Here is a 72,089-nt window from a genome sequence, read left to right on the forward strand (position 1 = left end):
ATATGGATATAAATAAATTTAAAGATTTCTTTAGTCGTGCTCAGGCAAAACCACATGGATTTGTAACGATAAACTTACATGATCCTCGAACACGGTATCGAGTTGGATTAGATACAATTTTTAGCTAAAGAGCAGAAGAGGGGGCGACGACAACAACATGCAGCAACAACGGCGACAATTGTGTTTATATATCGCACTATTTCGGCATCGGCGACAAAGTCACTGAAGTTGTAGGGGATGCCCCTTCTGGGGAAGACGGACAACAGCGCGCGGCGACAATTGCGTTTACAATGAAGCGCGGGTTTTATAAAGGGATTATTTCGGCGTTTAGAGGCTTCTAAAAGTTGTAGGGTTCGCCCCCTCTGCTGCTCGACTAAAAATTTGACGTGCTTTAATTAAATATTACAAATGAGGTACTTTACTCATATAGTAAAATGTATTCACTCAAATAGTGAAAAATGAGATGATTTACTCAGATAGTAAAAGGTTGATACGATGGGACATATATCGTACAAAATATCTTTACAGTCTCCAAACACTGGGTATAACAAACCCGAAAATAACCCCACGGCTACGAGAATACATGTATGTAGTTACATAAAACACTCCGTCACCAGAATACTTGGCTACCAGTCACACTGGTCAATCAAGCAGCCAGCATTACAGGTAGTCACCGACCAACATAACATTATTTAGGTCAGTCAATCAATCAGCGCCCACCAATCGGTCAACAACGCCCGATCATCTGCTATTCAACCAGCAACACACTGTTTACTCAGCTCTACGGCTGCTATGGTCAGCGTTTATGGTTAGCTCTACAGCTGTTACCCTGTCGACTCTGATCAGCTGAAAATAAATCTAACACGGTGTACTAAGAATGACACGGCATGCAGGATAACACGTGATGACATTATATACGGTAAGCTGTGCAGATTACATTATTGGCACAACGTTACAAAGCAATAATTAGGTTCATAAGTGAACATACCTGTGTCCGATAAGAATCCTATGGTACTAAACATTTCGTAATAAAATCCAACTTTAATGCTAATATAAATCTACAATAAAGTCACATATAAGACTAAAACATATTTCCCTTATACTAGGCAAACCGGAGTTAGATAGAAATTATACATAAAGTAAACGTGGAAGTACAATAGGTATAACCTATAACATGGATAAGAAATTAATAAATAAATCGCATACCTCTATAGCTGAAGATGTGTAATTCCTTAAGAAGATTGCTCACTGAAAGACGTTCCGTATTGTAAAGATTTCGTCCTACAGTGAGGCATGTATACACAGACGATGCAGCCATACATAGTCTGTACGCTGGAAGTATTCTGTTTTTCCCATCGAAAGCGCTTCGCACGTGCGGCATAGGATGAACCGAACTCACTCTTTCGAAATATGGTACAATATACATAAATACCACTCGGGTATCGTTGTACACAAAAAAAAACCCGAGTACATGTATTTAATAAATAAATGGATTTATACAATTCTGTGACAGTCATTATGTGCACAATTGTGCCTTCATCACATGGACAGCAGAGCTGAACAAAGAGCATATACCTGATTGTGTAATGTACTGCGGACATGTTTGCCTTTGAAACAATCCTATGTATAATAAATGGCTGAGGACAGTATTCATATGATTATTCATATGTAACGGTATGAAGATGATGATATAATAGATGCTCATGATGCAATACAAACTGTCGATACTGTAAACATACTGTAAATATGTAACTCATGCAAATGACCTTGATGAGGTAAATTTTGGACGTCTTGAACAGGTCTCTCCAATTTGAAAATGTATAGTAGACTCATGTTAAGATATTAGCTTGAACAAGGAGGACACAAATGCAAGGTTTGAAAGAATTAAATTCAATACAATAATGGAGAAAGAAAAAATACGAAACAAGTAGTCTATTATGTAAATCTTGCAAGTGAAACGGTTGCAATCTCAGAAGGAAAATGCATTTAGTAATTATCTCATATTCAAGGTTAATGTTTGACAATATGAAGAAAGGCTTTGTGTCTATACCGTGTTGTTCATCAGCTTGGAGAGGTTTTTTGTAACCTCTGATTAGACCATGGTTTTTAAATCTGTGTTGAGCCTTATGTATGGAGCAGCCCACATGCTTTAATCAAACTGTAATATCATGTGGACTATAATGACACATTCCTGTTAAGTTTCAGGTTACTATAATGTAACAAGCCTAGCACAACCAGTGAATTTGCACCACCCCAAACTAATTCAACAACTCGTACTGATATTTGCTCAACCAACTGTCTGGCATTCACACTGCCTATGCAACCATTTGCTATCCGCTGTGTGCACCGTGCAACGTCTTGGAAGGGGATACGAGGACTTACTGACTACATCACTTCGGAAATCTATATATGATCTCTGCCCCATAGGATGAGATCTGGTAGATCAACCTACTTGAAACCAACTGTTGGTCTTCTCTGCATTGGGGTTATATGGGTTGCTGAAGTAAAGGTATGTGTCTCTGTTAGTCGCTACACAGACAGGAATGTCCTTCTCAAAAAAAAGATGCTTGTATATGTCGGACAGGTGCTCTAGCTAATATTGTGTCTTTTTCACGAACGTGTACCATTTCATTCCATTTTGTCTGTCAAGTTTCCCTAAAGGTCTCAAATACATCCAACAGGAGGAGCAAAATCTGCCATAAGTAGTGGGCTTCATAGTCTTTTAGGTTTTGGCAGTCTACCTTGATCCACATTTTGTTGGTGTGCCTCTCTTTGTCAAAAATATCAGATCAACTAAGTTGTAGAAAGCTCCATTTGGTGGAATATGAAATGCTCTCAGCTGCTCTAGTATTCTTACATGTAGATGGAGGTCAATTATTATACATGTTGCACCATGATGTGACTTGAAATCTATCCTTGGTTAGGTTTGCAGCCATCTTGTTGAAATGTACCGTATTGAAGACATAACATTTATTTTCCTTATGGTATGGTGGTTACATTGGTTACTTTTCACGTAACTCTATCTATAGAAGTTGATATAAAGTAGTTATGTGTATCGTTTATTGAGAAATAAACGCAGGAAATAACAACATAAAATGCGACGAATGCTTGCTCCAATGTATGCTTATTAAAGACTGACCGTTAAAGTACTGGGGAGAAGCCCCCAGAAAGCACAATCGCCGGAAAGCTATTTTCTACGATTGCATGGCAACGAAGCAAAATATTTATTTCGAAGTTCCAATCAATAATACATAGCGCTAACAACATTAACAGAGGGAACGTGATGGGTCCTAACAATTACCGACGCAAATGATATAATTCCAGTAGAGGAACAGCTGCAAGGAGAAATCGCCAAGAAAACCGTTTCACTTGTGACATGCAAACGTCTGTTTGTGGTCGTATATAGTGCTTGTAGAATCACCATCGCAACCACTGTTTCTCCCTGGTGGTACTTGGTGTTGGTTACTGCAGCAATCATGATATTTACAAATGTCGGGTCTACTGTTAGTGTTCTGGGTGTCGCTAGAAAGTTAATCCGTTACTACTCTCCAGAGCTTCTGCACTCCAAGTATTCTTAGCACAATTGCAATCTTTTACTCGGTGGATATCTAAGATAAAACAATTAGCATTACATCCTTAAAATAGTGCTGTTTGAAACAGAAAACCACCACCAACTCGCTTGTGCCGCTTGGTAATCACGCTTTAACAGCCCAAAACATGTAACTGATTTATTCAATTGTAGGTTTATCGGTCTGTTGGCATATACAACTACCGGTATACAAACTCAGTGCACCTGCCTTGATCTCGTGTAAATTAAGAATGGAGCACCCCTTGGAAACATCGCTTGAAGGACCACGCGTGTTACAGTCGCTCATTCATACGTGTCTAAATATTCCTAAGTGAGTAACTTAACGGGAATCTATAAGGGGTCTCGGGATTGAAAAACTGAAGTTGGTTTAAATTGGCAATAATTTCATCACTGCAACGCACAGAGCACCATCCCGAAATTAAAGAAAAGAAAACAACATTATATTAAGTTTCACGCTGTGTTAAAGTAGACACACGTTCAAGTGTATTTATTTAAAATCAGGAATTGTATTCACTATCCCCATAACTGTACAAGATAGATATCGATATTTTGTGCATTGAAGATTTGTATTTTCTATATACATATGCACAGATGTGTATTAATAAAAATATATTATGCAAATTTTGGTCACCGTAATTCTTTTCGAGATCTTCCCATCACTGTCGAGCACGAGTTCAAACATGAGGTCGGTAGATTATTTAAGCTACGTAAGATGATATCAGAGCTTTCGTATTTCATAATGTGAAATTTTGCGTACTTCATCTTAATCAAAACTTGTCTTTATATAGTATTTAATCAATTAATATACATGATTGCTACAATACGGTCGTAAGAAAGTTTACACTCAGCTGAGCTTTTGTGTCTTTATCAATTAACCGATCGAATATTTACAAAACCTAGTGCATTATTTCAGCGTATAAGCTTTCACATTAACTAAGTTTTAAGATCTTTTCAATGTATAAAATTACATTCACTCTGCATTACTGAAACTTTAAACTGAAAATACAATTCATTTTATAACAGCTATTATATGATTTGAAAGACTCATAACATAATTACCCAAGGTTAGATATCTGTTCATAAAATGAAAATATGTGCAACACCTCACGTTTACAACAGTCCTAGATGACCTCCATGTTCATGGTTGTGTTTGCTCGAAAGGTCTGTTTCCTAACGTCCTTCCTTTGTATTACTTTAAGCCCATTTTCTTGTCTCTATTCATAAGTTGATTGTTTTCTAAGTAAAATGCGCTGCATTTCCTTGTAAAGCTTCTCCTAATTTTTATCTTTTAAAGTCACGTGACACTTTTCATTCTTAATACGTGATAATATTCACTGTGATCCATGACTGAAGCATCAAATCGCTGGAAAAACAGACCCACTTAAATAGTTTACAACATTGTAATCTAAGCAACGTCGGGTCAACATTGGCCTTGAAATAAAACATGCCTGAAGCTATTAAAACACCCGTGAAGTTTCAGTGATGTTGCCACTGTAGACTATGCAGTCTGGCATTGACTTAGTGCAGTTTGATGTCTTTGATGATGACGCTCATTATCTCCTTGGACGAGCACCTAGGAAAGTTGAAAGTGATGGCATCGACTTTCGTGTAAAAGGAAGCGACGTTGATAAGTAGGAGGACCTCAGCCAGAAATGTCAGTTCATGTCTGTGGATGGAAAAAGGCTAACATCCGATTTGCATTTCCAACAATCAAGGAAAATCACTCTGGATCTACTATTGTTATCTGAAGCTGATTTAATATGTTCGGTTAAGCAAAGCAAACATAAAGGTAATATTAACATCAGAGATTGGTGCCTATACATCTTCGACCGGGTCAGGATGACCTACTGGAAGCCCACACTAAAAAATGCCACGGTATAGCCAACAAGCCACCATGTGAGTACTTACCGGTATCAGGAGAAAACATCTTGTCATTCTTGTCCACCACGGCCAAATGTACATACAATACATTATTTATGCAGACGTGGAGGCACTTAATGCGTCAGCTGACGAACCTGACAACAATCCAGAAGAAAGCAGCATGCAAACAATTGCTATCCAAGTTCATTGTGGCAACTGCTATATAATTATCTACTGAAATGGAGTCTGCAATTTGTCAGTGTTTAATCAGGATAGTAATACCATCGGAAACTTTATCAGGTACCTTGAGGTGCAGCTAGAAGAGATCGGTGAGTTGTTGTCCATGACGCATGGAACTTCAAGCTACGCATATACAGACGAAAAACAAAAGTGAAAGCTGTCATTCACAATTGTATTCACTACATTGTGCAGGATGAACACGAACAAACTCTGAGGAAAATATCGGTGCCATCCTAAACAACATAGAAAAGCATATAGTGTTTTCACTGGGATTGTGGCTTTTTGTAGACAAAATCTGTTCTAACAGCAGCCTCAACAAGATGGCTGCCAACCTAACCAAGGATAGATTTCAAGTCACATCATGGTGCAACATGTATAATATTGACCTCCATCTATCTCTATGAATACTAGAGCAGCTGAGAGTATTTCATATTCCACCAAATGAAGCTTTCTACAGCTTAGTTGATCTGACATTTTTGACAAAGAAAGGCACACCAACAAAATGTGGATAAAGACAGACAACCAAAACATAAGAGACTATGAAGTCCACTAATTATGACATATATTGCTCCTCCTGTTGGGTGTATTTGAGACCTTTAGGGAAACTTGGCAGACACAATGGAATGAAATGGTACACTTTCGTGAAAAAGACAATATTAGCTACAGCACCTGTCCGACATCTACAAGCATATTTTCATTGAGAAGGGCATTCCTGTCTGTGCAGCGACTAACATAAAAACCTACCTTTACTTCAGCAACCCATATGACCTCAATACAGAGACGACCAACAGTTGGTTTCAAGTAGGTTGATCTACCAGATCTCATCCTATAGGGCAGAGGTCATAGATAGTTTTCCGAAGTGATGTAGTCAGTAAGTCCTCGTATCCCCCTCCAAGACGTTGCACGGTGCACACAGTGGGTAGCAAATGGTTGCATAGGCATTGTGAATGCCAGAAAGCTGGTTGAGTAAATATCAGCATGATTTGGTGAATGAATTATGTGGGGTGCAAATTCACTAGTTGTGCTCGGCTTGTTACATTATAGTAACCTGAAACTTAACAGGAATGTGTCATTACAGTCCACATGACATTACAGTTTGATTAAAGCATGTGGGCTGCTCCATACATAAGGCTCAACACAGATCTAAAAACCAAGGTCAAAACTGAGGTTACAAAAGACCTCTCCAAGCTGATGAACAACACGGTATGGACACAAAGCCTGCCTTCATTTAGTCAAACAATGTTTAACCTTGAATATGAGATAATTACTAAATGCATTTTCCTTCTGAGATTACAACCGTTTCACTTGCAAGCTTTACATAATATAAAATTTGTTTCGTATTATATCTTTCTCCATTATTGTATTGAATTCAATTCGTTCAAACCTTACATGTGTGTCCTCCTTGTTCAAGCTAATATCTTTACATGAGTCTAGTATGCATTTTCAGATTGGAGAGACCTGTTCAAGACATCCAGAATTTAGCTCATCAAAGTCATTAGCATCAATACATACTTACAGTATACTTACAGCATCGACAGTTTATGTTGGATCGTGAGCATCTATTACATCATAATCTTCATACCTTTACATATGAATAATCATATTAAATACTGTCCTCAGCCATTTATTATACATATGATTGTTTCAGAGGCAAACATATCCGCAGTACATTACACAATCAGGTATATGCTCTCTGTTCAGCTCTGCTGTCCATGTGATGAAGGCACAATTGTGCACATAATGACTGTCACTGAATTGTATAAATCACTTTATTTATTAAATACATGTACTCGGGTTTGCTTTTTTGTGTACAACGATACGTGAAGGTTATTTATTTATATTGTACCATATTTCGAAAGAGTGAGTTCACTTCATCCTATGCCGCACGTGCGAAGTGCTTTCGATGGGAAAAAACTGAATACTTCCAGCGCACAGACTATGTATGGCTGCACGGTCTGTGTATAAACGCCTCACCGTAGGACGAAATCTTTACAATACGGAACGTCTTTCATTGAGCAGTCTTCTTAAGGACATACACGTCTTCAGCTGTAGAGGTATGCGATTTATTTATTAATTTCTTATGTATGTTATAGGTTATACATATTGTACTTCCACGTTTACTTTTTGTATAATTTCTATGTAACTCCGGTTTGCCTAGTGTAATGCAAATATTTTCAAGTTTTATATATGACTTAATAGGAGATTTATATTAGCAATAAAGTTGCATTTTATTAAGAAATGTTTAGTACCATAGGATTTTTATCGGACACAAGTAGGTTCACTCATGAACTTAATTATTGGTTTGTAATGTTATGCCGATCATTGTAATCTGCGCAGCTTAACGTATATAACGTCATCACGTGTTATCCTGTGTGCCGTGTCATTCTTAGTACACCATGCTAGATTTATTTTCAGCTGATCAGAGTCGACGGAGTAACAGCTGTAGAGCTAACCATAAAAGCTGACAATAGCAGCCGTAGAGCTGAGTAAACAGTGTGTTGCTGGTTGAGTAGCAGATGATGGGGCGTTGTTGACCGATTGGTGGGCTCTGATTGATTGATTGATCAAGAAATGGTATGGTGGTCGGTGACTACCTGTAATGCTGGCTGCTTGATTGACCAGTGTGACTGGTAGCCAAGTATTCTGGTGACGGAGTGTTTAGTGTAACTCCATACATGTATTCTCTTAGCCGTGGGCTTATTTTCGGGTTTCTTATACCCTGTGTTTAGAGACTGTAAAGATATTTTGTACGATATATGTCCCATCGTATCATCATTTTACTATCTGAGTAAAGTACCTCATTTTTCACTATTTGAGTGAATATATTTTACTATATGACTAATGAAACCTCAACTGTAATCTTTTATTAAAACACATCATTCTTTTCGTCGTGTGAAATGATTATGAATCATTAACCTTTGTCCCTGTACTGTATAAGAATATGTATTTGTATTCACATTTATGTTCCATTATTAGGTTCGTACGGATTGTGTTAAAGTGTCCAATATTTGGATCTTATACACGCACGTGACCATAATATTTTTTTTCATTTAGGTCACTCATCTATAAACATTGTATTTGTATCAACTTCAAACGTGTTATTTTATAAGTCCGAAATCCACCCTTGTTATCTTGTTACAATAACATTGTTGCCTTCCAAAATAGGTCTGTCTCGTCAGGAGAAAGCCATTGTTACCTTCTACAAAAAGTATATTCCTTCAGAACAATGGCATCGCTGTCCCAAAAAGTCTATCCCTTCAGGAAATTCAATATTGCTGCTCCAAAAAGGCATGTCCCTTCAGGAAAATGACATTGGTGGCACAAAAATTGGCACAATTAACCTGGCACATTTGTAGCAAAAGACTGCAGCATTGGTTCACGCCATTCTCTGTTATTTAAATAGCTATGAATGCATCAGATCCAATTAGAAAAGGGATTGTGCTTTATTGTGGAGAAAACTTATAATATTTTCCTTTTGCAAGAATCAGAAGAGTACAATTGGGAATTGAACACAGATATCGCAAGTGCATTACACGAAGAGATGACCAGTAAAATGTATGATAGTCGATTAATATGGACAAGAACATTTAAAGAACATATATGAAATTGTTATCAATGCCTAAAATGCCAGAATATGAAAGCATTGCCCGATTGTGAAATTTCCACTGTGCCATAATACATTACTTGCACCATTTTTTAAAATTATTCTCAACAATTAAAAGAACATGACTTTATTTTTATATTATCCACTACAAGATATACTTGAACTGTTTTGATACATATATAATACAATGTCAACTCTAACAAAAGATTGCAAAATATATGCAACATAAAGCTTATATCTTTTCGTCATGGTTTTGGAAAACCTATCAAAGCATATAAATGATCATCATCAGCCATGGATATTGAAGAACTTGTAAATCTAATCATTATTGTGTCTTTTAGACAATTTACAATTTTCTCCCTCATAGCACATGAGCCTTTGCATAGTCCCGTAACAATCCAATCAGAAGTTCTTTCAATCTCTGTCCTTCATTGCTTATGAAATTATCAAGTGCCTCTATGCTGCTGCTTCCAACCAGCTCTTGAACTTTCTGCACCAGTTTCTTTCTATCAACATCAGATAAGTTTCCAAGCGCTTCCACCATTGACTTGTAGTCATCTGATTTGAAGTACCCGGCAAACGATCCTAGATAGATATAAAATACAAAGAACTTGATTAATATGTTAAAGAGTATGTATGATATATAAAAGAACTTGATTAATATATATTTAACTTGTATGTATAATGTGTGTAAGAACTTAATTTCAATAGCTAAATATTATGTTTAATGTACACTCCATGACAAGCAACACAAACATATATAAACTGTTTGATCAGGGTCAATGCAGTTGGGTGGGAAATATCACTCACAGTTCATTTTGTTCAAAGGTGTGTTGTATATGATTTTATGGTCTTATACCATGTTGCGGTCATATCGATACGCTGTCTGCAGCGTGGCAGTTAAAAGCAATGTTTAGCACTGGGGCATCATGTCGCAGACACGTAGCATGATGTACTACTCAATCGCCTTATTCTGACACCAGGCCAACCAGTCCTAACACTAGCCTCTTAATGCTGAGCGCCTAGCGAGGCAGCTGTTAGTTCCATGTTTATAAATTTTTGGTACGACTCGGCCGGGGGTTCGAACCAACGACATCTTGCATTCGAGGCGGATGCTCTGACCAATAGATTACCAGATTCGTCGGTGGGAAAAGAGAGAATGCATTATATGGTTTATCTTAATAGATATGTCGTGCATGAATTTTATGTATTACTCATTTTTGTGAGTAACTACTCACACCAAATGTTCCATAATAGTGCTTTTTAATATAGTCGTCAGAAACTTTAGTCTAACTATGCATACTGTATTTGGTAATCAAGCATAAAGATCGCATGTACCTCAACATTCTCTCCATCTTTCTCTCTTGTCAGGAGCTGAAATTTGTTTCACTTCATTTCACAGATCATACAATCATTAATGCTTAATAATATATTTCCATGCTGATTACAGGTACAGATTTGTTTCGTTACTGCTTGAATATGAATGGATGATTTAGAATAGTGGATTTATTTCTCTAGAATGAAATAACATCGATAAACATGAAAATTCTTTCAAATCCCGTAGCTAGTAATTCTTTTCAAAATAAATGTGTGACTTGAAGCAAAAACAGTTTATTTGTAAATTACAAAGTGACAACCTTAAATGTAGACCTGTTTAAAAAGTGTAGAATTCCCGCTTAATCTTCATGTTCACATCGTAATTTCCCGATGATGCATCTGTACATCTCACCAAGATTCTTTCATCTTTCTCTCTGTATTCCCTTTTCTCCTTGGTTTTACTTAAATGTAATCTGTAGTTTCTATTTTGTGTCAACTGCAATGACCTGCCACTGAATCTTTTCGTTTAAAACTGCAATTCATGCCCTGTCATATATTAAGAAACAAATCACACCCTAGTGCATTCTCTGACTCTCATTCGTTCGGATACTAACGCACATTCGCTACTAAAAAGACCTATAATTCAGTTTTCCCCTTATTTATATCATAGATTATACCGCTATGTAACTATTATCTCTTAAAATAAAATACTTTATATAACTTGATTCCGCCCAACAAAATTAAATACATGCATATATCAGTGTTTTAAAGAACTGCCCTACAATAAATGTATGCTGTAATAATTTGTATTTGCAACCAATGGCCTTTATCACTGCACCTCCACAACTGTCACATGGCAAATTTGCACACCCTGACACAAAATCTTGGCTATGAAAATGCTAAACTCTCTTTCTCTCATCCGGATACTACATTCACTACTCAGAGAGATCTTATGTACAAAATTTCCTTATTATACCGATGCCAGTTGAAGACGTGAAGAATACCGATTGCCATTATCTTACCCAAAAGAGTACATTATATAACTTTAATACCACCTCAAAAAAATTAGATATATGACCATACCAGCCCCTTATAAGACAGTTCTTTAATGAATGTTCTTATATTTAGGGTATTCTCTAATCAGTTGTACTTGTAATCAATGGCCTTTATCTACGTACATTCGCAATAGTCACATGGTAGGTATGCACACCCTTTATTTATCTGTAACCACTTTACATGTCTTATACTGTAATGATGAAACAAATTTAGACAAGAAAGTCAATTAAACAAAGAAGTCATTATGTAGGAAAAAATGAAAATATGCAGCAAGCGAGTCGGTCTGATCAAACAGGTGCTCTTGTCGAGTGTACATCAATCAGCATTTTTTTAAATACTTTAATCTAGTAAACCTGACACTGAATTAGATGTAATTTTAAGCAAATGTACAATCGGAAACAATTACAGAAAAGCATGGTATTGTAAAGGCTAATTTATATATTCATTATAATATGGATGCTATTTTGTGTTTCGTTTGTCATATATTGGTTATGATTTCTTGTTTATAGTTGACATTTCAGCTTTTAATGTTCACAAGATGCAATGTTTTAAATCTAGTGCATACAAGTTATACTGCATTTATTCCATGTGCTTTCATAGTTATTGTCACTTTAATTTATTATTCATTTTTCATTTATCCTTCATTCTATTTCCATGTCAAAGGGTCACACACCTATCTGAGGATCTGTATTGGCCATCCACCTGAAATTAAAACTATTGCTCCTGTGAATTTATCATTCAGTGTCGGTAGACATCAGTCTTTTGAAATGGTCCATCAATAACCCAAACCATATGGAAACCCATGGGATAAACCACTGGCTATATGCAGTTAAAGTAATCAAACACTTACTGAGGATGGCCTACCAAAAGCCTAACATATACCCGCTACAGAGAGTAGCTACACATGGCATATTTGGGACTCTGTGAAGTTACATGGAAATCCCTAGGAGAACACCAAACTGAAGATGGGCATATATTATATTATAATGGAGAGTGTGACAAGTCCATAAATGGAGAAGGCTTCCTTGTAAACAAAGCCATCAAGGGATCTTTGCTTGAATGCTGCCCCATATCTAGCAGAATCATTTCCATTCTATTGAAAGCATCTCCCTTCAACATCACAATTATCCAAGTCTATGCTCCAACTACCGATCATCATGATGAAGTAATAAAGGAGCTTTACAACAAACTACAGGGTATTCTAAACATGGTCAGTAAGAAAGATATGCTCATTGTCAAAGCAGACTGGAATGCCAAAGTTGGCAAAGATGCTATAAAACACTGGGAAGTACATTGTGGACCTTCTTGCAATGAGCTTACCAATGAAAGAGGGAGACGGCTGCTCGAGTTCGCAAGCTACAACAACTTGGTACTAGCCAACACCCTGGGACAACATAAAGCTTCACGATGCTGGACATGGCACTCACCAAATGGAACCCATCACAACCAGATCGACTACATACTGGTTCAAAACCGTTACCAATCTGGCATCACTAGAGCAAAAACAAGGACATTCCCAGGTGCTGATGTTGGGAGTGATCAAGACCTCGTGATTATGAACTTCCGAGTGAGGCTGAAGAAAATTAACACGCCAAAGAACATCAGGCTCAAATTCAACCTTGAACAACTGAAGGACCCTAACATCTGCAAGTCATTCCAAGCCACAATTGGAGGAAAATTTGCTCCACTTCTTGTGATGGATGGTGATGTCAATGAGATGACAGACACTTTCAACACAGTCATGACAGCAACTGCCAAGGACATCATTGGCCTCCATTGACCGAAGAAAAAAACCCTGGGTTACAGAAGAGATTCTGAAGATGTGTGATGCCCGAAGAGAACTAAAAAACACCAGACACACAACAGGGGCATTGAAGTACCGAGAAATAAACAAGAATATCAGAAACAACTTGAACAAAGCAAAAGAAAATTGATTTGGACAAAAGTGCACAGAAATGGGGAACAGTCTGATGAAGAATAACAGCAAAGAGGCATTCCAAATTGTGAAAGACCTCACCAGACAGAAACAACCAAGAGTCAGTACCATTCAAGACAGAAATGGAAAATGCCTCACAGAAGCGAGTGACATTGCAGAAAGATGGACTGAGTATTGCAAAGAACTCTACAACCATCAGTCCACAGAAGACCCAGAGGTGCTTTGAAGTTCCAAACTCCACAAATGATGATGACTCCCCCATTCTCAAAGACGAGGTGGAGTCAGCAATAAGAGCACTGAAGAATGGGAAGTCAGCTGGAGTAGACAACATCCCAGCTGAACTTATCAAGAATGAGGGAGAACCAGTGAAAGAGCTACTAACAAAAATCAGCAACAAGATCTGGCAGACAGGTGAATAGCCAACAGAATGGACCTAGTCACTGATTATAACACTTCCCAAGAAAGGCAATATCCAGCTGTGCCAAAATTACAGAACTATCAGTTTGATCAGCCATGCTAGTAAGGTAATGCTGAACATCATCTTTAACAGACTGAAACCACAAGCAGAAGAAATAATCGCTGAAGAACAGGCCGGGTTCCGGAGTGGAAGAAGCACAACAGAACAAATATTCAATCTCAGGGTTCTGTGTGAAAAGTACTCGCAACACCAACAAGACATCTATCATGTGTTCATATATTTCAAAAAGGCCTTTGACAGAGTGTGGCATGAGGCATTATGGGCCACAATGAAGAAGTATAACATGGGACAAAAGTTAGCCAATACCATCAAGCAGCTGTACGCCAAGGCTACCAGTGCAGTATTGCCCAAGGTGCTGTTGGGGACTGGTTCCAGACAACAGTGGGAGTGCGTCAAGGGGATCTCCTGTCACCCACGCTTTTCAACATATACTTAGAGTGCATCATGAGCGAAACCCTGGAAAATCACTGTGGGACAGTCAGCATTGGAGGGCGTAACATCACCAACCTCCGCTTTGCAGACGACATTGATGGGCTGGCAGGCAGTGACGACGAGCTAGAGACCTTAGTGAAGAACCTGGATGAAACATCTTCCAGATTTGACATGGAGATAAGCGCTGAGAAAAAGAAACTGATGACAAATAGTGGCAAACAAATCTCAGCCAAGATTAAAGTCAGAGGACATGAATTGGAAACAGTGAGCCAGTTCAACTATCTTGGTTCCATAATCACTGAAAAGGGATCAAGAGAAGAAATTTTGTCAAGAGCAGCACAAACAATGGCAGCTTTGTCAAAGCTAAGACCCATCTGGAGAGACAAGAATATCTGTCTGAAAACTAAAATCAGACTATTGCGAGCTCTAGTCATCTCAGTCTTTTTGTACTCGTGTGATGCATGGACCCTGACAGCAGAATTACAACGAAGAATCCAGTCACTTGAAATGAGATGCTACAGAACCATCCTTGGCATCTCTTACATGGACCACATCACAAATGAAGAAGTGCGTAATACCATCAGGCGAGAAGTAGGCCAATATGAGGACCTCCTCATCACCGTCAAAAAGAGAAAGCTGAAATGGTATGGCCATGTCACTAGAGCCAACATTCTATCCACAACAGTCCTACAGGGCAGCGTCCAGGGTGGCAGAAGGAGAGGTTGACAGAGAAAAAAGTGGACTGACAACATCACAGAATGGACCAGGAAAAGTTTTGCGGAGACACAGGCATTGGCACATGATCGAGACAAGTGGATTGAACTGGTTAGATGTTCAGCAGCACAGTGCCTCAACGACGACAATAGGTCATGAGACTGATGATGATGATGATGATGCACAACTTTTTTCGGCCATGAGACAGATGGCATTTTTTAAGACCACACGAGAGCCGCTAACACTAATGTTTTAATATAAATACTGTTCACAGGCCAGATTTAGGTGACATTTTGATTTGTCATGAGGGCCGGATAGAACACGTTGGCTAACCGGATCCGACCCATGGGCCAAGGGACGTACAACCCCGGTCTAAGGGCAGCCAGCAATAAATAACATGCCAACTCAAGTGATCAAACACTGGCTGAAGATGGTCCACCAACAGCCCAAGTCAATTCCAGCTCAGTTCCTGAGATCAACTAACATCTAAGCGAGGCCCAGCAATAACTAACATCCGAACTCCAGTTATCAACCACAGACTAAAGATGGTCCATCAACAACCCCGGTATATCCAACCACCATATATACAATCCTGCTAAAAATGGCCTAACTTCACCAAACAAGTTTACGTGACCATCATATCTAATCTCGTTAAAGCTGACATGACCATGATATCTAATTAAAGCCGACATGACCGTGATATCTCAATAAATCTAAGATGACCATGATATATAATCTATCTAATGCTGACATGATTATAATATCCAATTAAAGATGACACAACCATGCTATATAATCGAAGTAAAGCTTACATGACCATGATATCTAATTAAAACTGTCAGGACCATGTTATCTAAATCTACTCAAAGATGTCACGACCATGATATCCAATTAAAGATGACAAGACAATGATATCTAATTAAAGCTGATATAATCATGACATCTAATTATCGCTGACATGACCACGATATATATTTAAAGATGACATGACCATGATATCTAACTAAAGTTGACATGGAAATTATATCTAATTTCTTTAATGTTGAGATGACCATGATACATACTAAATTAAAAATAAAACATACAGTTTACTATATTTTCTCTATAAGCTTGTATCTGTCTCGAAGATTCTAGATTACATACCAGCAATACCACCAACGAGGGCACCTGGTGGCCCCCCTACAACGCCCCCAACTGCAGCACTGCCAGCTGCCCATGCCATCTGCTTGAATATTCCTGAAATCATTTTGTTTACAAAAAATGTATTCTTCGAAAGCAATTATCTGATAGTAACATTAAAAGTACAGACGACGCAAATTCAAGTCTTTATACTTAATACATGAGAACACATCTACCCTTTTATACCATGAACAGAGATTGTCAAAAATGCCATAAATATATCATTTAGGCCTTGAATTAGGTTTCACAACTGAACAAGAAACAGCAATTAATTTGTGTAGTAAATGTGTTAACAAGTTCCATACTGTGTGACATATCTGCACAATAATTACATTTTGAAATACACTATAATAACAAAATGTCTCCTAGGTCACCAACTATCAGGTGAGGTGGATGGCATGAATACATAGCTGCCAAGCCCTGAGTACAAAAATATTGAATGTATCTTACAAAATTATTGATTTTCAGGAACTAATACTAATTTTCCAAATTTTGATGGATGTGTAACTACTTACGATATCTGCAACCATCAGCAAATTACAACAGTAACTTAATTATTTAATGTCAAAAATGCATGTGTGTACTCATGCTCCTTCTGAATGGGCACCCTGTTCAGTATCGATTTGATTGTACCATATGTCATTGATGATCTGATATAATTTCGAGTTTTTTTGCTGAACTGTTTTCATTCTAACAAACGAGCAATTCTCTGCGATTTTATTGTCTGGAAATGGTGATAGAAACAAATCGCCAGCAAACATATTAAACAAACTATTAAATAACGTACATACACACCGAAAATTATCTTATTTTATTTCTCTCTAACATCTTGGTAACTTTCAAAAAGAAATAAAAATGCATAATATTTGTTATCAACATACACTAAACTCGTTCTAGAACAAAATTTATAACAAATGCTTTGAGGACACGTCACCTTCCTATCGACCTATATTTATTTTAAGCTTAAGACTAGAATATCGAAATATTGAAATAATCCAGAGGATGTTAAGAAGGAAATCCTATGCGTTGATATTTACCAGCAAACATTAATTACTTGCGTTTGTGATATTACTGTACTAAGATTTTTTTGACAAATGGACAAACATTCTGAAAATCTTTAATAATTTCTCTACAACAGCTGAATCAACTAATTATAACCAAGTTACTTTAAATAATTCTATGAATATTTCCTTGTTCTAAATAATAATTATACATATGTGTGTGTGTGTGTGTGTGTGTGTGTGTGTGTGTGTGTGTAATAGGTAAGTGGGTAAATAAAATTTACAACAATTAAAAAATGACTGAACAAAGGATGCAAGAAGAAAATGAGAAATTAATGACTGAACGAAGGATGGAATTAATAATAAAATAATGTAAGAGATGAGTGACAAAAAGAACAATTACAATTTATTCAGATTTAAACATGAATGAGAACAAACATAAGAATAATAACTAACATAAGAATAATAACAAACAGAAGAATAATAACTGACCTTACCTTTTCACAAATAGACATACGAAATTTAATTAAACAAGGACAGAAAATGCAAGGTGTAAATTTCAACAATGAACGGAGGCTACTTCTGAATGGGGGCTTTTGCTTACATTTTTTATGAAACAGAGCAGTAAACGAATTTTCCTTTTAGCCAAACGTTACCAATCTGCAATAATTAGAGGACATAAAAATACAAGTCTTAATTTGTTTCATCTACTATCTGGGCTTTATTTTATCATTGTATATTCTTTGCACATGGATATGAATGGATGAAGCAGCACAGGGAGTATAGGAAATAGCATCAGCCTCACATTTTGCGTAATACAATGCTGTTCTGTTTTTCTGAATAATAATGAGTTGCACACAGGATCTCGTGGGTAGATGACATAAATACTATTTATGTCAAATAGATGAAATAGTAACTTGCATTATACAAATCTGAACCTGAAAGCCTTACAAGAATGAGAAAAATCGTCTCATTTGTAGTTGTTCTTTATTTCGCATAACAGTTAGGTTACTAGCTTAACAATGATTTTGACTTGTCTGCGATAGATGGGCTATGACATTGTTGTTCCCGCAAATATGGTGCTCATTGGAATGCTCGTACATGTCTATATGAGCACACTCTTCTCTTTCAGATCAAACCTAACAAACGAAAACGTTTCTCAATCCCTCGCAAACCTCAATAGATGAAGCAGCTACTTAAATCCAGCTAGAATATTCAAATTTATTATCACCATTAAGGTTTGACATCTCTTCATAACTCTTAGCTGTATGTGATAAATCAATCTAAACAATAAATCTTACATATACATGTGATGACATTCCCTGGCCCATACAACTAACAATAATTGCTAGATAATTGAAATTTCTTGTACGCAACCAAACTTTAGCATCGACTAATTGAAATTAAAATTCTTAGGGAACTTTTGTCATTACCTCCTTGCCAGGATAGCAGTATACAGTATTGGCTGTCCAGGCGCACTTTTTAATAGTCGCTTAGAACCCTTCTTTATGAAAATAACAATAAGAGTTAGAAACATTTTTATGAAACCTCGATCAGGATTTTCTAAATCAAAATCTGAAAATATTTTTTTTTCAATTTTCAGAGGTTTATTTTACAAAACAGCAGCTTTATTTTATACTTTTTTTAAAACTATACTAGTATCTTTGGTTAACTAAAAACAAATTACAATAATAAAATGTCACAATCGTTTATTTTAACACCCACATCAATAGGACTTTTACCTGTTCTTGCACAAGTGCCTTCACGAGGATAAACTTTTCCAATTTTAGTTTTACAAACAACAGCTCGTTATTTGCGCAGCCGAAACATCAATAAATTGAACCCTCATCGGTGTGATAAAAGAATCTCACACGTTTGTGTCCATAACGGTCAAGCGCGGCTGATCTCACTGGGGAATACAGCATCAACACCAACATCTAAACAATTTGACGGCCACGGTTTATTCAACGGAACGTTAAACATCCACAATATAAGTACCTCCAGGGTGTTGTTAGACAAATATTCCTACTTGTTACTATCTCAACCAACCTTGCTTCTGGTACGGCAACTGCTGTTTCACCACTTTCATCATCCTTTGTTTAGTTACCATATAGCTAAACCATACCATACTTATTAACGATCAAAACTAAATTATCAAGCTGGTCCTGAAACAGATTATATTTTAGATGATAATTAGATTTTAATTTTTTGACATTAATGTTTCTTAAATCAGAATGATTAAAAGACAGTAATGTGTTCACCATGTTGGTTTTAATACTATATATCGATTATTTATCTAAAATGCTTTGTTAATAAAAAAAATAATTATGTTTGTAATAAGGAGTCTTTCACGAGGTCCAAGTATGATTAGACCAAACGTGTTAGTAACACGCTCAGTTTCTAATATAGTATCACTTATCGCATTATAATATGACATTGTTCACTAACGTTTTAACCAATTTCTTTTTCAGCTCATTGTATTTCTGAGTTCCACTCGTCTTACGTCATTGTTGTACGATAATCTTGATTCGTTTCTCCCAGCAGTAATTCGAATTTAAGTTTTGAAACAGAATTTAACTGTGCGGGGCTATTCATTTGTTATTAACGCTCATCATTGGTAAATTGTCACTCATGCAAAATGTGATTCATCGATGAATCTGGTGGTATTTGTTTTATTTTGATTGTATTGTATTGATTGCCTTGGATTAAAAGCTTACTTTGTTCCTCCTGATACATAATTGGATGTTCCACAGTTAGGCTCATTATGGTGTGATCTACATTAATTTCACCATCAATTTTGTTAAAATGTAATATGTTTGTCAATATGAAAATTATCATTGTAACTCTTTAATGAACAACTGTGCATGTGTTAGCTTTGGACGATTTGATTTAATAGTTTTAATCTTGCTGCAGCGTACGTATAATTGTATTCGCAAGATTTTCGTGTTCCAGCCGGGTTTTCCTTTTCAACGCGATTTTATGATCCACAAACAATTTCAAACAACTCCATATGGATAGCGTCACTGTGATGCGGTGGAGACTGCCGCGCCAGCATCGCGTTTGATTGTGGCGCTGTCACTGTTGCTGTTAAATTAGTTGCCACTGCTTCTTGCCACATTTTGTAGATTATGTTGGTACTAATTTTGTACGTTCTAGCGATTTCACTCACGTTCACGTTAACATTCGAAGCCATAATTTCCTTGATTTCGTCACTGGACAGATGTTTTCCGCGATGTGGCATGGTAATATACTAAATGCATAAAGTTTTTATAATTAGCGAAGATAAATAAATGACGAAATATGTCATATTCGATGACCAAGATAATGATTATTAATTGACTAATATAGTATACGAACTGCTTATACATCACCAGATAGCGCTTCTAGTATATAAAATATGGAATTCGTGGTAATAACGATATTGAAGAATGCTAACCCGTCTAAAAATGAGTAAAGATAATATAGAGTATATATGAGTTTGGCTGGCCAGGATTTGTTAATAACGAAATTAAGAGTTTAGTAATAATAATCCTGTTAGATGCAACTGAAGAAACAGAGACATTGTTTTATTAATATAATGTTTGTCCACTGTCATCAAGGATGTGTCTATACTGACAAATATACATTTGATCATGACCACTCAGAACGTCTAAGTTATTGCGTTTTCAATACTATAGGGTTTGCATAGGCTTACTATGGGAACTGAATTGATACCATGAGTCCTAAATATATATATTTACTCTCAAATCATGTGTCTACACATTTTATGACATACTTTGCCTCACGAACTTTACTCAATTAATAATCTTGAAAAACGTCCAATTCACAGGCATTAAGTAAACAATGATTGATACATGCCACCCTCCCAAAAAGTATAAGCATAATAAGTGCTATTACTCGAGGCAAAAGCGTAAATAGGGCGTACGAATTGTAATTATATATTATATTCCTAATTACAGCATGTTTGGAAAAAGGTTTATTTTGACAACTAACTAAACTATAATGACAACCAACCTGGTTCTGACGCTGTTCCAAATTCTTCTCGCAAAGGGCAAAATCCATACACATTAGAACCAGAATAAAATATATACTAAAGTATTTTTTATATTTAGCACTCACTTCAACTTGTTTGCATGTGTACCTTTCGCTGATAGATCGTGAAGTGGAATTCTGCAATGAGCATGTTCAAGTTCTGAGAGTCATGTATTACATTACTCTCGTATTCGTCTTTTAAAGTTTGTAAAATGGTGTTGATTGCTCTTAAAGTTTGTAATAATTAATCTGCGCGAACATTTCCCGTCATATGCCATTCACAAAAAAATCAATCGATCAGGCAAGTTCACGTTTAAAGAAACCCTTTTGTTTTCTTTGAAATGGGACATGTGCAGTTGCCAGAAATAACAAACAAGGAAAGCACTCTTGCAATATTATTATGCAGCACTCACCTTTTAAAGAATATTTTCAACTTTACTTAGTAGAATTAAAGAGATGATAATGCAATTACATAACCAACTTTGTATGGCTTTATTTTAATATTATTTTTTAATGTAGCAAGAAAGCGTAATCCATATGCAGGCCTGCAGAAATGTAATTTCGTGCAGAAACAGCGTAATCATTACAATAAAAGCGTAATAGATGGTAGGTATGATGATGGAGTCAGATAGAAACTGAAGAATACTTATAGGTGGATTAAAAACGGATATTGCTGACAATATCTAAAAACAATAGATTCATAAATAAATAGACAGAACATGATACATTGTATACACCTTTGCTTGTTTTCTTCAACTCTTCATTTGTTTCCAGTAACTCCATGAGGTGTTCGTAGTAATGTTTATCAGCCATTATATAACTCCCTTTTGGTTAAATCTGAAGAAAGAAAAAAAAACAATTTAAGTTTAACAATAGACTCTTAATAAACCTGTAATTTCACAGAGGATAGGGAAAAATGGATTAATGATGACATCATGTTGTAAGTTTTTCTTTGATGTCAGGTAGCCTGTCAGTCGTTCAGTCGTTCTAAGATGTATGTAATATTCAGTTTTTCTTTACGACAGGCAGTCTATCACTTTATATCTGATGACAAGTAGCCTGTCAGTTTATCTATGATGACATATAGCCTGTCAGGTTTTCTATGTCAGGTAGTCTATTATTGTATCTATGATGTCAACTAGCCTGTAATTATTTATATGTCAGATAGCCTGTCAGTTTTCCGTAGCCTTATACAAGTGCTGGTACTAATACCTTTGCCGATTTCGCAATCGTAAGACGGAAACCTTTATGACCAAAAGGTATTCATTGGGTTTACAGTAGTACACTATGGTATGAACAAACTGTTGTAATTCATTTTAATTGGAGGTGTTTTGTTTACATATAATTGCCTTATATGTCATTATCTAAACAATGCTTTATTCGTCCTTCTCTCTTGCCATGAATATAATTCTAAATATAAGAAATATATTAGTCTGTAACAAACGAATGATGAAATCTGACATGCCATTGAACATTTTACTGAATAATTTAAGTTTCGCAACTGAAAATGACTTTTCCTGTCTCACCACGATTAACTGACGATGTGCCAGTTCCTATCAAGTTACTGTCTTACAATATATGATTAACCGAGAAGTGCATTGTGTCTATCAAGCTATTGAAATTATGATATAAAAATTATGATTAAAGGTTTCTTTAAGAAAGCCAGAACGAACATCCAGTGGGATACACCCCCACATCGTACATAATCTGAAGTAAATCCGTTTACAACAAAAACATTCCTTAGAATTCCTTAGATATGTGATGTCTGAGAAAAAAATGCCAGCTTGACAAAATGGAACCACCAGGAGACCAGAACGTGTACTTAGAAACAAACGTGTTGCAAATGCATCTTTCTGGGGGTTAAGCTTCAAGCATCGAAATCTCTCCAAATCAAAACTCTTTCTCATTAATTATAAGTGATTTAATTGGGTAGAAACATAATGTTTCCTTCTTAACTTCGAACTGTTGGCATTTGCAAGTAAGCCATTGCGAAAATTAAATGTGTTTTCCGCGCATGAATGTTATTAACATTACGAAAACTATCTCTAGATTAATAACCAATAACAATAACGCTAACGTATTGAAGGAAGAAGAAGAAAAAAAACAAGGAGTGTTAATATGTAATACTTTTCAAGAATTCCAGACGTATGGTTTAGAAAAGTATAACGTTTATAACGTTTGGTTGTAATTCAAACTCGTGAGATGTGTTACCAGAAACAGGTGCATTTTTTCAAGACATCTGAATGTTTTCGGAGGAAAATTATTGAACCTTCATAGGGAAATACTATAAACTCTCTCGCAGACACACACACACACACACACAAACATGCATTTCAAACGTCTGTGTTAACTCCTATAGTTTTATCTATGAAGGTCTGCAAATTCACGCTGTTTAGTTTGCCATAAAACTATTTAAATTTGTAACATGTTGGTACTATTCGTCTCTAAGACACAAATGCTTTCAGATTTGTTTCTCATCATGAAATAATAATGCTAATTACAACAAGAGCAAAAACAACAACAACAACAACAACAACAATAATAATAATAATAATAATAATAATAATAATAATAATAATAATAATAATAATCTGATATATTGAGTAATTAATGGTAGAAAGAAACAAAATGCATACTCAAAGCTTCCTGAACAAAAAAAAATCTTTAGCTTAATTCTAAAATTTGGATAGTCAGACTGAGTTTCAATCTTAAAAAATGACTAGCGTATGTTTATTATTTTTCACTCGGTATATTAAACAACTAATGCATGCTTCTAAAACAAAATTGAAAATAAGTCATGCAGAATAATGCGATTTCACTGGATAAATTTATTTTTTAGGATGATATTTCGCTCTTCATTTTTTAAACACAGCAGCCGAGAAAGACGTCTTTTCTTGTCATGTTAGGATATAATTTAACCAACAGTCTGTTTGCAAAAAGAAATGCTCTTGAGATATATTACGGACTGAATTAATGAAACAAAGACTTTAAGTTATCACACATGTTTCAGTACTTTGTGAAATTTCCATGTCACGTTTGGCAAATACACACTGAAAGAATAATAATAATACTAATGACTATATCTCGTTCTCTCCTTGCATCAGTTACACACCATACACGCACGTTATTAAATATCAGCAAACCAAAGCAAATTTAACACATTACATTTGTGTCGTAAAATTCTGTGTCTAATTGTTTTATTAAACATTTTAGCGGTTACAGGTATGGTGACGGTGGTGGGTCCAGAAAAATCGGTATGTGTATTTAGCACGTTGAAAGGCTTTTTCTTAAATCTGTATTATATTTGATGAATTAATGTTTAACCTTATATTACTCTAGCAAAATTGTAACATATTTAAGATATGGAACACACAAAATCTGAGACTAGCAGAGTACTGTGACATCTGTTGTTACGAATCTTGAACTGAGTGACAGAAAAGAGTGAACCGACAAAGTGGATCTGAATTTCAAAAGCAAATTGAAGTTTCTGACAAAATTTTAAAAAATTCATATCCTAGAATGGGTCCCTAATTTTCTGGTACGCCTCCGTAGCTAACACTAAGTAACAGTAAAAAGCGAAAAACAGCACATTGAATACAAATTAACAAAGAAGATATTTCCCTAGGATGCATAGTGAAATGTCAAACAGTACTTCTTCATTATGATAAAGGAGATAACTAACAGCGTTATAGACGAGGCTACATTCTTTTTACTGTACTTATTCGAGGTTTTCGGAAGGTAGGGTGGCTTAATAATGTTTACTTTAATCCCGTCTTTAAAATCATACCTTGGATAGATGGGATGGTAGTTTTGTTTCAAAATAGGCGAGTAGGTGAGAGTAGGTACATTATATATGGCAATAGATATTGTGACTTTAAACTAGAACTATAGTGTCCAACGGGAGATAATAAATGTAGTTTTGTTAATAAGAGACTTACATTGTATTTTATACTGCTTCTTTTGCATCTAAAGGTGTGGGTGTCAGTTTGGTTTGGGCAGAGATTTTATAGAAGGGGTAAAGAATATTGTATAAGTGAGATCCTAGGGCAATAAGGGGAGACAGGGAATGTATTTGTAATGATAAGTGACAAATTTTATTTCTTTTTGTGCTTTTTCATCATATCCTCTGTGCATTAGGTGATAGTTTTGATTGAAATAGGAAGGTAAGGACCTTAAAGATGAAAATATAGATTTTTCTTTATTTATAAGAAAGATTATAAAGGTTAATGTAGCCATTTGGGTTGTTGGTTTTATTTAGAAAGGATTGAAATCGCCCGTAGCCTGTTGGACACGATTTGTTCTATAGGGTTATAGTGGAGATATTAACAGTACTTTTGAAATTAGAAGGATAAAGTAATGGTAGTCCTTCGACACAGAAAATGGTAGGCACTGAGATGGCTTTGCATAGCCGCTGACAGACGGAACATTAGAAGTATAATTTCGAAAAATTTCAATAGTAGTAACAGAAAACGCTGACTTGTGGCGACGTTCCCGGGTGCCACCATCTTTTATTTTCAAGAGCAACGAACGCTTTGCGGGTGACGACACGCAAGCGGGTTCGGTCGTGCGCTGTTAATTCCAAATTCGGCGGTCCGAGGCCTCTGCCACTTTAGACTGTCTTTTAGAGTGTAATTAAAGAGATTGCATTGTCGGTCTTGACTTATACGGCCATGTGCTATTTCCCCCAAAATGAATTGTTTCAGCGAAGTTGGACCGTGTGCACCATTGCCTTGATATATATATATATATATATATATATATATATATATATATATATATATATATATATATATATATATAAAATAAAGGGAAGTATTTATTGGCCTTACCTAAGGAACTTTATGTTTTCCACTTTACTTTCAAGTGTCATCATCTAATACTACGGATTTTAGTGAGATCAATTTTATTTCGAATAGAAAGATAAATGATTATAACATCATTTCGGTTGGATGTGCAGACAAATTCGCTTTTAATTCTAAATAGAACAAACATGTGACAAACATAGGGAATCGACTAAGATCTAAAGTGACTGGTTTATTTCTTGGGGGAGTGGTGATGATGTTGTAAATTTAACGTCTGTCACGTGTGTATCAATTCTTTAGTGTGTGCCTTGAACAATATCCCTCCCGTTCCCTCAGCCTGTCTTTCCTATAGTTAAAATGATGAAAAAAATATAAATGGTTTTGTGAACATTATAGTTACCTATTTCCCTTAACAGAGAAGTGTACTTTATCTCGATGGCACAATGATACTGCCCTTCATGATCAATAAAAATCTAATCTAACTTTTAAACACTACCTGTATGTTGATATTTAATATTTTGTACATGAATATGGAAGGAACAAGCCCTAATCCTTCCTCTTCATTTAAACTGAGCGGGCTTTTAACTTTTAATAAATGTTGATTTTGAAACCTTGCCTTCATTTGTGTCTTTTCATGTTTTAACCCTCTCTCTGTGATTCACACAGTGACTCGCATGAACAGACCTCACACACATTGACATACAGACAAATATCTACCTCATTTTAAACGTATGTCATCACACCACATACAAGCAAACATGGCGTATTTGTTACATTGCCATTCGGCTCTCAAATATTCTGACCCTATTTAACACAGGGCCAGCAACTCCCGTCCGTAGATCTAAAGTGACATCTACTCTTTTGGATCTGCATTTTAACTTGGTCTGTCTGTCTCTGTTACACATTCTCACACATTGACAGACAAATTCCTCATTTTGCAAAGTATGCTATCAAACACATACCGTCACCTCAAGCAACTACACTGTTAAAATATGACCTGACATGGCGTCTATGTTAAATATTCACTTGGTACATTGAAGCTATTTAACACAATCCTTCCCTCTCGCTCCGTTCCCGCCCCCAACATTCTTTATTATCTTAATTATCAAAGCCATCAATAAAAATGCGAGAGGGACATATAGTATTATGAAGTGAATCTAAACTAATCCTAATAAATGTCTATGAAATCATAAATGAATTTAAGGTTCCTTAACAATTTCAAAACCGGAAACGTAATGGTATTCCAAAAACGGTGATGATATCAAGATGGCTTTGGCCAGAATTCCTTCGAAATAAGTTCAGAGTTCTAGAAAAATAGTCTTGTTCAAAATGAGCATCTTCTATTTCCACTGAAAAGTCACAACAAATAGGTTTGCTGTCGAATAATATATAAGTACAATATAAAACACGCCTGCAGACTTACAACAGAAGCACAGAAGGAAGAATGACTTCAAAATCTGAATGAAATTGATTTTCAATTTTTTTTATATATTCTCCGCCTACTGAGTCTTTATTGCGCTAAAGACTCCACATGACGGACACTCTAACTCGCTTTCCTTCGACTTTGCCCATTCAAGTGATCCAGCCAAGCCATTGGGAAGTTACCTAATTTTTGCAGAAACAACCAACCCAATCAGTCATTGAGAAACTCAACCAACGACGCCATTAAATCTTATTATTAAGACTATTATTAATAATTGTCAACACATACGAAAGCATAGATTTATTGATTCCAAACAGTTTCCGTTTTATCCTTAGGTTAATTAGACGAAATATCACAAAATATATCCTGTACAGCCAATGACCTTGAATAAATATATATATATATATATATATATATATATATATATATATATATATATATATATATATATATATATATATATATATATATATATATATATATATATGTATATGTATATGTATATATATATATATATATATATATATATATATATATATATATATATATATATATATATATATATATATATATATATATATATATATATATATGAGTGTGTGTGTGTGTGTGTATGTATGCGTGTGTCTGTGTCCGTGTGTTCGAGGCAATACAACATTGAAATGGGTGTGCATCGATTTGAAGTTAGTTAAAGCCACACATCTCGACTGATACATTAGGATTAAACAATATTTGGTGTTAAATGACACAATGTTATAGATTTCATTAAGTTATGTCTGAGTGTATTCCACATCAATATGAATGTAATTTGATGACAAAGTGCTACACTGTAAGGAATATGTAAGGCCCAAGGCTACTTACCCCTCCAGAAAGCTTGAAAACCTTGGAATACAAATAATAGTTATTGTTAGCACATACTACGAGGAATTGAAGATTGTAACAAAACGAAACTAGGTTCACATTGCATCAACATCAATTTGACATCCGGTACTTGACTGTAGTGGGCCGACAAATCGCACATGATCTTCTCTTCCTCCTTCGTGGTAAATTATATATGCTATTATACTAAAATGACCTGCTGGTATTCGTTCAACATGGTCGTCCCAATTAAATAAGTGTATAAATTTAAGTGCATATCATGGTTTAATTCTCTTTTTACACTCAGTTTTGACGCAAATATTCATAGACAAGTCCAACAAAATCCCCATCAATGTTAGCATCCGCTGTCAATCGGTATAACATCTAGTCTACATATTACACAACTTCATCATATTGGTCATTATACATTACTTATATGTAGTAATAAATCGAATCTTCATCAGAAACACCGAATACGGTTAAGCAGTCCATTTTCATCTTAATCTATCAATAATATTTTTCTTTAGTTATTGATGATAATGCTGCTGTAGGACTCACGCTACTAATTCCACTCCAATGGTAAACATATGGAAACACTATCATATTCAAAATTCAATAACTTAAAATTTATGGGTGCTGATAATGACACCTATAATTCTTCATGCACATCTAACCTTGGTGCAAGCTTATGCGTGGAGAACACCTTATGACCCGCGGCACTTTGTTTACATACATGTGCATGAAACACGTGTTATTGATTCTGCACCAAATGAATCAGGTGCACTTTCAGTATTGAGTACTCCTGATTCAAGCCTGTAAAAATGCTAAAATTACATCAGTAGAAATTTGTCAATATTTTTTTTACATTACATATAGGATAAGCTCTCAAAAGATATTTTCCCTAAAATTTTAGTTTTCATTATGAACCAATTATGGACCACCAAACCTGTAAATACTCTATTATTTCTTCACCCATTTCTAGACTGGTTCACAGTTCTTCCGCATAACACTGGTCAACAGTGAAATCATTACTGACTTGAAAAGGCCCTAATCTGTAGTATTTTGGTGTGCCGAACACGAATATAACCGTGAAAAATTTGTATTGGCTCTCGTTTTGAAGATATTCATATACCTCATTTTCTATGTTTCACTGTGTAAATTTCTCCAGTAGGACTGCAGCAACATCCGGAATAATGATGTAACATTGCATAATACCATCATGCTCACATCATCCACAGTTGATTGCATCATTTTCTGATGCAATGCAATACTAATGCCATGCGGCTGCTGAAGTAAGTTGACGTCAGCAGTGTACTATACATGTGTAGGCCTATTATACTAATGCCAGGCGGCTGCTGAAGCTGACGTAAGCAGTGTACTATATAAAGCCCAATCAGATAGGTTCAGCATTTAAAATATTTTAGACGTTGTGCGAGACAGTTCAAGCTACTGTTACATAAAACTTATTATTTTATCCATTTACGTACAATAAAGAACAGTAATGCCTCGAAAGTGTGTTAATACCGCGGACAATTTCTGCTATATTTGTGGGGAAGTGACATTTGCCAACCAGAAGAAAAGTATCAATTCTCAAGTGAAGAAGGCATATCATCTTTACTTCGGATGCAAGGTTGGTGACCAAGACAAGCCTTGGGCTCCGCATATATGCTGTGCTACATGTACAACACAGCTTTCACAGTGGTTGAATTGCAAAAGGTCATCAATGCCGTTTGCAGTCCCAATGGTGTGGAGAGAGCCAAGCAACCACCTAAATGACTGTTACTTCTGCTTGGTTCCTCCTCTTTCCGGCGGAATAACGAAGCGAAAGAAGTCGAGAATAGTCTACCCAAACATTCCGTCTGCATTGAGACCAGTTCCACATAGTGAGGGACTTCCTATTCCAGAACCTCCAGCAGAATATTCTCTTGATTCATCTGACGAAGACAAAGTTAGTCGACCTGTTCTTCTCCTGGTCCATCAGCATGCAGTGATCCAGATTTTCACTGTGGTGCATCATCAACCCCACACAGAATAACACAGGAAGAACTAAATGACCTGATTCGTGATTTGGACTTATCAAAGAACAAGGCAGAATTGCTAGGATCAAGACTCCAACAATGGAATCTTCTAGAAGAAGATGTCACAATTACTGCATATCGAAAGCGCCACCAGCAATTGGAGCCTTTCTTCAGAAAGGAAAGTAATCTGATATTCTGTTCCGATATTGAAGGCCTCATGAATGCTTTAAAAATCACTCATGACCCACAAGAATGGAGACTATTTGTGGACTCTTCGAAACTGAGTCTCAAGGCTGTGCTTTTGCACAATGGAAACATTCTTCCATCTATTCCAGTAGCGTATGCTGTCCACATGAAAGAGACATACGATAACTTAAGGCAGCTACTGAATTCCATTGAGTATAACAAGTACAGCTGGCACCTCTGTGGTGATTTGAAGGTAGTTGCCCTTTTAATGGGACTGCAGCAAGGATATACAAAATACATGTGTTTCTTATGCGAGTGGGATAGCCGAGCAAGGGAAATGCACTACATGAGGAAGGAATGGACTCACAGGCAGAATGTAGCCATTGGAGAGAAGAATATCCAACACCCAGCTCTGGTTGAGGCTCAGAAAATCTTGCTACCACCCCTTCACATCAAACTAGGTTTGATGAAGAACTTCGTGAAAGCCATTGACCGGACTTTGCCAGCATTCCGATACCTGCATGAAAAATTCCCTCGACTCAGCGAAGCAAAGATTAAAGAGGGAGTTTTTGTGGGTCCTCAGATTCGAGAGCTTTTCAAAGATGACCGGTTCAACAACTTGCTGGAAGGTGACGCGAAACAAGCATGGAATGCTTTTCGCCTAGTTTCTACAAACTTCCTCGGAAATGTTAGGTCAGAAAACTATAAGGAACTAGTAGAAGACATGTTGATGAAGTATAAGAAACTTGGCTGCAATATGTCTCTAAAGATTCACTTCCTTCATTCCCATTTGGATTTCTTTCCTAGCAACTGTGGTATTGTTAGTGATGAACACGGCGAACGTTTTCATCAAGATATCGCAACAATGGAACAAAGATACCAGGGAAAATGGTCCACTACAATGCTGGCTGACTACTGCTGGACACTCCTCAGAGATGCTCCCGAACAGCTGTACAAGAGACAGGCGAAGAAATCTAAGATGTAGTCAATGACTTGATTTTTTATAGGTAGGCTATTACAGTTGACCTTTTACTATTGGAATGCATTTCGTTATGTAAACATTAATTTCTTGCAGATTACAAAAAAACTAGAGCCAATTTTGCAATTTGACTGTCATATTCGTGTTCAGCACATAAAAATTGATAAGAATTGACTAATTTTATTTCAGTAACATGACTTTTGTAAAAATTTGTTGTCCAGTGTAATTAGTACCGTGTGTCCTGTAGATATGAAAGATTCGAAAATACGTTACCTATTATTTAATTCTGGACCAGGCTAAATTTTTATAAATGCTGTTTGTTGATCCCCCTCCCACTATAATAACAGCATATGATGAATACCATCAGGAAGAGCGCGCCTTTAAGATGTGAGTTTTAGGTTTATCAAAACCGTTCACATTATCAAAAACATTCGACCATTTGTTATTACGTTTTTTTCAGTTCTTTTCCTCTCTTTCATTCGTCAGCAATTTACGGCATGATGTATTAAACTTACTACACGTGGTGGTCAGGGCAACTCTGTTATCTTTACATCCATGTATTGTTTTACTTCATCTTCTGATGCATCAGTATAATGTTGGATAAATGCAACAGACACGCTGGTGTCTCGATGCCACCGTTTTCGGTAATCTCAGGCTGATTCATTGCAACAGCACATATCAACCAGACTACGAAATCGTAAATGTCCACATTAAACGTTTTTATATACCATTTAGATCTTAAAATATCAAAAGCTCACCAGGGTCGACGTAGACAACAACACGGTTGGCAAATTCGGTTAAGTCTGCTTTGGTGGATATTTAGATCCACATCAGCACCTCTTCTAGTTTAGTAACGTCCGTAAATAGTAATATTCATTTTCTATAATATTAAATGTACTTTAATGTTAAATCAATAAGAAGTTGCGTGTTTCAACGCTCCACTTTATGAAACGCTTTAACAGCAATATGACCACATATTGGTACATCCAATTTTATTTGTACCTTTATAATCGAATACAATAATGTTAGATGACGGGCGATAATACCCTGGATTAAATAATAAAAAAGAACTTCAAGCGGTTGTTCCAGTAGATGATGATTACGTATCACCATACATGTAACACACTGAGTATTAGGTCCTGTTGTCAAATCAAGATTAGCAATACCGGTTTCACATTGGCGTGGTGGCATCGATACGAGTTCCTTTCGCATAAATACAACAAAACAAATTGTTGACTGATTTACCTTCGCGAATAAATAAAGATTGGTTTTTTGACGAGTGACGTTCTGCGTAATTGGAGACTTCTGCATAATGGTATTTGACGACTTGTTCCTAGTAGTCGAAGGAGTTTTCCTTCTGATAATAAACCCTGTGTGGTTAGGGCACTTGGGCCTGGAAGGACCTCTTCCGACCGCCTCTTTCAAAGCTTTTCATAATTCTGTCCTGATAAGGCATGATGCCGCTGCGTTTGAACCGCTAGAGCCACTACTAGTAACAACGCTGGAATAATAATAATAATAATAATAATAATAATAATAGTAGTAGTAATAATACTAACAATAATAATAATAATAATAATGATAATAATAATAATAGAAGTAGTAGTAGTAATAATAACAATAATAATAATAATAATAATAATAATAATAATAATAATAATAATAATAGTAGTAGTAGTAATAATACTAACAATAATAATAATAATAATAATAATTAATAATAATAATAATAAATTAATGAAATTAATAATAATAATAATAATAATAATAATAATAATAATAATAATAATAATTGTTGGATTTGTAGCTTTAACAATATCAGTGTCCAGTGTGGCAGTTTGTAGTGGTGTCTAACAATGGGGCATCATGCTGCTGACATGTGGCATCATGTCACATTAAGTCACATTATCTTGACACCTGGCCTGCCAGTCCTAATACTAACCACTTTATCCTGACACCCGAAGCGGTCGCTCTAACCACTTATGGCACCAGAGCGGTCAAATAATAATAATAATAATAATAATAATAATAATAATAATAATAATAATAATAATGACAATAATAATGTGGACTTAGTATATCGCCTAATCCTACTATATGGATGATCTGCATTTTTAACGTTTTAAAGTTTATGTAGTAAATACTGTGCCGAACCAGACAGAAGGAAATTACAATAATCTAGTATTCAAGGAACAAACTAAGAAACACACAAGTGTTTTAGCGGCATCAACAGAAAGAAATTTCCAAATGGAACTGATGCGCCTCAGCTCCAGATATGCAGCCTTGCATATATTGGTATAATGAGAGAGTAATGTCGAGAGTGACAAATAGGTTTCGTAATGACTGTGAATTTAACGTTGGTATTGCTGATCCTTATTGTTTGAAGTAAAGGATGTGAATGAGAAAGTCTTTGTATTGTGTACAGGATGGCGTCAGTTTTATTATCAATCCTCTGCCGGTTGTTACGTGTCATACATGACCTCACCTCTCTACTCATTGGATGGTAGCCTTAACATTAGTTGGGCTGCTAAATTTGTATATTTGAGTGTCATCAACGTACAATTGTCGAGACGCCGGATGTCGGTCTATGACACTTGAGAGTGTTTGAGTGAGTGTATATAATATTAAGGACTTTTGGTAATGCACAATTCAGTACAGGTGGGTGGGAGTGGAATTCTATTTGTGAAGAAATTGCTAAACGTATGGTAATAGTGATGTCTCATTTCTTTCAGTTAAGTATAATGCACTATTTAACAGTGAGTGTGTGAAATAATAACTTGTGATAAAAACAATTCCAAACAATTTTGTCCACATACATTGATGCAGTATACAGCAATATTGAGACTGTATGTAGCGAGACATAAAGTCCACTGACACTTAAGAATACCCATTTAGTGGTAAGAACAGTCGACTTTCAATACAACTTTGAGAAATTGAACATGAGCTCTTTATATGCATATCCTGTTTGCAACTAAAATGAGTCCTGCTCAGTCCTAACCAACCTTTACAGTAATTCCTAAAGCAAGGTATGAAAGCATGTGTTGGCCATATACATAATTTTATGATGAAGACAATAGCACAGTTCTCTATGTTTTTGTTAACAATAATAATGACAAACTGTTTTAGTAGCAAACATTATGATGTTCAGAAAAATGAAGTGTCTGTATTACTCATATTGTCTGCCTTAATATAGATGTTGAAAGATCTATTAACCACAAGTAATAATTCAGTTTTGTAAACTTTAATACCTGGTAATTATTGAATCTTACGTTAAAAACAACAACTTTCTTGGTATGTTAATAATGGGTTCAAGGCAAAATTACTTTGATCGAATATTTGTCCTTTATGTAGACAACCAGCCACGATAAACTGCACCCTAGTATAATGGTTTCTAAATCAGTCATTGCAAAATACTACAATTGACAACAGTACAAAATTATTTTTCAAGTGTCCAACTGTCATACACAAAAGAAAATAAATAACTAGTAATCACAATTACAGAAACATATCACTAAAATGCAACTAACATGTACGTAATTAATGGTACAGATAAGTGTCAATTCACTCCGAAGCCTAATTTGCTCATCGTACACTCTAGTGTAGAAAAGCACGTGGATATATAATGTATAAATGTCATATTCATTGTCACTGAACATGTTGCGCTATACTTCTCTTAACATTCACGATTAGCGACAATCGTAACAGCCACCAGTATGCAACTGCTCGTATGTCTTACTTGATTAGTTTGTAATATTGCTAAACGTTGTCGTTTTTAATTTGATTTACACTGCTATTTGTGGGAAGCGTTTTCTCAGGCGATAACAGAAACATATACCACGATCAGAATAGTTCTCAAGCTTGCATTTAAATTTAATTTTATGTAAGTAGTATATGGGGACAATATGGTCTCAATTTGATTTTACAATGTAAAAGGTATATATATGGCTTCTAGGAAATTTATACAAATGTACAGCGTAAATGTATTTTTAACATACTGGGAGTGTGTATCCTCAAGGGGAAATGAACTGGGTGACGAGAGTGTACTGGACACTAGAGAACAAATGGCAACAATGTAGAAACTAGCTGACCTATATCGGGTGCTCACGTAGTAAGTGTTCGAGTTGACCTGAATATGTGCTACTGAAGGTAGGTAGGTGTGATATTTGTATGGGGACAAAATAAGCATACTTAAACATACATACACAAACAAATAAACAGCACATACGTATACCACATAAAGAAAAAATAAATTGGCCACGAGAAAAAATATTTTCGATGTAATGGAGTAACGATGAAATGGGCCTTAGGTTCCTTGTTTCTTCTATTTCCTCCAAATCTTTCACCAAGTTCTTACTTATTGGAGAAAATCCATCTTCTCTTCTACATCCGGGATTTGATGTCCCATGGCTCTAAACTTTCCTTAAACTTTCATTCAGTTGCTTTCGAGTCTTTCAAAGGCTGCTTTTTTCTTTCTATTTTCTGTTTATTTCTATCCTTGTTAAAGATTGTTTTGATCTTTGTGACTTGTTCCTCAGTCACTTACCTCACCAGTCTCAGCACTAATAAATATATAAATTTCAAATCTTAAACTGTTTAGGGTTATGTAATAGCAATCGACGGGGGTCTCCATTGTCTTTAAAAAATACCCCATCCCTTCCATCCAATGTACAGTCTCCAACAACTTTTCCCACACAACAATGTGGAAAAGTAAACACCCATTTATCTTCATTTCTTTCTCGAACCATACGTATTGCACAGGTTGTTTTATTCTGTTTAGGGCTGACATTTCCTTTCTCACATTGTCTATGGTGATTTGGTAACTTCCGGAATTCTCTAACACAGTCTTAACCAATGACAAACGTCTCTTAAATCATCTAGTCAGCTCATTTTCTGGGTTGATGAAATGTCAACGATACTAGCCCGACTGACGAACGCTCCGCGTTATATGCCTCACGTACGGTCGTGAAGCGATGCATAACTACACACCAACTACACATATCACATAACAAACAACCGCAAGAGATCACAACGGTGACCTTAAAGAAATATTTTTAAACATTTTACAAACCAACACAGTCTTCCATGCAAAACAAACTATACTGCATACCAACTAATGTTCGAGAAATAAAACAACCAACAAAAACATCATAGTAAAATAGCGTATAATTACCAATCAGACCAAACAAAAATACTATCACACACAAGCAGAGTTCGTAAGTGTTTATAGTCACGCCTCTAAACCCTTCAAACTCATTCAACAGAATAAGGAGATGGGTTATTCAGTTTGGGACAAATATTAATATACAGACATGTACACACACACACACACACACACATAACCACACACTCACAATCATATCCTTTCATCCTGCTGTGGCACATTGAGTAGATCTTTCTTTTTTGGAGATCTGGTTGACCCTGATAACGGCCACTTTTATATCTTTATCACACCTAATTTACGAACCTCCCAGGCCGCACGACACACACATCGTCAAATCCAATCGTTCACTCAACTCACAGTGATAGTAGAGAGTACCGAGGGAGCTTGGGTCGCTTTAGAGTTCAAATCCTCTCTTCGAGGAAGTCTGAAGTAGATTTTCCTTCTAAGCAGACAATGTGTTGATGATGATGCTGTGTTCGTACAGGTTCCCATTGTATGCGCTGCCTCTGCAACTCCTGATCCCAGTCCTCAGTTTGGGGATACTAAATGGTGGTTGCTGTGGATCGCTGGCGTATTCTGACCATGGGAGACAAAACATAGTCCGGGCGCATCATGAGGTGCGAAGTCTTTTCTTCCCTCTTCACCTCTTCTGCCCTTTCTTCCTCCTCCTTCAAGGTAATGAGGACGAACTAATCAATCAGTTGTCTAACACGGTTTAGACACACAATGAATCTCTAGCATTTTGATGCTTCTTTTGCTTATCATTTTTCGTTCTTCATCAGTCAAGAATGAGTACCCAGACTAACGAACGCACCGCTTTATATGCCTGAAGCACAGAAAGGGAAGAAAAACACCCCTCACAGAAATTAACAATACACACACACCACATCCAAAACATGGAAGCCTGCTCTTTAACATGTTACATCGAAACACATAATATTACATACAGTCATACACCAAACCTACCAAACAAACACTATTACACAAGGAAGGGTGTGAAGTGTTTTGAGATATATTTAACCTCTCATATTTATTTACATACACACATTAGATTATGGAGATATTTTTGTGAGAGGAAAAAGAAACACACATGCATACACTACCAAAGAAAAAAACAGTTCTTGGCAATGGAGTAGTATCTTTTCTAGAGACCTATGTAGCCCTGAAAATATGTTTTATTTTTATAATATCTTAACGCCTGCGAGGATTGCCACGTTTCGCTGAAGACTTTTGAAGGGAAACAGCCTATTTCTGCGTAATGAGATGGAGAACCGCTTGGTTTCTTCTCTACCATCTACAAATCCTCTCTCTTGCTCCTGCTGTTGTTGTTGCTGTTGCTGCTGTCTCTGTTGTTTCTGCAGCCTATACTTATCTACCCACTCTTCTTGCTCTTTATTCATTTTATCTCTAACGATCTAACTATCAGGTCTTATCATTCTAATATTCTCTTTTTCTCCACGCCTGTGCATCAGATTCTGCCTGACTCGATGTAAATGCTCGTGGACTTCGCTCAGCTTTGCTAATTTCTAAAGCATGTTTATCTATTAGCGAGTCAACGATGGATGGTCAGACTGGCGACCGCGACGCTTTATATTTGTCTCAAGCGTGGACGCGATGGAGAACATCCATATGGCTTTGCATAAAAGCCTTGGATAACCTATCCTAGGGGTAGAGAGGGAGAGGTGACAGATCATATATATTCATAGTGTCTATGTTTTTAAAAACAACTGACACCCATTTTCAACAATAAGACATCATTATTCGCAACAAACAAACAATCATTACTACATCATCAAGTCAACACATTTATTCACACATGGACTTATCTACAAGTATGGCATCGTTGTAATGTCAACCTCGATTTAGGTCATTTGGCCATTGATGTACACTGCGTTCTCTTTGCTAAAGACAAAGATAAACATAATGTTTACACAAAACTACTTTACAATCGTTTCCAGAATAATCACGATGGCAACAAGTCACTAAATATTATAAGGGATATCCAAGATTGATTTTATGAAGAACATGCACACAACATTGTCTACACACCATCGAATCTGTGCCTTGTAAGTTCACATTATTAAATCGAGTCGTCTTTGCATTTCTACTCATAAAGTCGATGATGTCGTCTTTCAAAGGTTGCAATCCATAATAATCAAAAATAATCCACACTGTGATCCTTGGGAAAGTAGACGGTAACGGAATGGCTTCATGTGAGATGGTTGTACTCGAAGTTGATGACATAAACCTGATGAAGTTCCCATGTATCCATGTTTTTCTCTTACAGGTAATAATGAGTCATCAGTTCAATCATAACTTTCTTCTTGCAAAGCTCTGAAAAGTAAATGGCTCTTCGCTTCGTCTACATTCTTTACGAAAAGAGAGATCCGATGCGTTGAATCTCCATATAAGTCTATGGAGAGGAAAGATAATTATTCAAGTCTTTACACCACTGATGCAACACTTCGTCTTCCAATATTTCTTCTTGGTCATCACCAGAAGTTTATTGTCTCGAATTTGACTGGGGTAGTCGTTTCACGTCTAGCACTGAGGCGTTGTACCACAGACATGTAGCACGATGTTCCTACCACACATCATCCTGACACCAGGCCGACCAGTCCTAACACCAACCTCTTAATGCTTAGCGCTAAGCGAGGCAGCTATTAGTAATGTTTTTATAAGTCGTTGGTATGACTCAGCCGTGGCTCGAACCCATGACCTCCCTAATCAGAGGCGGACGCTATTACCGCTAGGCCACCGGAGTGGTGTAGCGAAACAGGAGACTAAATGCTCTATATATTCTATTATATCTCGATCTCAGGATGTTCTTTGTGTATTTGTCTTTTTGCCTGGTTGAAATACATTCTCATCTCCCATCTCCAAGGAGGCCCGAGAGTCGAAAGAGGAATAAAAGTATTCCAAAGTGTATAACAGTCTACAATCACTTCTCTCAAACTGTTGATTTATATCGTAATGCAGAAATCTGCATACAAGGTGAATTTAACTGTGAGGCCAAGATCATTTGCACGCAGATGATCGAGTTTTATAGACGGAAAATGTCCCTCTTCGCTGCCGTGCTCATGAATGAAATCAATAGCCCACAAAGTGTAACCTCCTGCATGATCCTTGTACGAAATGTAGTGGCTTGTGTTGATATCTAACTGTCTGGTGTCTTCGTACAGTACAATCGCAAGCAATTCTTCTCCTTAAAGGTAAGCTCAATGGTTCTGATACACATCGTCTGGCCATCTCGACTGACGTTGATCCTGGATATATCAAAGTGTTCACAATAGGAAGGATTCTCCGCGGAGGTGCCGTTAAAGGCTGAATTCTTTAAGAAGCCGTTTAGGTAACTGTCCTTGGAACATATAATTTACGACCATAGATCGCTGTCCAGCGGAAATGGTAAAGATTTTCACTTCCATTAGCCGTATCGGATACTTGGCAGTCGTTCTGCACAAAGTGTGACTGATTGCGTATTCCACTTTAGTGAACACTTCCTCAAGTCTGACATCATGGATGATGGTTTTGAATTGGCGGCATTATCGGACATCAAATAGGCATTGGTACTGTTTCGATCCAGCCTTAAGCGAACACCCACTCCGTTCAACAAATCCGTGTCTTACAACCTAATGTCCAAATGCAAGCGGTCCATCAGTTCTAAACTGTTATTGGTTGTAATATTGCTGTGCTAAATCTTTCATTGTTCACATCTAGATTGTCGGACTTGTTTGCTGTGTCAGGTTTTCATACTACGAAAGCATGCAGATGGGTCTTTTTGGCTTCTTTCCCGAAAGTCAAAAAAGTGTATATGTATCCTCGGTAAAAAGGAAGTGTCTATGTTTCTGCTGATCAGTTTGTTACTCAAATACAAATATAATTCTCTGAATAAAGAATGTTTGAAATTTTTGTCTGGTCTACTTTATCATCGTTTTCTGGTTTTTTAATGTCTTCCGTTTCGACCATTTTGATATTCAAGTACAAGTAAATGCTCTTCAGATCAATGCAATCTTCTGGCTGACCTTTGGGAGTTGAGCCTGAGTCCTGTACTGAAGAGACGGGATGAAATTATGCCAATTGGAAATCTTGCATCGTCATCGTGGTGGGTTGAATGGCAAACATTTCCAGTTCTGACTTGGACCATTCGCGAAAATCTCGGTGAATCATTGTTTTGTTTGTTTATTCATCAAGATGTCTCAATCTCAGTCGGATCTTGTTTTCTTCGTCTTATCACACGTGCTTATGAGCTCATCTGGAGGGATGTCGTCGTCATCTCTTTATGTTTTGTTCTTGCTGTAGCGTGAATGTAGAAGGAATAACTCGCGTAGGGCATTTACAGGAGTTTCTATGCGAGTCAAAATGTCTTTTCCAGTTTGAAGCAACACATTTTTGCCCGCTCTCTACAAGGATTCTTTGAGATTTTGTTTGTCGATAATGATATTTTGGAACAATTATGTTCATTGCGTTAAAGAGGCAGCTTTCAATGCTTCAAACAATCTCAAGTAAGATCTCAAAAATACATTTCCTAGGAAATGTTAGGCTTAGAAGATAGGGTAAACAACGTTTGCCCATCTCGAGTGACGTCTATCTTAGGCAAGCTGAAGTGCTAGAGCTCTAAAGGCCCTTTTAGGCAGTCATTACTCTTCAATTCGGAGTACATGATACTTGGCTCTCGTTTGGCTCAGAATTCGATTAATATTTTTTCTTATTTTAGGAACGACTTTCACACGTGTCTTGCGAACTCTGGTTTGTTCGATGTTCGTTTTGTACTCCTTTGCACTAGCCATACAAAACTCACCGTGCTGTTTCCATTCAGTCTCATAATATATCCACACAATTAAACCAAAACATGCAGCCACAAATCAAAATGTAAACGATCCATCATCTCTAATCGGTGTCCTTCCTTCTTTTTATTTCGACTGTCATTAAATATAAACGCATTGTGAAGATCGTCATCCGCAATGTGTTGATTGACTGTCCAATGTGTCCTATATTTCAGCTTATTGTTGGCAAGTGTCCATGATGTTTCTGACTAGTTTGTTATTGAGGTACAATAAATGCATGACATTGTAGACGGAGGCTACTCTGGCATCGGCACCTGGTTTGTCAATGTCCAATTAGAGAAACTTTAACTTTCAAATACAAATAGCTGTAATCATCTGTTTGACATTTGTTACAAATTCCATACGATCTGAGATGCAAAAAGATAACAGCGGATGAAATTCTACATACTTGGGATACTTACAGCGTTATCATATTCGGTGGCACACAGATCAAGGTCTGACTTTGAATATTCGAAACATCACTGATGCATTAATTTTATTTTGTTTGAAATGTCCAGTATTCAGACACATGCTGCTTTCTTTTTATTGAACATGCTTTTCAGATCGGAAAGGGTTTTGGATGTCTTTTTCTGCCCTGCCCATTCTGTAACGTAGAGAAGACAGTAATATTTTGGCCAAAGGTGTGAAGGGAATTTGCTGCAACCCAAAAGGACTTTTCATGTTAGAATAAACTCATTGTTTACTGCTTTTATAAAGATATCATAGGACTTTGTCCGTGCTTAAGACTTGGAGAATATTTATTTCCTTGTGTCAAAGATGAATGTTTTAAAGCATTCATTCCGCGTGTTACCATTGGTTTTGACATGGAAACCACAGTATGAAACACTGCTTTTCACATATCTAAAAAAAACAATGTCAGCGTTGTCTCGAAATTACGTTGTACGCAGGATACATATATTACAATTCACTATCTGAAATGTACGTTTGCTTACATTTCTTTTGCAGACAGATTATTGTCGCCAGGATCTCCTTTTATACTAATACTGGCACTGTTGCAACAAAAATTAATGACAGGAATATGATAAAGATATATAAACCTTCTGTGAACATAATTTGTTTTTCTTCCTTCATCATAAATAGCTATGGCATGATCCGCTTTGAATCAAATTACTATCAACAACGAGAATACAAACAATAAAGTTTACCCTACAATAATTTTGATAGGATAGTGAAATGACTTGAAACAATATACAGTTGTTGTGAATGTCTTTTGAGATCGCTGTATCAACACAGAATAACAAATAAACCTGGGAAGAATATCAGAGGAATCGTTTTCCCGTTAGGAAACTATATTGTAAAACGGTAAATAATTTTTATATTTTACTCCATTTTGGCGCATTGTCTCCAGTAAACTGCGACAGTGATCGCTAAAATCAATCGAAATCGTTTCGATGAGATGTTGGACATTGACGTAACATCCTACTGGAATTCTCCTGGTATAGCTGTTCACATAAAGAATGGCTAGAGATGCATGTTGGATTCGTAATTCAAAAGGTTATGTTTTTCCAACCTAAATTTTAAAGGTTAATAATCTTGATGAGTTGAGTAATGAATGATGACTGTCAAATCTGCTTCGAAGTGTTGCTCGTGATCAATTTGTGTGTATTAAAGTACTTTGGCATGATACAAAATTAGACGTTGTTAGGAAAAGCATCCACTGAACATTTACTAGGTGCTGTTAAATAAAATTGTTTATCCATAGTTAGATAATTCTGATCTCCAAGACGTCATTTGTTGACAAAGTGGTTTTCCAAATGTTCTTAAAGAAGGTTGCTACTTTGATTAGAATGAGTGGTGACAGCGTTGTTAGTAAGACTAGTGTCGTTATTTATATCGGCATCACGTATAAATCTCAACGAGACCTCAGTCCGTAAAGAGAACGCTTGATTTCTAGAATGCATTCAATATCGAACAGTTTGTACTTCAGGTAATTAAAACGTTCCTTTCTAATAATCTCCTTTCATATAAACCAATCTTTAGACAGCATGATCATGTCATATTACTTCTACAGTGACATAACTAATTTGTCCTAAATTTAAGTAAATAACTTATGTCAAAAGAGGTTTTTTTTCATGAAACCGGGAAAAAGCTTTGAAAATCTAACTGCAAACATTTTTTTAAATTGCCGGGTAAAAACAAAATACGCTTGCTTTCAAAATATTTTTTATTGATTAAAGTTACATTTCTTGACAATATAATCTAAAAGTATATTTCTAGGAGGTATCTCTATGTGCTTGTGTGTCTGTCAGTGATCTGTCTTTTTAACGTAGCTTTAACAATTTTCAGTCTTATCCTTACGCAGTCTGCAGTGAGGCAGTTTATAGTGATGTCTAGCACTGAGGCATCATCTGCAGACATGTAGCATAATGTCCCACCGAGTCACATTATCCTAACACCAGGCAGACCAGTCCTAGCAATACCTTCTCAATGCTTATAGCGTTTCGAGGCAGCTAATAGTGTAATTTTTATAAGTCTTTGGTTTGACTCGGCCGGGTTCAAATCCGCGACCTCCCTCATCTAAGGCGGACACTCTAGCCACTTGGCCACCGGAGTGGTTCTAGGAGGTTCTCGTTATTCAATGCATTATGACTTTGTTTTTAAAATATCATTGAGAAAGTAATATTTCGATCAACTGGTGTATGTTCCTGGTAGTTAAATGTCAAAAAGCAATCTTCTCATGAACAAATTATGCAAAAAAATCCCGAGGAAGAAAGTAATTTCAAATTCCATATATTGCATAGGTATTACATATGAATTGGTATTTTAGTCCTCCTAAAGCGGACTCATATGTTGGGATATTCAAAACAATACTAACGAACGGGAATAGTACAAATGACTTTTTGTTGCACACGGTACAAGTAGCTCCTCATAAGTCATGCTAATTAAATTGTCATGCATGTCCAGCACTTGTTTATCCAGTCTGAAATCCGAAGTGAAAGTTATTGAACAATGTCCTTTTTTAATGACTTTCCGTCCATATGTTTCTAGCCGATAAACGACCAACGAAGAGAAACGTATGTATTATGTTTTGATTATCTCAGTTTCCACCAATAATATGCACACTATCTTAAATCCGATAAGAAAAATCCAGATTCTGAACTGTCAGTTAAATGTAAACATTCCACTTTCTTACTTTGAAAATGTCTTTTTGTATCACATTGTACAAATTTCCTATACTATGTGCAGTTTCATATCTTTGATATCACAACGTGTTACATATGACTTTATGTAATTCTGATTGGTCAAATTAAGGTCATGAAATGATGGTGCAGTATTCTCTTTACAAGTGAATAGCCCTGACAGATAGATTCCGGCCCTTCCACCCTCGTAATTCTGAGAATTAATGCCTTTTTTTGTATTACCATTTGACCTTCATCACAAATATCATTTCCCCAGTTTCTCAGCACGAAACTATGTTCAAATGAATATAAAACGGTTACTTACGACACCCAACGATATAGAATCCGTCATATCACGTTGAACTCATCCTTGAAACGTATCAAATATTAGTCATTTGTATGACCAACAAAACAACACATTCGTTGTCTTCAATACTAAGTTTTTATTCAAAATGTACACGACCTTTCAGATAATATATTAAGACCATGTCTTGGAATGTTCAAAACCTTGTATCGACCACCATTTTGATGTTGACGTACATATTACATTTTTGTTGGAGATACGGTTCTATAAATATATACGTACCATAAATCCTTTGTCATTGTCTTATCCAAAGTCTTTCCGATTATTGTGCAGTGTTGTTTGTCCATCCATTTGTATTTTCTGCTGATATTTAACCCAGATATGTATCATAGCTAGACAGTGTCATGTACAGTGACACTTTTATGTCTGATGTAGTTTATGTAACTGATATGTAGTGCCCTCAGCTTCAGAAACTATGATGATGAAACTATATGCAAATGTACATTATAGTTCGACATTTTCACATACTTGTTAGTATGTGCGTCGTTACTTTTGCTACTAGTAGACACATATCAATACAAGAGATGTAGAATCGATACAAAACGATACTTATAAGTTATTTTAAGCTTTAGCAGTTATGAATAATTATTATTAGTTTGCCTTTTAATTCTTTCAATAAAGAATTTATCTGAATCATGATTTGTAGTCCTAATCACTCATTTTTATTAGCAAAAACGGGAAAGACTATTGAGAAAACCGGCTTGTCGTCTGCAACTTAGAAAATATTGAGGTGGTTATTAATCTGCCCAACCCCCCCCCCCCATTCCATGCTAATTATCATAACCCAGCATGTACAGCATATAGGATTCATTCCAAATATGGTCCACATGTATATTTTTGTACTTTACTCATCACTTGATAACAGCTTTTACACGAAGTTTCTAGCTCTGTTACACGGTGAAATAAGTTAAATTGAAATCTCAATGGTGGTTATTGCTTGTTCCACTCAACGTTAAATAATAACTACCAATGCAAAATTAGTGTAGTATATTCCCTGCTTGACAAACTGGATGTGCTAGCAAAACAACAGAGAAACTTCGCGCACACAAGTCATTGATAAATAAGGTAATTAAGAACATATGCTGTCAGGATATGCGATTGTGTGAATCGTGCAAAATTTGAACACATTGGCACACGTGGAGAACAGTGACGTACGAGAACTTCCGCACATTAGTTGAACGTCCTGCATATATGAAAATATGCTTAACGAAGTATACAATTTTATTTGCCATTCTTGTTGAGACATCTGTCTTTGGGGTAGGCAACTCTTTATAGATTTGGGTTCTTCATGTTGTTAAACTAACTTTGATTGGCACACTGTGTCATGGAATAAGCAATATGGCGTAGCTTCAATCTTCCATGAAGGAAGTTTTACAAATGCAAGTTTAACATATGGGCTACCTAGAAAACCCAAATTGTCTGATTCCTGGCATGGTTCATTATGTTTTCGTTCGGCAAATACTGTCTGGTGAAAGTGACGATGACAGTAATTTTTAATGTTATGAAGTATATTGGAGCTGGGACAGTGTTAATAGAGACATAATTGATTTTTGAGCCCGAAATAAATTGTGTTAAATATGTGCCTCATGTATGGGCAAAAATAGCCTGCAAGACTTTCAATCCCCATTTAAGGGTTGTTTTGGAATTAAATTGAGAAAGGGCAGAACACTGGACATACTGCAGACAATATCAAACTAGAATGCAATTTTAATTTTCTTTTTGTCTCTCAATTTAGCCCTGTGGATCATATGCTACAAAACCATATATCTATATCAGGGTTAAGATTAACTGAATAAAAACGGTTGATACGTGAGACACGTTTATTGTTTCACACGTACTTGATAGTCAGGTCCCAATTTTTAAGGTCAGATCATAGCAAGATATAAGACACATGCCAGGTTTGGTTACCTTTTTATATCAGTTCTGATTCATGAAAATAATTGGCAAGTATCCAGTTCATACATTTTATTTAATATAAAATATATTTTGAAGATTTATTCTTAAAGATATCTTATTGAAGAACTTCAGGATGACTGTTCAGAGAAGAAGAAGAAGAAGAAGAAGAAGAAGAAGAAGAAGAAGAAGAAAGGGAGGTGTTATGAGTCTATGCTCTTAAGATAAGTAACAGAAAAAGTGAAAATCAGTAAACGTTCTAAAGTTCAATAAAGAATTTATTTCCCTAGAATACGAAGTGAAAATCTAATTGAAAAGAACTTAAGCATCAAGAAAAAAATCACAAAAATAGATTTATAGACACAAAACCTTATGATTTGACCTCCTGAATAAATTAAATCCAAAGCTGGGGATTTTTATGTGTCTGTGGTAGCTCGTAAAGTTTTGACTTTCCAATAATCACAGTAATATAATTACAGGTTTGAATTCACTATAAATTCAACTGAATATCAAAATCCAAGAATTTTATCAGCGCACTTTTGCATTTCCAGAGAAAATAATCACTTGAATTCAGTAATCTGAAGCAAAAGATTCCAGTCCGAAATAAAATACTGAACACATTTTATAACATAAGTTCTAGGCTAGGTCTTCATGCACGATTGGAAAATCCTCTAAGTTACAATACTATATAGTTCTCTACTTGACCTCAGGTCACAATTAGCATTTCTATAATAAAACAATTACCTAATGGGAAATAACCTTCTAGAATGATCTTGATGTTTGCAAAATAAAAATGTTAAAAATTATTAGAAACCAGAGCCTTGACTAGTAGAATTACTCTTAGGAACTTCGAAAAACCTAGCCCAAGACCCAAATAAAAATAGTTACGTCTTCTATTAATAGTGATGCTGATATTAAGCCCATACACATAGATAATACACATAGGTAATATTTTAGTTATATATTAGTTACAAAATAAAATTAAAATGTTGATTCAGGTCGAGCAAAATATGAACTCAGTTTTAGACTAGGTTAACTCCAATATACAATGTTACATTTCAATATCATGTAATGAAATATAAACAAACGTTTTTAAAGAAAACTAACTAACAAACAATGCACATTAAATTTACATAATAGCATGATTTTCTTAATGTAATTTATTATATTTAATGTCCCTGAAGGTAAGCACTTGAAATAAATTGATGTGCAATGGCAGGGCGTCATGGAACCAGGTACAGTGTTTTTTTATATAAAATGATCAAAATCTAATGCTATATTAAATTTTAACAACTAGAATCTTTACCTGCAAAATTCAAACAGATGATAAATATTTGCTGGCATATAAATTGATACTTTCGGATCAGACGGTCTGGGCTTCGTCTTATACTCCGAATTGACATGTATATGACTTATGTCATGCAAATTGTTTTATCGTTCATCGTGCACTTTTTAGTTATGTAAAATATTTTTTCCAAAAGTATGAAAAATAATGTGTAAAATCATTATCTTTTTGGGAAAAGATCATGTACATTAATAATGCAGGACCCGACATTGAGCAGGATACTAAATTATATACATGATTTTTAGTATTAAATTCATGTGCATCAGATACGATTGCGCTAACTTATCATGTATTAGTAATATATACGTTGTTTGAATTTGATTACATACGTGCGCATTATAAAATAAATAACCGTGAGACGGAAAGGTATTCTATCGCACGTTTTTCTTCTTGCATTTCGTGATCAAACAAAATATGCCCTAGTCTGAGATAGATGTTTCATGGCAATTATAATCTGTATTATTAAATTAGTTGACAATAGTGATCATACTCCTGCAAAAATGCAATGCTAGATTCCATTATCAATAAAGAATTTATACCATTGTGTCAACAGTTCCTTGTAGTTTTAATGATGATATCCATTGCCTCAAGAACAAAACCGATTTGCAGGGTTATTTACATGCTAATTAAATACCATGATGCTTGAGTCCGGTCACCCGAGTTAAAACCTATTTGATGACAATGTTTGGTAGACCAGATCAATAAAATACCATGTAATGCAGGTGTTTATTCGCGCAAGTTCCAAACCCAGTGACACATTTTTTACTTGGCGACAGAACTGGTATTCTAGTAGTAAAAACTAATATGAGCAAAGATCGAAACCACATGCCGCCAAACTACAGGAAGTGTACATGCACTTACTCTTATTTGTTGAGAATAGAGATGTCACTGTGCATGCAAAGATTATTAAATGGTCATATTAGGGATTTGACTTAAATTGAGTTTATATTGATATAAAAATTATGAATATCGAAAGTTTGAAACTGAATGACTACGGTATGTATTATAATATTTTACATTTACAGTTTAGTTTATTACTGTTTTCTCTAACGCAAAAGCTTCAGATACATAGAGCAGTAATGTACAAAATAGCATGAAATGCGATGAAATGCTTATGCCTCTCTCATCAAAACAGAACAACTTTGGAAAAGGCATTTTAGGATCAGTGATACAATATTTCTATTGCCGGTAATCCGAAATTCATACAGCGATACCATTAATATTCCTGAAAATGGAAGTTGTTGTAGTGCTTTTCACACAGCATTGCACGGTTTTTACTGTCGGTATCTCAGTAAATATTTATGTAATATGTAATTAAAAGTAGCTAATTTGTTTCAGATATGTTTCGTGAACCGATTCGATACTTTTAGCTACATTTAATGATGCTGATCTTCAAATTTATTTAAAATACACGATGCTGTGTGGAAAGACAGTAGTGAAAAAGATAAAGTTGATGTATTCCTATGGCCTTGTTGTATACTCGGATGAAGGATAAAAACTGTACAAAATTTTTCCAATTCAACTTAAACTTCACAAAAAGTTTAGGCCGACAATAGATTAGCACATATAACTTAAATTTTGTTTGCTTATTTCTCTGAAGAAGTAAAGTTAAAATGATTTGGATTACTCAAATACATGTACACTTTACAAATAAAATGTTCTCGCTTCTTGATGTTCCTTCCAAAACAAATTGACAATTTGACATTTCATCAAGTTTGGAAGGAACTACATTGTCTGAGTATAATAGAGATCATTCATACGGACAGAAAAGATAACTAAAATGATGTTAGCAATGTAACAAAGCAGTAGTATTGCATATGTCTTCTTCTCATGTAGTTTATATCTAGACTCCTCCCCCTTGATTGGAAGCTTATGTTCTTTTGTTCATCTGCTAACACCCTAAATTACCATCAATGGTAATGTTTTATATTTTTATTCACTTTAACACTATGGTATCAATTATTTTGAATATTGTCTATGGGTGGGCTCAACATACAAGCTGTGGCCAGCTTCTTGTATGTTTTCAAAAATGACAAACAATTTGACTGAAGTTATTTTCTTTGGATTGTATCTTTTATAGTAAACATTATTTGTGTGTAGATGATGATTATACAGCCATACACATATGCGGTGACATGCTGGTCATAATCATGCCTGCTTATTTTGATGACTTAATTAAATTATAACACAATTTGATTATTTAATGTTTTCGTTTTCTTCTCATCACACTACTGTTATTTATTTTGAATACTTTGGTTTCAAACATTATTGGGTAGTTGATCTTAGAAAGCTCAGTAATTGAATCACTGTGTTTCATAATACAATGGTCATGAGCTCGCCTCACTGGACAGGAAAAGTAAAGCCCCCTTCTACGCATTGAATACGAATTCATTAGACATATTTTTCTCTGTTACGCGCAATATACCTGATAATAAAAGACTGAGATCCTTCAGTGTCCCTTCATATTTTTATAGAGACGGATTTGGCAGCGTTACCCACAGGTGATCCAGAAATTTTAGACATGAAAGGCTTACAATTCCCAAAAATAAAATCGGACTGGTTTGTTTCACTCAACAACTGTATTGCTGTCAATACAGGAATGTGACCTTGATCTCTTAAACATAACAGCGTTTGGAAAATCTGTCTTTATAATGTTGCTTATTTTTCATTATGTAGCAGCCAAAACCAACATGCCCTTTTTAGTAGCAGTAAGTGCACGTAAGAAGAGAAAAATATTCCTTATTGGTCCTGTCGTATTATACCTAAAACATGTGCCAGATCTAGAGTCTCCGTTACTTCCCATATTTATAATGAGAGAAACAAAATGGATGCACTGTAACACCTGTATAATATGCACAAGGACAGGTTGCTACCAGCTTTACTTTTATTAAATATACCACTGCAACAATGCACCACTCAAAAACTGAGAAAGATAAACTGAACATTACAGCTATATGGGGTTCCTCTGCAAAAGTTGGTCTAAACGTCTATTTAAAAACTGAAATAGGGCATGACTTTCACCAAGGATAACTGAGTACATGAATGGATATTTACAACTGTATAGATTTCCGTTTCCGTCCTTAGTTAACAAATGTACCCGACAGAAGAAAATGATTGGTGAATAACCTATAGAAATATGGAAGGGAATTACTCGCACTTGTCATATTCTTCCCAGGTAATGCCCTGTTTCCAGGGTGATATTGTGCAATAAACTCCAATCAAATTGGTCGGATATTAACATGCAAGATCAGTTTAAGTGAAGTATGCTCATACGATTTATCCTAGAAATATGTGAAGACCACACATAGTTAGGAAGCATTATCTGCTGGTACGAGTCGGCCTTGCGGATTGCCATGAAATGTTACCACACATAGTCGAATTGATTATAAAGGAAAATGATGCCACTCAAACATTCAATATGGCCATCACGGTAGGCATTTTAAAGATCGTTTTGCTACCCCATAATAAAAAGTCATATTGTCATCGGGTCTTCACGGAAAAACATCTTATGATGTCTAGTTTGACATAAACAAAAATGTTGCGGATCTGATGTCTAATATGGACACAACAGTGTTTCTTTGGCTCTATTAGTTTGATTTCCATTTGGGGAGGAGAGATCATGAACTTGTTAAGATATGTTATCTGAAACTGTTTTAATGTAATATATTACATGTAAACAATTGAATATTGATGATGAAAGATGTTCACAAGGTAGAGAAAAAAACACTGAATCTGATTTTGTGTTCTAGCCCTCCCCCATCTCGTAAAGTTTTCGTTGTACATTTTGTCATCAGTTACTAGTACAAGTCCTCAGTTTGATTAAACAAAATACCCTCGTATTATAGTTATTAGGAATTTCAAGATCTACTTGCCTAATGCCAATAAGACGCTCATGTTAGTGTCGGGAATCATCCCGTGAGCAAGGCGAAAACATTTAGTGGCCGTGTACAGTTCGTAATGCTTGATATTCCGAAATATTTATACTTTGCGATCTCACGATAGTACATATATAATCGCCTTTATGTATGATTACATAAAAAGCAATCTTATTTTGCATAATGTTACACAGTTTCTATAATCAGTCTATCCCTGCTAGAGTCAATATATATATATATATTTGGGAATGACATCAACATTATTTAAAAAGGAAAATAAAAATTAACTCAAAACTTTTATTCATCAAGCACAGTATGTATAAAGTAATACACGTATTTTAATAAAATTGCAGCTTGTTAGGCCTTCCACGAAAATGAAAGCAATACACTTGTTAGTGAACACCCACGGTAAACAACACTGACGGACACTTACTTAGCTTTGCGGTAGATAGTATTTAGTTTACCCGTAGTAGTTTCCAATTATTAAAATCTAAATGACTGTATATACAAGTATTTTACAATGAATACTGTCATGAAATCGAGGAACAAAATGCATACCATATACGCATACAACAATAACATACGAAATAGGACAGACAAAAACATTTAGATGCAGGAAAAATGTGTGAAAACGCATTTTACAACTTCTAGCTACGTGACCTTTTGCAAATATGCCACGTCATGAAAGAACCGACCTGACCTAACACATCCAGAATGCTCAAAATTAATTTTGTTGTATTAGGGTTCATACTAAAGGGAAAGGTAGGGTAGATGGCCTGGGGCATTTCATATACCCATCCTTCAAACGCTCATACTGGATGAGAACATTTTAGTACCAAGAACAGTGCGATTTATCAACTAGTATGTCAACTTGCGCATTATTTTTTGTGTTTTTATTGCGAAACGTTTACATATTCGTATGCATAGCTTCGCTATTTGTCATACCGATTGTGAATATTACCATACACACGAGCAATACGTTCACTGAGAACAGAAAGTGAAATTCTCATCTATGCAGCCTATGGGCTTTTTAAAATATAAAAAATAAGGGCACTGTGAGGGTATCGAATCTATGACAGTTTAAACTACGAGGCTGACGCTCAACCAACTAAACTGATGCACATAAATAGAGATGTTTTCGTACATAAAATGTGAGATATACAAAATAGGAGCATTTCCCATAGCAAAAACCTAACTCTGATTAATGAGAACCTGACAGACAGTGTGAAACACAGACTTTGAGGTGGTGCATAAAAACTATAATGTTGTTATATATACAACCATTATGTTTTCAAGATCTATCGGGGGCTTTCCATACATAATATTTATAGATACTGATACCAAGGGAGACCATTTTCATAAGTATAAATTTGACATGTTGCATACGGAATGGAGACACTTTCACGCATACGGCGTTTTATATACTAAATGATAACATCAATATGCAACCGACCATGTTGTGATACGTACGAAACGGGGACATTTTCCTTTAAACAGCCTTGACGTGGAATATGTAAATATTAGACGTAAATAACCTTGTACATACAAAATGAGGATAGCTTCACACAATCAACACGGATATATAAAAAGAAGACCGTTTTACAAATGCTTTAAACGTGTTACATGTAACACAGGACTTTCCGTATATACAGTTTGGAAGTGTTATTTACAAAACGGGGACATTTCTATTTTCATACACACAACCTTTAAGTGGGAGATGTAAATTCGGAACATTCTGATACACGCAACAATGAAATGGAACATACAAAACGAGGGCACTGATGCAAACATATCATCGGTGTCATATATACAAAATGAAACCATTTTCATAAACGCAACCATGAAATTGTACATACAAAACGGGGACATTTAAGGACATAATGCCTTGACGTGGTACATGCAAGACATGGATATCTGCATACACAGCCTTGAAGTAACGCATGTAAATTGGGAACAATCTTGGTGCAGTAAATAAAAAATAACTTGAAATTTTACATACAAAAGTAGGACATTTTTATACACGCATACTTGGCAAGGTGCGTAAAAAAGGGAATATTTTATACCAACAACCATGACATGAAACATACAAGACTGAGACATTTACATATGAGTTATTAAAACATTGCTCATTTCCTGCTGAAATTATACATTTTTAATATATATTTTTGGTGTGTTTCATATCGAATAGATATATCATGCATTGGTTTATTAATGAAGGGGATTGAATTTAAGTGGCAAACCGTAGTACACAAAGGCTCAAAATTAGTTATTTTGTGAGACATTTTAATTTCTAAAGTGTATTATTGTCGATAACATTCTTTTAAGTGAAGATGGGCATGCAAATCGTTGATTATTTCATTTCAGAATAAGAAATACATTCTCTGTATTTTCATATAATTCTTACGATTTATGTTATTCAAACTCCTGACATATACGTTTGCTTATATATACATTAGACGTAATATAAACAATCAACATAATATTTCAGTTTAGTTGGTTAATATGGAAGGGAATGACATGAACATACTGCAGTACTTGGCTGAAATTGATACTTATTTCGAATCATTGAAATACATACTTATGGAATGTCCCTTATTTGATAGTGAAATTTCTGTCACTGAGTACATTTGTGTGTCTCCATTCTGACGGTAAAACTTCTGATACGTGTATCGGTCGGAAAACTGAGTCCCAGTTTACGAGGTAAAAAATCCTCATTGCCTGCTCCTCTGCTTTCGTGCGCACATTGCTTCTGAATGATATACTGAAGAAGGTATCAAGAATATGGAACAGGATTGAATACAGGTAAGTGAACACGAGTATTTGTTAAATATTTTCATTTTAACACAGACAGTGACATCGATTATGGATTAATTAATGGATTGCCTACCATTCAAAACACCCTCACGCCAAACTAGATCAGAAACGCAAGTAAATTGAACAAATTGGTTTTAAAAATTGATTAAACACATGAAGACATTCTGCAGAAAACGGAATATGAGCAAGATATTCTACCTGTTCGTCTTTGCTCGTTTTCATTCATTTGGGGGTTCGTTTTAATATGAAATATATGAGACCATATTATCATAGATCTGAGTTAATTCTGATTTTTTATTTCAAAGATGAACGCTCAAAATGTAGCTATAATATCAACAATGTTTCATCACATACTTTTGTTGTCTAATTGTAAGCATGTATTCATTTATTTTAACTTTAATTACTATTTTCAAGAACCGTGGCTTTTTATATACGGTTAAAATAATTGGCTTCATTAAGTTAATTACGTTTAATTCAGTTACTACAACCATTTTCATCGTCATCACCATCGCCACCATTGTTGAAAAGGAGCATAACAAGGTACTGTCTACGTGATGAGACAGAACAAATAATAACGGTTACTTTTTCTTTTCTCCATTAACCGGGTCAGAAGTAAATACGACAAGTTCATTTTGAGCGACAGGGAAAAAGGTTTTTGAAGAACTAGTGTATTGTACCAGTCAAGACACCGAGTATAAAAGACAAGCTTTTCAAAGTTTAAATAATGTAAAACTAAACATTTATATCAGTTTTGCCTCACTCCAAGGTAAATTTCTTTATTCGACTTAGTTGCCGATACTTCTTTCACATTTTTGTAACCTTTTGTTCATTTTGCTCTATTTCTACTTCCTTCGTTCTTTCCTTCTTCTTTGTATCTCACCTGGTTTTGTTTTCATTGTATAAAATCCAGAAAATAATAGTCTACGACTTTCAAAAATTGAAATACAATTTAAATATCCATTTCGGGGGACTTTTGTCATTTGTTATTTATCATAAACGTCTAATACAATATATTTAATCTTCACAGCACTGAAACCTTTAGGTTCTCTTCTATTTTTTCTTTAATATATGTGATATTCCATGATGATATAAAATGTTTTGTTTTCAGCTGAATCAGAAAAGTGTTTGCTTTTATTTTACAATCTAAACGTGATTGGCTTATATAAGAAAAATCGTCAAGGTAATGTACACGAGATAAAACTTTATGTCAACCGCATTATAGAACAGGAAATGCTGCCTGTATTTCTACTTGAAGGATATATCATTTCAGTAAATTGTTTATATAACGGTACGCGGCGATAATTATCTGTTTATATGACCCCCAGAAAAAGGCGGGAATTCTCAACAAAGCGTATAATGCACATGTGACCAAGTTGTCTCTCTGGCCGAAACATTTATATCTAAATTGGACGTGTTCGTAAAGCATTTGAAAACAAAAGGGTTCAAATTTATGAAATATTAATTTTTAATTTGTGTCATATTTCGCTTAATGTTAATGTTAATTAATGTTAAAAAATAACAATACCGTCCAGTTCTTTAAAAAACATATTCTGATAAAAATGGGGTGCAGATATGAGAAAAGGAAAATAAAAACAAAACAGATCAAAGACAATATAATGTAAATTAGCGATCTGTAACACCGTACATTGCTTATATGAACAATGTAGATTGCGTATGATAAGATACAGGTGCACATTTAGGGAAATTTATTAAAACCACGTTTTCAGTTTTAAAAATAAAGAAATTTTCATTTTATGAGCAAAACAATGCACCCTCGTTTTAAACTCGACCCCCATTTAAAAATTCATGTTTCTGAGAGGAATACAGACAGCCAGACATACAGCAAAACTGTCTTAAAATAATGCTTTTCTTAACAATGATGTTAAAACTACTGGGCGTTTCTTGAGGGGATTGTCTACCTTGTAAATTTCTCGCAAGCTTATAATTTTTGATAATCCAGTTTGATACATTTTCACGAATTCAGCACTCTGGGAAATTAAATCTTACTTTCTCAAGTTTCTGGCCTTTGAATATATTTGTTTTCGGCTGGTTAGAGAAACTTGCGAAATTAAAACAATCATATTTTCCGTATGATCAAAGCTTTGACGTAGTAGGAAAATATCACCCAATTTGCAAAAACTTATGGAAATAGAGCACACGAAGACATTATTAATACACCTGATGTCTATCTCTCTCTCTCTCTCTGTTTATATATATATATATATATATATATATATATATATATATATATATATATATATATATATATATATATATATATATCTGTCTCTCTATATATCGATGTACAAATCTATAGCTAAGTCAAATTCCCTGACTGTCAACACGTTTGTCTTCGGACCTACTAGCCGAGCGTTATGAACGTCCTGATGTACCAGGAGGTATAAGATATATCGATGTACCAACATTATTGAATATGCTTATGGACCAATAGTCTTGAATATGCTTATGTATCAGCAGTCTTGAATATGTTGATGTATCAAAAGTCTAGATGTGTCACAAAGATATAATATAAAATGCCTTTTTAGAAATTCACAATAATCGTAAAACAGTGTTTAAATCCAAAAAGTTAATGAGTACTTTGTAATTCCAATGAATAATTTAAATAAATGATTACATTAAAATTATATCGAAACACAACTAACTTCCCTGACCTAGATTCCCAAAGAATGGTGTGAAACAGGGATAAGATATATATATATATATATATATATATATATATATATATATATATATATATATATATATATATATATATATACATTTCCCTACTCGACACAGCTGCAAGCCATTCGAATGGAAACTTAGATCAAATGGTACATCAGTTGCCGCTAGAATATAATAAACTAAAAATGCAACATCAACATGTTGTTTATAAATTGTCATTATCTTAAGGTACACTCGATAATCATGTACAAAAGTTAATTAGTGAAATTTGTTTGAAACTTATCATATAGTACGATCTAAATTCATGGAACAATGACAAGCACCCTATATATATGGAAGGTCTAGTTTTGATCCTGTTATTACTATAGTTTGTCGCCCTGCCATTTCCTCAACATGTTCGGAAAAGGTACTCCTATGATGTCTACAATGAAATGGTAAGGAGTGTTTTACAAAGAGAAATAAGATCCATAATCAGATATTTATATCTTATCACCAGTATCCCCCCAGTCCGGCCATACCCCTTAAACTAACGGACAATATGCGTCGCTCTTGGTACCGACAAAACTGTACCATATTTTGGACCATAAAAATATCCTTTCTAATGAACTGAGCAATATCCAGCTTTAAGGCCGGGCGCTTGAGATCACCCGCTAATAAAGCATGCAATTTTAAATATTATTTGAAATAGATGGTTCGTTATTGTTAATCATGGAACAGATTTCCCCACTCCCTTACCAGCGTAGACATGTAATAGGATAGCCAAGGTAATTTTGGTGGTGACGGTCCTGATATGAACTGTACAGAATAAGGTACAGAAATGTCTACCTCGACATATAGAAATTCATAATAGAAATATATTACAACCATTACTGTTCTTTGCTGCGTTTTTGACGATTTGTGAGAAAAATTGAGTTTACATGACGGATATTTACATATATCGGTACGCGCTTGTTTCATACTCGTGAATGAAGTTAGTTCACACGGTTTTCTGAAAGATACCGCAATATATATTGTCTAAACTAAACAATTTACACATTTGAATCAAATTTTTTTTTCGAATATTGGAAAAGTAATCAGGATGATTAATTTTGTTTTTCTCTTTGGCATTTATTTCAGATACTAAAGTATCTGGGAAAACAAGAATACCACAAGAAAACCAACCTGTTATTAGTGAGGCACTGGTGGAGTATGCCCAAGAACCAACTTTGAATTGACTATAGCAAGCTGGAGACACACTAAGGCACGCTACGAATACATTGGACGAGATCAAGATAATCATACTCTCTGCAAGGAAGGAATGGCTCAATATCGCGATTTTAAAAGACGTTCGAAGTTCGAAGACCAATAAAATACAAGGAAGAAAGTCTGCGACAAGACGAAAATGCATTGGATCATGCCGTGGATAAGCAGAGCAAGGCTGTGGATACGGAGAATAACTATGTAGATGCATTAGGGTATGCTGGAGATATACTATGGCAAGGTTAGGATACGCTAGCGCATGCCAAATCTATACAACCGGAAACAAATAATATACTTGGGCAAGCTGAGAATACACAACGGAAAACAGCGAATACACTTGAGCAAACTGAGGACGTACTTGTGCAAGATGAGGATCAACAAGTGGAAGTTGGGCATACACATGGTCAAAATGAGGATAAAGAACAAGCAAAGGATTTCGATGAAGCAATCTGGAGACATACATGGGCAAACTTAGGACACACTAAGTCAGCCTAAGGATACACTAGAGAAAGCAGATGATATGATAGAGCAGACAAAGGATGTACTAATTCCTAATGTGAATACCCTATCGTAAAGCGAGCATATCCAAAGGCTAGAAGTAGAAACAATAAAACAATATGAAGATGCAGTCGGAATGTGCGACGAAAACCAAAGGCAAGCTGGAGATACAACTGAGAAATCTTAGTACACATTAGAACAATCTATGTATACGCTAGAAAAAAGCAGACGATATTATTAAACATTCAAAGAATACTCTAATATGTGATGTTAATACACAGGGAAAATGTGAGAATACCCAATACAAGCTAACGATACACTACGTCAAACGGAGGATATACTAGGGCAAGCTCAAGATGGCCAAAGACAAGCTAGGGATATCACACTGATGATACATTAAAGAAATCTGAAGACAAGACAATAATAGGGCAACCTGACGATACGATACGGCTGTATGAAAATACACAACAGCCAGCAGAGCATAAAACAGGAGAAGCTGAGTACACACTAAGGAATTCTGATGACACACATTGGCAAGCTGTGGATGCACACCGGAAAGCTGAGGGTGAAACTATGATAACGCAGACCGAGGATGTATTCACTATTGCCACTGAATTGCAGATGAGTGTGAGAGTCAATCTGATTAAACAAATACAACGGCCGAAAACCTAAGAGTTGAAATGTAAATGCAAAGAGATCGGCACATACTAACCAGAGAATGATTCATAAAGAAGGGAGCCATTCATGTCAAACTATTTACCAAATGCACACACATATGAACAAAGATACTTATACAGATAAGGATAGAAAGAATGAGCGTAGCCAAGCCAGTACAATTGATAATAAGAACGTGCAGAACCTGCATTACCAAGAGCTATGGAATGAATCTGAAGATGATGAATCTCTGGTAAGACATTTCACGAGAAAACAGGTTCATTGAACATATTAAAAAGGATCGTTGTTTTAATTTTGCACAATTAGTGAATTGTTGCATATGATTTGATACCTAACATACTATCCAAATTGATTAAGGTTAGAACCTAGGTCAATATGGTAATTGGTAGTCGTCCGTTTAATATTGTATCATATAAAATTGTTCAATGGTCAGCAATTTTTCTATATCATCGTCGTCGTCTTCGTCATTATAGTAATCGATATAAATGCATCAATAAATCCAAATGGAATCAAGGGCAATAAGTTCTATAATTTAGATACCATGCAAGCGTAAAGTGTACGGTGATAATATCTGCCTGGTATGAATATGAAATACAATGCTTGACATTGTAATAGAATGTATAATGTACTAATATTAGACTTAATAATTTCATATACAAAAGCAATATTAATGAAAGGACAGAACAAACAAATAGCTTTATTAATAAAATTTATACTTAGTTACTGATACAACAGCTACTATCACAATGATACTGTGAATCCAGTTTATTGCGATACCAATTTCCGTGGATTTTATGGTAGTTTCCCACACCTTGAATTTAAGGAACGATGGAAACTATTATTCATATACGGAAACAATGTGATACCTATATCAAACCACAAAAAAATATTCCAACTGAAATTTAATTTGTTGCAGTCGCACGGAAATTAATACCCGCAGGAAAATACGTTGATATAAACAGCAAAGACGATCCATAACAACCAACAAATGAATTCTATACCAATGGGTCAGTCAATAAGTTTTAATCTGTAATGAACTTTACTAAAATAAAGTTTCGTAATATGCTTCGTGTCTTCAGTTTCGAAGATGATTCTAACCTAAAGAATGCCAATCATCGTACAAAATAAAAGCAGTGTACTTCTGTTTTGTGTTTAGCACACTATATACATTAGGCAGAACCGTGATTATCTGATTTTCATATAACAACAAGCACATTCAAAATAATTTTCTTCACAACGCTATGTTTTTCATACAATTGTAAATATTTCAATATCAAATACATTTCTTATAATATCGCTGTTTGAATCAGCATTTCAGCCAAAAGGCAAAGGTGTACACCTCTGAAAATGTCAAAACTAAGTACAGGTGACGTATGCTATATACCAATTAGATTTACTTCCTTTCATTTTAACATTTATAGTGAATTGACATTCTTTTCGCAACACAGTGTTTGTTGTTACGTCATCGCTGGGACCATGTGATATAACTCATGCGCAGCTCACGTACATATTATATGAATTAATTTGCTTGAAAATCATGCATACAAAGTTATTACTTGAACACTTAAGTGATCCAATTTACACAAAAACATATTTAAGTTATTAATATCCTATGGGGGTAAAATTACTTTCGATTTATGCCAAATTTCGATTAAAACTACGACTTCAGGAACACGTCTATGGCGTAAATCGAGCATCACATGTAAACAACTGTAATCTTTTATATAAATTATCTCATTAGACATAGATCCCACCCAGTACAAAGCAGCAAATACGATTGGATATGTATATAACTTGTATTTTCTTATTACACCAACATATTTTGACTAATTTCTTAATTAAATACAGCTTTCTTTTTCAATGGCGTTTTCAATATGTGAGTACGACGTTTATAAGTATTACTAATCTAGTTTATTTGTACGCATTTGCTTGGTAATTTTCACTTATGTGATTGGTGATGGTACGATAAGTAACATTCATTTTGTTATTTCATATTATACGTACATTCCGATAGTGAAAACGAGTCTTCTAATGATGAACAATAGGTCTCGGATTCACAGTCTACTGACTCGTGTGATTCTGATACTAGTACTAAACCACCCTAAGTTGCATTTCTTACAAAAAGAAACCAAAGACCGCTCAAAATACATCCTTAAATAAAATCCAGTTGAATGAAATATCTGATTCAGACACACCTGGTCTTATCAATAAACAGATTACAAAAAAAGAAATAGGTTTTTACATTGCGAAATCAATTCAAAATAAAGTAGTTTCATCACTCGAGTCAATAGTGAACAATGTGGCGACACTGACATGCCTCAAAACGAACAGTGTCGGGCAGAGATCTTATGACAAAATGTTTTTCTGTTTATGTTTCTTTTTCTATAGCAAATCACAAACAATATTACCGAGATATCTAATATGGCAACATGCAGACGAAACAGAGGTAATATACATGATGGAAAAAGATCAGAGAAAAAAAGAAAAAGCTTTTTGATAAACTTACGAATATAGGAAATCATATGCACAACTGTGCCGTGTTAAAGAAGGGGAAAGGGAAACTAGCAGTACGCTATCAACCAACATTGGGAAAATTCCAAAGCTGATAAGTATAGTCCATGTCCATATTGATTCAGTTATTTTGTGTGCAAAGAGCTCTGGAGGCATAACAGGAACTATTAGAAATTGTGTTAGCACAGACTACTTTAATCCACCGACGTCATGCCAAGGAAGTTTCGAAAATGATCACAGAAGAATAAACAAATACACACAAGGCGGACGTAGCTGGTCCAATGAAGGTTTCATTTACAGAAATGGAGAGAAAGCTGTGCAAGACCTTGACTAGAACTGAAACGGAGAAAAAGAGGATGAACAGTTCCGGTTTTCTTTAATACTCAAACCACAAAGTCCTTGGATTCACTAGGTGAAAGAAGATCATTAGTTGTGAGAGGATCGAACCAGATTTTATTCCCTTGAGCAACCTATGGAAACTCACATTTACGCGGTACAGAGTGTCTCCGCCAGTTTGCTGCCAGGTGCGACATGATATCAGAGTTCACTGAGAGTACAATATGCTGCCAGACGCTTCTATTCATGTGGCAAAGGTCAGTAAGATCCTGTTGAGGGTGGAGAAGGGCGGAAAAGGCTTGGGGCCCGGACCATCCCTAGATTCCATAGATCTGGAAGAGGATGATGAGAGTGAAGTGGACGACGTAGACGACGAGGAATTCGAAGGTAAAACGAGTATAATAATAAATGAGAATATTTCCTTTGTAATCATTATTTCTTTGGGTAATACTGAAGCAGTAACATGGTTATATTTTAATTTACAGAAGGTTTGCAACTAGCAAAGTGTCACAGGTTATTCATTGGCATTATCATATCAACTCTAAATGTGAGAACAATCTGCAACAAATCCTTTTGGAGATTGATAAACAACGCAAACAAAATCTTTTGGTAAAATATGGCTTTAAAGTTTATTTTTCAGTCATGGTTTCTTCTAAAAAATACAAATAAGAATTTTTTCTGAATTACAGCGTAATTTCAATTTAAACTATTAATCATTCCTGTTTCAAGGAACCAGTTATATAAACAGTAACATCATACATATATCTATTACTTCTGTGTTGTAATATTAAAGAATATGTTATAGTAAAAAGGAAATAATAAACGCAATTTATTCACAAATTTGGTAGTAATGTATTGATATCAATTTCGTACGACTTATAAATGAAATAAATTTTGATAAAATCAGGTTGTTGTATTGCAAGCTATCATTAATCATATTTATGTTCATTTGTTTCAGAGGAATCCGAATCTAAGCAGGAAAATAATGTCCATGAACAACAGTATGGCAAAAGTATTGTAAAGGAACATCACAGTAAGAAATATCCTACATGTAAATAAATTGCAATCATTTTCTGTTTGCATCTATCTGAACTCCAAATCCTGTATAATTCGTGCTTTTTCCGTGTACATTATATTTTCTTTATTTCTCCAACTTTAATTGTACTTATTACGAAGATATATTATGACCGTGATGAAGCAAACAGGAAAGACAAGTACCATGCTATCAAAGAAGTACGCTTAAAATTCCTATCTTCATCAGAATCATCAAACCTTGTTTGATTTGTTAAAATATAAGGTGATGATAACAGGTTAATTTACAAACTTTTCTTATAACTATGATTAGGGTTAATTTTGAATTAACAGGTACAAAGAGCATGCAGAAGGAGAAGCACAAGACACACAATTAAGAGGATGAAGATCAGACACCACCACCCAAAAGGGCAGAAAAAGATCTTGGGTGAAGGAAAAACAAGATCCTGTGCTAAAACACATCAGTAATTTCATCCTAATGAAGACAATTCCTGGGAAAATAGATATTGATAATTGCATCGCAAAAGAACCAGCACTGAACAAAAGAGGTTGAAAAAATGTAAAGGACTCTTGCAGAAATAGAATACTTTCTCCTTACAGAAAGTAATGACTAGTCACTGGATGAATAGGGAGATTTAAGAACTCATGTATTTTTAACATATTTATAAATTCTGAGTACAGTGTATATGCTTTCGTGGCCTTCTTATAATGCTGCAGTGTCCATCCAAATATTTTTTCGTCTGAAGTCGTTGATTGTATGACGGCTTTACACACGAACACTGTTCAGTAACCTTTCCAATAGGAAGACTGTGTTCCAACTTTTACATTTTATTCAAACAAACATAACCCATGTTATTTCAAACGTTGATGCTTGCGTTTTGTTCGATAGGTACAAAGAAATCCATTTTATATGTATACAACTATTTATATTCTATAGACAATAAAATAAAAGGATTGATATTCACATATCTTTTTTGACCAAACGAAATCTTATTTTCCAATGTTTTCTTCCTTCAGGTGAACATACCCAAAATAACGTTTTGTTGATTTATGACTTCAGATATCTGTAGATAACATTGAATATATCAGTCAACTGTATTGTGCTATAGAGAGTCCTATTTTAACATCCCATACATTTTAACTTAGAATCTACCAATAATGGATGAGATACACAGTATCAACATGTATAGTACCCTTTAGTTCACCCTCTGTCATTGACATTTTAAGCGACTTTGTATGCAGGGTGTGCCTCACAAAACTGTATATAATGTATTGAAAGTACTTATTCAAGGATCTTACTATTGCTGTAGTCCTCATCCCATCCTGGTCTAGAAAGGAGGCTGCTTTATAATAAAACTGATTGTGACGACGTATATGGTTGGAGTAGGGTGTTCCCAATATTGTATTTAAACTTTTATAGAAGTTCCACTCAGGCTCTATTTTATTTTGGAAGTTAAATTTAGTGAAAGATAGATGTAAAGCTAGGGGCTCCCAGCCAGCATATCGACGGTCAGATGGTTACATATACAAAAAAGGTTGAAATTCAACGAATAACAATTTAATACAAATTCAATAATCAAATGATTAAAATGTACAATTAAACTGCTTCAGTTTGACTCTTTAATAAGCCTATTGCGTCACTTGATTAGCAGTGAGATCGATTTCCAGCTGTCCTTGTATTTCTACTCATTTGTTGTATCCTTTCTCTCACTTATTTCGCCCGATTCCTTCTCATTTTCCTCCCCGCTCTTCCTCAAAATTTCTTCCTTTCCAACGCCTCGACTTTCCGTAGACTCCTTCTAATTCTCGTTCACTTTCTCCCCCACTTGTGTCGATTTCGACTGTCTCGGTTACAGTCTCAATTCCGTCTCCAGCTCTTGAAGACTTGGGACTCAATCGAACAGGAAGTTCTCTGTCCCCAAAAAAGCTTACTTTTCGAAGCTTTGTCTTTATTTAGAATCTACCTCTAAGTTCTACCGTCCGATTACGAGTAGTTTCATGTCTCGGAGTAAACCCTATTAATCTGCTATCCTTGCAGGCGAATACTGAATTAATCTTAAGAGTTCGGAAGGTATCATTCGGGTCTGAATTGTAACCACGCCCTCTATCTCAATGTTTGATTGGATATTGTTGTTAACCGATCCAATCAAACTTAGCAGACAATATCCCTCTCGCTGTCTGTCAATGTGGGGACGAATAAGAACACGCCTCGTTCACCCTGGCGACTTCCTTTTGATCCTTGAACTAACCTTAACATATAGATGTGATAACAGAAAGCCTTTATTAAGTGATGCGACCGGTAGCCGTGGTCCGCTCAAGTTTCCGGTCTCTGGCTGGTCATGGTAATCTTGCGTACGAATTCAACACTAACTCCCAGGGCAATGTTTAGAGATCAAACACAAGGCTGTGGTATTATTCCCAAGACAGGTAGGTTGTAGCTTATACTTGGCCCTATAGCTGGGGCTTAGCAAACGTGACACCGATTAATAGAATTTGTTAATTTCAAAGACTGGCATTTTATTGAGAGGTGGGTTGGTTCGTGTGTAATAAACTTTTGAGAGTGTTTGAAGAGAAAACTGCGACACAAACAGCACACTTTGTTTTTTTTCTAACTCTTTTTTACATTACCTGTTCTTTATGAACTTCTTGTCAAGTAGTCTTTGTTAATAATAATCCAGAAGTGAACGAGAAATGCTAAAGTAATCGGTTCTGAAAGAAATTGTTAGCTTTCTTTTAATATATTTTAAAGGACAACACACAATAATTATCAGTATGAAACTGCTTTCTGCTGAAACTGTATATGCCAAAAGTTGAATCACAAATATACAAGAGAAACATACTGAATAATTTCATCACAGATAGGGGGTGTATCGACACTTTTCTGGAGTCAAATATATAACAAGCAATGAATATAAAGAGAACAATGGTTTGTTGTTTGCTGGAAGGAAAAACCTAAGAGGATATATAAATACGTTCTCCTCATAAATTATGTATTATCTTTGTTTTAACAATTTTTTTAAGTTGTTCCAACCTTAAATATATTCACTTACATTTTGCTCAAGTTAGACCCAAATGGAATCTTTTCTAGCAGGATATCTGTGTGGCTCATGAGACTGAATATGATTAGATTTATGAATTTATCATGATGCCATCTTTGATCTATTTGTTTTACATTATGGTTCAAACTAAAATGTGGTAGGGTGGGTCTCTTTCAGAATTTCATACACAACTTTCCAAGGTTTATACTAAGTACGTACATTATAATACCGAGTACTTTTGATATTTTTTGCAGAGTAGTCAACGGGCATGTCAAGTACAAATGTTGTGTTTTTGTTAACAAACTAATAAAATTGCTATGCCAAGCTTTGCTATTTATCTTCATTCTATTGGGACTATTTTCATGCACACATACGGTACATTATTTTAGATACAAAGAGACATTTCTACCTATACAGTATATGTGGTTTTTCAAAATATGAAACGGGCGCAGTTTAGCTCTCACTGGCCTTTTTGGCCAGAGGGTGTGTGTGATGGATGTAGTGTGGCAACTGCACTTTAAACACATTGTTGACTATATTATGGCCAGGAAATGGGAGCTAAGTGCCAGCAATACTCTAATGTAGTCGTCGGGTGTCGAACCTGCGATGGGGTTATGTCCAGAACGGGGTATCTTTCACTTTTCAATGAGCATTTTCATGCAAACTATCCTGATATGGTACACACGAATTGGGAATATTCTTGCGTACATAATACTGACACACACATCATTGACAAAAGGTATCATTTTAATAAACACAACCGTGACATGGTAAATACAAAGATGAACATTTTAATACTCAAAACTTTGACCTGGTCCATGCATGCTGTGGACATTGTCATGCACACACCTTTGAAGTAGCATATAAATGATGGTATATTTGTATACATACCAGTTTGTTCTGGTACATAATAAACATAACCTAGCCTTTAACATATTATATAGAGGATATTTGCTTGAAACGAGTGAATAATGGATATATTTCATCGATTGGATGAAAAACTCAGTATTTTCACGAGTGGCAAAGCCACGAGTGAAAATACTAGAGTTTTTTCACCTGTTTACCGTACATGTTCTGCTGAGCTATGTGTACCTGCGCACAAAATTAGTTCCACATCTGCCAGTAATAGTTTTACTGCAATTTCATCAGTACTCAGCTTTTCCATTTTAATTTTGGTTGCAGACGCCACAGAGATGACAATGACATGTACATAAGGAATAAGAAGTCCACTGACTGAAAAGCAAAGGAAGGTAACTATGTTCTGACCAAAAAAGTAGTTCCTGTAGTGAACAAATATTGTTATTTTTTCACTACAGTGAAATATCAATATTATTTTACTTAGAAAACCAAATAATTCACTGCTAAGCATAAAATAAACAAGGATATTTGTTTATGCGTAGCCTTGAAAGGATACAATCATAAATAAGGAACTTTCATACATACACACATGGAATATGGTACATACAACACGGGAATATTTGTATGCACATAATCAGTAAACATTGATTGCAAAATGGGAACATGTTTATATCAATATTTAAAACTGTTGATTTGAGACATTAACATATTCTTGGTATGTTACATCGAAGAGATAATATTTTGAACTGGGTTAATAAGGACTTGGAAAAATAAGGCAAATTTTAATACTCAGAGCTTGAATTATTTTGTACTTTTGTGAGAAATTTTAAATTCTAAAATGTATTAATGCAAGTAAAATTATTATAGATGAACAATATCTCACATGCAGATCTTCGAGTGTTTCTTCAATATCGGTCACATAATATTTCAATTCCGCATCAGCAACAAGACAGTCATTTAAAGTTTTGCAAAGACAACGATTTGTCTTTGTTTGTATTGTCTATGTTTTGTATTTGCCATTGAAAAGGACTCATTTAGAGTCAAAAGCGCTTAGGCTAGTTAGATAATAGTTTTGCACTGTTCGTAGTCAGTGTATTACATTTATCTTAATCAATCCCTGAAAAACGTGATCACTTCCAAGGACTGTTACTTGCCATATGATTTGTATTCTTTATATATATATATATTGGAGACTGATTGATAATAATAGGCAAAATTAATATATTATACAAATAATACTATTATACACGTTACATAATTTTTCATTCGTACTCTAAGGAGATTTAAACCTTGCCCGTGAGTCACAAAGCACCCATGCAATATGGGCTGGTGTGTGCAGGCAAGGCGATGGGTGCCATTTACCCGTGGACCTGGGTTCGAATCGCCATAGAGTACGAAAGAAAATTATCTAACATATATGATAGTATTATTTGTATAATAATAATAATAATAATAATAATAATAATAATAATAATAATACAAACACTAAATATGAAATTTCACTTTAGTTTGTTAACATGGAACAAACTACGTACACGTGTTCGGATTCATTCAGTATATTTGTTCATTTAACAGTTCTTCACAATACATATTTATCGAACGTCCACGATTTGATTGGATAATTTCTAACACCGTGTGTATATATGTGTGTCCCCGTTGTGACAGTAAAATTTCTGATACATTATTTGTAGGAAATCAACCACAAATCAATTATAAACGAGATATATATATATATATATATTAAATATATATATGTATTATATATATACATACATATATATATATATATATATATATATATATATATATATATATATATATATATATATATATATATATATATATATATATATATATATATCAAAAGCATGGTAAAGTAAATATTTCTCTCCTAAAGTTCGCTAAAATAACGATGTCCCCGTTTTGATGTTAAAAATAGTATGTCCCCGTTTTGTCGGTTGTACGAGTCTGCGTGCATGGGTGTGGATATGAGAATATGTGACAAGTATCGTATTCTGAATCAATTAATGAACGTATCTAATGAGTGAATGTAATTATAAATGGTGTGTTCCGACAAAACGAAAATGTTAAATCACTGTTTTGCTTAAATGCGTCATACGAATTCGTCCAAGAGACCTAAATGAAGTATGATATATCGTTAATCTAGGTTAAAGTCGTATTCGATGAAAACTTAGGGAAACATTGACAAGAAATGTGAAAGGCCATTGCAACTTTAAGTTGCTACCGTCAATTGAGTCGTCAGCGAACGAACCGAGCTACGACGACATTGAAATGACAAATAAAGACAGCTCTAGGTAAATAATTTTTGCAACTGATTTTGACAATAGTGTACCAATGGCTTCTACATTCGACATTTTTGACTAGTACGACCGCAACAGCGATAGCCTGGAATAACCAAGCTGGCATTATCCATAATCAATATTCTCTGGCTCCAGAAGTGCTGCATGTCTATCACGTCTTAAACGACATCTATGTAAGTTTGCAGCATATCGTTTCAAATACAACTCGTTACCTCAATAATGACAATTATTTCAACGAAGCAAGACCTCATAGTGGTTAAATGTGAACCAATCGCAGCTCGGCGATGACGCTCGTGATCGTACTTGTAATGTTGCGCGTGCTGGCCAAATATACCATCACCATTGTTTGGAGATAATTAGATTTATTTTTCTTCAGAGGGAGGGGCCTGGAATGTACCCGGAATGTCATTGGATATTGAATTAATAAAAAAAGAGATCCGACAGATTTCGTTGGTGACCTGAAAGTCTGTAAACTTTATAAACACATACGAGCACATCAGTACCTCAGGCATCTCGATCTAATCTCCGCAAAAGGCGGTTCACATCGTAAAGTCGTCGTAGAAAAATATTCGTGGTTGGCCGGGCGAAGTTGATTTAATATATCGCCGGATATTTGTCAGATCAACTTTTATGTAACTAAATAGAAAATTTAACTATCATTTGCAGTTACTAAGCAAACCATTCCGGCTATTGGCGATCGTGTCGCCTGTGTTCTACGTTCATGTGACCGGAAATAGACGACTCAACTCGACATATTACCAAACTCCAGTTTTCATACCTATAATGATGAACTCAACAAGGTTTTCTATCGAAACATCTACATTATTTGAAATAAGTGCTTTGGCATTAACTGTTGATCGCGCAACTATAGGAATTAGTTCTTACCCATTTTTATCTGAAAGGCATGAAATGACGGAACTGAAACCCACATATTCCTCATATTATAAATAATGTGATGGCAACGAAACACGGAACAATCATTGCGGCTACAACACCGGCGAATAATAGATTCACCAATCTTTATATCCGTAGTTTACAAAAGAGGATTTGATCAGTCAAAATTTCGTATCTTATCAAAAACTTTAATTTCCACTTACGGCACCACCCAGCCCAACTACAACATTATATTTAGCCAGACTACTCCATTAAACGAATTTCAACATTTTACGTCCATATAATCTTTACCTTGAATAAAAAGTATTTTTTTCGTAGCCACCGTACACACGATCGCGCAAATATCAATGCGATCATCGCAAATATTCGAATGAAGAAGACGATTTTGGCTATGATTAGTGAAGATTTTGGTCATTAATGAAGAAGCAAATAGATATAGTTAGCGAAAAGGACAGTATGTGTAGTTTATAACAACGGATATTGCTATCGTTAACCAAGAAGCTAATCGCCATGATTAAGAATACGCCAGAAATTAATATACCAGTCATTGAGACCTACCGTATAAAAATAAAGACAGACGATGAGGAAGAAATATTCAATATGCATAGTAAGATAAAGCTGAGCAGGGTGCATTACAACAGTTTGCTTACAATAATGTGCCTGCCTTCTCTTTTTATGAAGTTGCAAAAATTAGAACTTGGGTACCTATGTCAGCGAAATAGAGATATCTTTATCAAAATATTCTATGAATTCGAAACAATTTATAACACGTTCGAAACATACAATAAACCTTGTATCTGACTTAATAACAGTATCATCTATTCAAAACTGGAGCGAAACCGCTTGTTTGTTTCAGTGTTCATATCCATCTTTCATATCTCAC

General features: G+C 35.3%; 1 protein-coding gene across 1 annotated transcript; it reads right to left on the reverse strand.

Annotated features, from left to right (window-relative positions):
* Positions 1-9,113: 9,113 nt before the first annotated feature.
* Positions 9,114-28,670, reverse strand: LOC149770775 (uncharacterized). Its single transcript, XM_089949139.1, has 4 exons — positions 28,525-28,670; positions 22,176-22,275; positions 16,370-16,462; positions 9,114-9,878 (listed from the first exon to the last, which is right to left on the reverse strand). The coding sequence occupies exons 2-4, from the start codon at positions 22,249-22,251 to the stop codon at positions 9,655-9,657; spliced, it is 393 nt and encodes a 130-aa protein (XP_089805265.1). The 5' UTR covers positions 22,252-22,275; positions 28,525-28,670; the 3' UTR covers positions 9,114-9,654.
* Positions 28,671-72,089: the final 43,419 nt, after the last annotated feature.

This window comes from Sinohyriopsis cumingii, unplaced genomic scaffold (assembly GCF_028554795.1).
Source record: "Sinohyriopsis cumingii isolate HCF-2022 unplaced genomic scaffold, ASM2855479v2 utg002376l, whole genome shotgun sequence".
In the NCBI taxonomy this organism is placed as follows: domain Eukaryota; kingdom Metazoa; phylum Mollusca; class Bivalvia; order Unionida; family Unionidae; genus Sinohyriopsis; species Sinohyriopsis cumingii.

Bases quoted from the DNA above. Each gene is read 5' to 3' on its own strand.
- LOC149770775 (XM_089949139.1), bottom strand. From the start codon at position 22,251: ATGGCTGATAAACATTACTACGAACACCTCATGGAGTTACTGGAAACA. The intron at 16,463-22,175 runs GTGTATACAATG...AAATGATTTCAG, and splicing joins GTTGAAGAAAACAAGCAAAG to GAATATTCAAGCAGATGGCA. The intron at 9,879-16,369 runs GTATGTAATCTA...ATATCTATCTAG, and splicing joins CCTCGTTGGTGGTATTGCTG to GATCGTTTGCCGGGTACTTC.